Source organism: Amborella trichopoda, chromosome 12 (genome assembly GCF_054954075.1).
Source record: "Amborella trichopoda isolate Santa Cruz 75 chromosome 12, AtrichopodaSantaCruz75HAP2 v2.0, whole genome shotgun sequence".
NCBI classification, from domain to species: Eukaryota; Viridiplantae; Streptophyta; class Magnoliopsida; order Amborellales; family Amborellaceae; genus Amborella; species Amborella trichopoda.
In genome coordinates this window covers 45502603-45574481 of record NC_142347.1, presented here as the reverse complement: position 1 = coordinate 45574481, position 71879 = coordinate 45502603, and the positions used below count along the sequence as shown (strand labels likewise).

General features: G+C 35.5%; 5 protein-coding genes across 12 annotated transcripts in view; all 5 read left to right on the top strand.

The window, feature by feature from the left end:
- LOC18435444 (glutamate receptor 2.7) overlaps positions 1–6140 on the top strand; it is an 8169-nt gene extending 2029 nt beyond the window's left edge. Inside the window, exons 2-5 of the mRNA XM_006845489.3 lie at positions 1–1017; positions 2220–2532; positions 3282–3688; positions 5501–6140. The exon at positions 1–1017 is cut by the window's left edge and continues 335 nt beyond it. Of these exons, the coding sequence (XP_006845552.2) occupies positions 1–1017; positions 2220–2532; positions 3282–3688; positions 5501–6046 (2283 nt within the window). The 3' untranslated portion in view covers positions 6047–6140. The remainder of the gene's footprint in view (positions 1018–2219; positions 2533–3281; positions 3689–5500) is intronic.
- Positions 6141–8637: 2497 nt separating this feature from the next.
- On the top strand, positions 8638–12885 carry LOC148779617 (F-box protein At4g18380-like). Its single transcript, XM_088852677.1, has 3 exons — positions 8638–8746; positions 12416–12513; positions 12568–12885. Exons 1-3 carry the CDS (start codon positions 8638–8640, stop codon positions 12883–12885), a joined length of 525 nt encoding a protein of 174 aa, XP_088708803.1.
- Positions 12886–23766: 10881 nt separating this feature from the next.
- On the top strand, positions 23767–34126 carry LOC18435441 (glutamate receptor 2.7). 3 transcript variants are annotated; one of them, XM_088854345.1, is made up of 6 exons: positions 23820–24231; positions 24601–25027; positions 25108–25952; positions 28872–29184; positions 32090–32496; positions 33243–34126. In XM_088854345.1, the coding sequence occupies exons 3-6, from the start codon at positions 25158–25160 to the stop codon at positions 33828–33830; spliced, it is 2103 nt and encodes a 700-aa protein (XP_088710471.1). In that variant the 5' UTR covers positions 23820–24231; positions 24601–25027; positions 25108–25157; the 3' UTR covers positions 33831–34126. The 3 variants fall into 3 exon arrangements, with proteins under 3 accessions (XP_088710470.1, XP_088710472.1, XP_088710471.1); XM_088854344.1 differs by having other exon boundaries at positions 23767–24231; positions 24601–25952; XM_088854346.1 differs by lacking the exon at positions 32090–32496 and having other exon boundaries at positions 23768–24231; positions 24601–25952.
- Positions 34127–38451: 4325 nt separating this feature from the next.
- LOC110006332 (glutamate receptor 2.7) lies at positions 38452–45634 on the top strand. Of its 5 annotated transcripts, none has more exons than XM_088854343.1 (6): positions 38454–38870; positions 39317–39711; positions 39792–40636; positions 41589–41901; positions 43565–43971; positions 44708–45634. In XM_088854343.1, the coding sequence occupies exons 3-6, from the start codon at positions 39842–39844 to the stop codon at positions 45293–45295; spliced, it is 2103 nt and encodes a 700-aa protein (XP_088710469.1). In that variant the 5' UTR covers positions 38454–38870; positions 39317–39711; positions 39792–39841; the 3' UTR covers positions 45296–45634. The 5 variants fall into 5 exon arrangements, 4 of the variants coding, with proteins under 4 accessions (XP_006845549.2, XP_020523645.1, XP_088710469.1 ...); XM_088854342.1 differs by having other exon boundaries at positions 38480–38870; positions 39285–39711; XR_016046344.1 differs by having other exon boundaries at positions 38452–38870; positions 39285–40636; positions 43554–43971.
- Positions 45635–54285: 8651 nt separating this feature from the next.
- On the top strand, positions 54286–62221 carry LOC18435438 (glutamate receptor 2.7). Of its 2 annotated transcripts, XM_006845483.4 has the most exons (5): positions 54286–54544; positions 57628–58955; positions 60060–60372; positions 60814–61220; positions 61633–62221. In XM_006845483.4, exons 1-5 carry the CDS (start codon positions 54292–54294, stop codon positions 61885–61887), a joined length of 2556 nt encoding a protein of 851 aa, XP_006845546.3. In that variant the 5' UTR covers positions 54286–54291; the 3' UTR covers positions 61888–62221. The 2 variants fall into 2 exon arrangements, 1 of the variants encoding a protein (XP_006845546.3); XR_016046343.1 differs by lacking the exon at positions 60060–60372.
- Positions 62222–71879: the final 9658 nt, after the last annotated feature.

The following is a 71879-nucleotide window of genomic DNA, read 5'->3' as shown; positions in this document are numbered from 1 at the left end:
GTTCTTCCTGCCTCGGCCTCGAATGAGCTAATCAATGGAGAGCTCTACAAGCTAATGACTATGCAAACACGGATTTTCATAGTCCATACGACTTCCCCTTTGGCCTCTCGCTTATTTTTACAGGTTCAACAACTCGGCATGATGAGCAAAGAGTATGCTTGGATTATAACTGATGGGCTCTCTGCTTTCTTGGATTCCACTGACCCTTCTGTCATAGCCTCAATGCAAGGGGTTTTGGGGGTGAAAGTATACATAGAAAAGACCAAACGTTTGGCCGATTTCACAACTAGGTGGAAGCTATTTTATAGAGGAGAGTACCCAAATGAAATTGAAATCCCCGATTTAAATGTTTTTGGTTTAAGAGCCTATGATGCCACTTGGGCCCTTGCTCTTGCAGTTGAGAAATCCGGCACAAGAGCGGTCAGGTTCCCTCATCCTATTGTCGGAAAAGTGAACTCAACCGATCTCTCAACTCTAGGAATTTCTCCTGTAGGCTCAAGACTCTTAAATGCCGTCTTAGACACCGACTTCACGGGCTTAACTGGCAATATTCGCTTCGTTAATGGCGAGCTCCAGGTCTCCACTTTTCAGATAATCAATATCATTGGACAAGGAATTAGAGAAATTGGGTTTTGGTCACCAATATACGGCCTCTCATCGAATCTAAATCAAGAAATTCTAAATAAGAAGAACGGTTACTCAGCCGATGTGGCTGATCTCAAACCAGTGATCTGGCCAGGAGAATCAACAGTTGTACCTAAAGGTTGGGTTATCCCCACTAGTGGAGTTAAGTTAAAAATTGGTGTTCCTGTAAGATATGGTTTTAAGGAGTTTGTTAATGTGGAGAGGGACCCTGGTGACAATAGACTGAGGGTGACAGGTTTTTCTATTGATGTTTTCAATGCAGTATTGGAGGTTTTACCCTATGCACTCCCTTATGAGTTTGTACCTTTTGAAAATAGTGAAGGAATAATGGCAGGAACCTATAATGATTTAGTCAACCAGGTTTTTCTTGGGGTAAGTAACCCTTTTGAGATCAAGTATTTGTGGAATGATCTTGTAGAAATCAAATTTATGCTAAAGAGTGTAGGTAACCTTATCAAATATTGGACTGTAGTTGTGACTTGCGACTGCATATTGTGATCCATATGACCATAACAACATCATGTCAATGAGGAAAATAGATTTGGATGGTGACGAGTTTCATACCGGAAAATTCATTAATTGATCTACATATTGGCACCCTCGCTCTATCACCATCCCACATATTGATTGTCTGGAAAAAATCCACATGATCATATTTTTTTTTATCGTATTTCCAAATTTATCACATTATATTTTTCCGTTTTGATCTCATTGGGTCTGAGAGAGGAATCAATGACATTAGAGGGATTTACAAAACACCAAAGGTGGCTTTCAGGGTCAAACCTGCCCTTAAAATGTAGGTTCCTTGTCAAGAAGATCGTTCCTTAGTTATACAATATTAAAGTACTTTTAGGTAGGACTTAATATGATAAAAACGAATTAATTTTTTTGTGGGTTAACTTAGTTTGGCCTAGGGGTTCTGAACCCCAAAACCTACAGTCTATCTGACACTATAAATTATAGTTCAAAAACATTAAAAATTGTAAAAAATTCGAAATTGGAGCTTGCTCAAAACTTAGAAACTAATGTCATCTGTTACATCTGCTTGCATAAGCAAGCTAAGTGTATTTTGTCAAATAATGCCACATCTTTTATAGGGCCTTTTGCACTTATCTTTGGCATATGTTAGGTACTATCCAAGTTAACTTCTCATGTCCAATGTATTATCTCTTTTTGCTAAAACCTTAGTTTATTCCACTATATGAAATAGCTAGAATATCCCAAATTTTAATAATAATAAACTTTAATTGTTAGGGATTTTGGACAAAATATCATAACCCGAAAATTTGCTCAATTTCAGTTATGAAAAGCGACCTTCATCCTTTATTATCTTCAAGTTTGTTACATTTTTTTATTTTTGTTCTCTTTGATTCAATTTTCATGCTTAAGCTTTCTCTTTTAGGTCATACTTTGAACTTATAAGGGAATTTTCATGCAAATAATTTTCTTGGTGTTTGTTATTTAATGTGATACATGTAGTAATTGGTTTTAAAGCAGTGTAAAATATACTTAATTGGTTCTATTAAACATAGATTCTTTTAATTTATGGGCACATATTGGTTGTCTGGAAACAGAAATATGATGCAGTGGTTGGTGATGTGACCATCCTTGCGAATCGATCAAACCATGTCGACTTCACACTCCCTTACACCGAGTCAGGGGTGACTATGATAGTGCCCACGGAGAAGGTTCGGAAAAGTAGTGCGCTGGTGTTCTTGAAACCTTTAACTTTGGAGCTATGGGTAACAACTGCATGCTTCTTCTTCTTCATGGCATTTGTAATTTGGTTTTTGGAGCATAGAATAAATGAGGACTTTCGAGGGCCACCGATCGAACAAGTGGGCAGGGCTCTCTATTTCTCCTTTTCGATGCTCGTCTTTGCTCATCGTATGTAGTCCTCATCCTTATTTTTAGTTTCTTTTGGCATAAATGCTATTACATGAAAGTTAGAGATCATCTAAAAGTTAACTGGATGATGTTTTCATAGTTTTGTTTGGAAGGGACTTTCTAGCATATAGAACTTGAGTGTAAGAGTGCATCTTCGTTCTGGTTTTTGAGAAAAGAAGGCGGTTATCCACCATGAAGAGAAAGGAAAAATGACCTTTGTCACTAGGATTTCTTACCTCAGATACATTACTGTTTTCAGGATCCCACTGACGAAAGTGAAGTTGTTTAATGATTTGGAGCATTTCCATCTGAGAAAAATACATTTAGGCTTCTTGTGGAGAAATACTAACATTTTAAAAATGTAATTAAACACACTGTGCGCTGGATTGCCGAAAGCTCAGACTTTGATTTCATGATTGTTCTAGCATATTCCATGACTTTCATATACTAACTTAAGTCTAACTTTTGGGCTGCTATCTTTTTTTTTTTTTGTCTTTGGTGGGTAGTTTAGTGGGAAAAAGGTCTCTTACTCATGATACGAAATGGAACTCAAGACATCATGATACCTAACACCCTAACCATTTAATAAAGATTCATTTTTAATCAGCCAAATTTCACAGGTAAATTAAACAAAGGAAGAGTGTTGACATATACTTACATATAAGATAATCCAGATTTTACCACTAAAAAAAATGATCGGAATGAAGTCAATAAACTAGATTTTCTAACTTTTTGAAGGTATTCTCCAGGTGATCAGATAAAAAACAATTTGTCACGGTTCGTAATCATCCTCTGGTTATTCGTCTTGCTCATACTTAGCAACAATTACACAGCCAACTTGGCATCGATTCTTACAGTTGAGAGGTCAGAGCCCACCATTACAGACGTGCAAAAATTGATTAATAATGGTGATTATGTGGGCTACCAACGTAATTCATATGTTAAGGATCTCTTGTTAAAGTTGGGATTCTCGGAATCGAAACTAAAGGCATGTGGCACCATTGATGAATATGCAAATGCCTTGTTGATGGGAAGTTCTGGCGGCGGGGTTGCTGCGATCTTCGATGAGATTCCGAAAATCAAACTGTTTCTCGCTTACTACCATCACAGATTCACCATGGCTGGGCCAACTTTTAGAACTGCCGGCTATGGCTTTGTAAGATCTCTCTCTCTCTCTCTAGCACACATATTTTTTCAAATGTTCACATTCACATACATGCACAACCATTACAGTCCCCCGAAAGCACAGGTGAAAGTTATGGTAAAGGAAAAAATTGATGGTAAGGTTGATGTCTTATATTTTAGAATTAAGATGCATCTTAAAAGGCCATTGAAAAAGGCTGTTTTGACGTTGGAAAATTATCTAACCGGTCTTCTCCACATCAAGATGTATGGATATAGGAAAGTAAAAAAAGATTTCAAGTCCCAAAAAAAATACATCATGCAATTCATTATCTGGACCATTCATTTTCTAGATTTTCATGTGTTTATCGGCCTGCTTGTGAACCATTTTTGGGGGGTTTAAAATTTTATAATTAGAGAAAAAATATAATATCTGGCCATTCTAATATTTTTTTATGTTAAAATTACATTTTACGACATCATTTGAATGTAAACTTACTTTGATTTTTTAAAGTTGTAACCTTATGCAAACCACATCCTATGGTAAATACATAAAAAAGAAGCACCCTTACGGGCAATAAACTTGGATTCTTCAGGGAGATGATGCTTGATAATTTGAAGGACACAATTCGCATTCTTCAGGGAGATGATGCTGATAATTTGAAGGACACAATTCGTAGATGTGAGATTTAAAAAAAAAATTGTGTCATCATGAACTTCAGACTTTACTTTTCCTCACTTTTCCTCACAATCACAAATTATCTTCACATAATGATCCTTCCAATAAATTTTCATTTGGAGCTCCATAAAATTGCAAATTCCTTGAATTCAAGCCAATTCAAAATGGAGGACTTGGATCTGACTTTGGGTTGGCAAACTATACGGAACTTTTTTGGAACTCCAAATCAACGTTTTGTTAGGAAAAAGTTTATATAAGGGTGAGATTCTTAATAATCAAATTAAGACTCACTTCAAAAAGTTCATTAGAAGAAGTTGTTTGAATGCCAAAAGTCCTTAATTCAATCACCTCGACTTCAAAATGTGTGGACATGAAAAAATAAATAGATTTCAAGTCTTGAAAATAGTGAATCATGCAACGTATTTTCTAGACCATCAATTTTCACGATTTTCAAATGTTCATAGATATGCTCAATCTACACAATTCTTGAATATTTAAATTTTATAATTAAAATAGAAATAATTTTTCAGGCCATCACAAAGATTTCTAGAACTGATACTTTTTGAAGGTCCCCCTTACTTTGATTGTTTAGGGCCTCACCTTTATCATACAAGCCTTACCCTTATATTTAATGAGACTATTCTTTATGTGGCATCTCTAAAATAAGATTTCAATTGGACCTCCAATTCCCTTAGATTTGTTGCCCATTGAAATGGATGTTGGAGATTCGATTTTGAGATGGCAACATATTTAATGAGACGAGCTGCAGATAATTTTTAATTTTATTTTTTTTATCTTTTATGTACTTTTTTACTTTTTTGTTTTAAGGAAATCATTTTTGAAGAGAGGAAAACTACTATGGGACATGTGGGTCTCTCACCACCCATTTTGAGGAAGGGGAAAATTAAAGCCTAATTATCCTATGGAAAAAAAAAGGTTTTTCCACTAAATTTCCTTAGGAACAAATAATATCTAGAAAATAAAGATAAATTGTTCCTGCATGGAGCTTGCCTAATGATAAAAATAAACAAATAAATAAAATCTTATAGAAGCTTGCCTAATTATTGGAAATTTGCTTATAAAATTATGAGATTATCATTAGCAATTTGTGTGATGTCCATGGTACTCCAAATCACCATCTTTGCACTTGTTCCTCTGGGTCCCCAGGTCCTCCCCAAAAACTCCTTACTACTTTCCGATTTCTCCGCCGCAGTCCTCAACGTAACGGAAGGAGACAAGATGGAGGCCATCGAAAGGGCTTGGTTTGGCAAAAATATAATACAACCAGTTTCTTCACCTGCAACTACTTCAACTGGTCTTACCCTTGATTGCTTTTGGGTCCTCTTCCTCATTGTAGGGATTGCATCCATTGGAGCCCTAATTTGGTTCTCTATTTGCTTGTGGATTAAGAATCACAATCGCTTTGGAGTGGATGAACAGGGTCTATGGCAACAGATGAATGGCATGGGTAGAGTCTTTAATGAGAGGGATCATCCTTCTCAAACTTTTAGCCAAAGAAAGAGAGTAAAAGAAGTGGAGCTCAATAGAGATGTTGCCGTAGCAAATATGGAGAGCCCCTTGAGCATTACTGAAGCAACCACACCAACTCGTAGCTCCTCAGCATCTGAGGAAGATGCCTCTGCCATTGTGCCACTCACACCCTTAGATCATGATGATCATAGTGCACCCACCCCAGGAAGAGATACCCCATAACGTGTACCAATTGCTCAAGGAAAGGTTTATATACTTCCTCTACTGTATAGAAGTTCTATACTTTCCCTACGGTATAAAAGTTCTATCCTTCTCCACACATCTAGATGTCCAATTTAGATCAAATAAGCCTTTGACGGTTTGACCTAGATCTTTCAGATCTGACGGCTAGGTCTGAAGGCTAGGTAAAGGGATAACTATTATGTATAGAATGCTTGCCCATGGCTCCAACTTGCTTTTCATCTATGCTATCTCTGTTTTTCTTTTTTTAGTAACACTTTTTATTAATTGAAGTAGAAAGTGTACAAAGCTTGTGGTAGCACACTCATCATGAATGTTAAGAGCATTGATTTTATATTTTGTTTTTATTTTTCGGTAGTTTAACATTATGAATTGAACTTGGAATTACGAATGCCGACAGGGCCGGATGGCCTGGCCCAGTCAGTCCGACCCTAAAAATCTAGGGCAGAGCCCACAACCAACCCGGTTTGGGCCAGGCCTGGCCTTATTTTTTTAGCTTTTACCTTTAGTTTTTTATTTAATTTTATTTGGCCCGGCCTGCATAGGGCAGGGCCAGGCCCATGGGCATAGGACCGGCCCTGGGCCAAGCCCAACACACGATTCCTACTGAGAGCATGAATTGGTCACGCAAATTTATATGACTACGGGTATATCCCCTGGGCAAATCCAAATGTAGTCAGAGCATAACTAGTCATTAATATCGAATACTATGATAATAAATTTGAGAAAAGGAGAAAGATTTTGAAACCTATTGTTTATTTCAACTTTATTTTTTTTTATGGTTAATTTTGGTCTTTAGTCTTTATACAAAGGACATCGTTTCTATGCGGCCAGCCTGCATATCGTAGAAATGCGGGTTTGGCAATAAATATATTTTTTAAATATAATTTAATCCTAATTTTTAGAGTATATATAACCTTTAACATAGAGATCATGAATATGAAAAAAAAAAAAAAAAAAAATTGAAAACTAAAACTAATAAGTGAAAATGGCCTCTACCTCCCTCCCCTAAATTTTCATCCCTATTAGCCCCTTAGAATCACCAAAATCCCTTGTACCCCCTCAAGTTTAATACTTTGAGACCATTAGCCTCGTACTTATATTTTTTTTTGGTTTTTTTACAAATATGATCACAAAAGGCTAAACCCATACAATAGTCATATGTAATTTTTTTTTGTGACTTGATATACAAATTTTATTGATGATGATGATGATGATAATAATTATTATAATTAATAATAATTATTATTATAGTTAATAATAATTATATTAATAACAATAATAATTACATTAATAACAATAATAATATTTAATTATTAAATATTTCATCTCTTATAAGTATTTTGAAAATTTTCTTTACTTAAATAAATAAATAATAATTCACTAACAATAGTAATAAAGATCTTGATTAATCAATTTCCAAGTTCAAAAGATACGTCATTATATTTTTAAAAAAAAATCAGTTTTTTTTCATGTCTAAATTCATAGAGCAGGGTCTACAGAGGTAAGATTCGTTTTAGGCAATGGAAGAGAAAGGAAAGAAGGTTGTAAAATAAAATATCTAATTTGTAAAAAGAACAAAGAAAAGCATAACCCCAAAATTTTAAACTTGAGAGGGTACGAGAGATTTTTGTGAACCCAAGGAGGGGGGTAGAGACTATTTTTCTAAATAATAATTATATTAAGAAAAAATTTGGACCGTTAGTTACAATTGTTTCTAGATGAACCACCTATTTGCATCTATCTTTAATATGGATGCTTTATACTTCTGGACCGCATATTGTAGAAATGCGGCCCAACCTGCATGAAACAATTTTCCTTATACAAATGCTTAGTTTTGGACTAGTTTTTATTTTCTTTTTCTTATTTATATTTTTGAGTTGCAAAATATGAATCTAAAACCGATAATGCATCAAGAGCGATTAAAGATGTCTTCAGATCCTCTATGAGATGGACTTTTAGAAAGGGACTACATTTGAATTGGACCACATCCAAACTTTTCCAATATGTAAAATATGGGTGGGCAAACCAACCCAATCAAAAAAGCTAACTACATTTACCTAAAGAAAACATTAAATAATGTTCATGACAAAGAGTAATATTCTAAAAATACATTATTCTTTTTTTATTTTAAAAAAATGGAATTATGAATTAGGTAAAAGAATGTAGTGTTTATTTCCAGTTGTCGAAATGAGTGATTAAAAAATCACGAAGCCAGCTCGGACTAAAATATTTTATCCCATATCAGAATTCTCAGTAAAACGGATGAAATGAAACAATAAAATTGTTTCAGTCCTCCCCCTTTGAATCTTTTTTTCTTACTTTTCTTTGTTAAAAGTTCCCAATTCCCAATTCCCACTCGAAAAAGTTAGTGTAGAACCAGGAGCCCCGGGATCGGACCGTAGTCCACCTTTCCAATCACTTGTCAACACTTTAACCAAACATGCTGAAGCCTACATAAGTACATTTTAGCACACCAAGTAAATAAGACTGTTTTGATTGAGACTGAATAAATGTCTTCACATTCATGGATTTGAGAGAACAGTCCTGAGAAGAATTTTACCATCTAATAAATGGTGCTTACACTTTCCAAGTATTGTAAATTACCAGAAGGAGCAACTTTAGCTACCTTCATTTTGGTAAGGGTGCCGTTGGCATTCGGAAGCATCCGTAGCTGTAGAGGTATGGTGCACCTTCAAAATTTTATCACGGTATATAATTTTGATGTAATATTTTGTTAAGATTATCTCAAAATCTATTTTTATATCTAATTATAAAATTTTAAATTTTAAAAATGGTTAAAATCAAGTAGATCTATAAACATATGAAAATCTTGAAAATAAACGGTGTAGATAATATGTTGTAAAATGCACTATTTATGAGCTTTAAAATCTTTGTATTTTTCATGGTCATACATCTCAATGTCGAGATGATCAATCAAAGGGTTTTTCAAAATTAAAACTACCTTTTTTGATGGATTTTTTAGGTGCATCCGTAGTTCTACATTATAAGGTTGCATCCTTATATAAACTTTTTCCTTTTGGTAATGGACATCTTAATTTTAGGTTTATTCTTTATTTTTGCATTGTTTAGAACCACTTCCTCCATTCAGGACTCCGGATATTTCCATCATGGGCTCCTGGAATTTTCTTTCTTTTTTTTTGTTCTAACCCTATATTGAAAGGGCAAGTTTGTCTCTCTCTTGTATAAAATAAAAATTAGAGAGACTGAGAGTCAAGTTTCACAAATTTTTGGGTGTTTAGGAAGAGGTCGAAGATGAGTGGAAATCAATATTTTGTTTTGCAAAAACTGAAAAACGAAAATTAAAATAATGAATGAGAATCATTGTAATACTCATTTGTACCCTTGACAGTGAAACTCTTGGACCGCCCTCGGTCATACCATAGTTATCAGGTCATGGACTAGTAATATATTCAATCGATTTTATTTCAAAAAGCCACGGGAAAAATTCCGGTAAAAAATATAAATCGCCAAAAGAAAAAAAGTTATAAAATTGTGAATATTTTGGATTTGGGAAAAAAAAACATAGTAAAAAATCGGATATGTGAAGACGACATATTAAAGATTCAAACTTGGGTGAGTAGAGAGAGAAAGACAGAGGGGGGCAGGTAAAGAGAGAAGGTGGATAGAGAGAGGTGGATAGAGTAAGAGAGAGATTGAGAGGGAAAGGGTAGTTTAGTTTTTAAATAATTTACTTTTTTATTGAGGTAAAAACAAAAAAAAATAGTTTATAGTGTGATATTAAAAAGTATTGGGAAATGAAATGCTTATAAAGTTCATTTTGGGGGCATCTATAATTTTCCCTTAAATTTGACATATGATCGGTTGATTGTGACTTCCTTACTATGAATAAATGGTCTCATTGTGTAAAAATTCATAGAACAATTCCAAATTTTGACATTTTTTTAAGACAATGTCAAGATTATACTGCCTAATTAAAATGAATGGTATCGATTACTACAACTTTATTTCTACAAGAAGGCTTTCCACCTTATATGATTTTTTTATTACTATATTTTGATAGTTATTTTTTAAAAAAAATCTAAGTTAGTATTCTTATACTATAAAATCATAATAATTACTAATATAAAATTATAATAATTATAACTTAAAGGGAAAGCTTTCTATGTGACCCCACCCATATATAAATTATATGTAACCCCAATTCTTAGCCGTTTGATTTGAATTGATAGCTAAGATGGCTCATGTCATGCCAAAATATTATCTAATTTTTTATTTTTTAAAAAATATTTTTGAGTGAAATTTGAGTCATCCCATCCTATTATTGGATCACAACTAGCAAAATGATAATAATAAAGGATTGTATACCATGAGACCATTTACATTTGGTACATTGACGTCACAATTATTTTTAACCGCCTGACATGAAATTTGATAGCTTTGGTATGTCATAAACTTCGAGTTAAATTTTTTTGAACTTTGAGCTTGATCAATGAAATAAATGCAGCCACTCAAAATCCAATGGTCAATATTAATTTTGACCACCTTGTAACAATCAAATAAATGCAACTGTCAGTACTTATGGACTATGAGCACATAAATCATAGTTGCATATTCCCTGGTTCTCTTCAACGAAAGCTTCACTCGTTTTCGTGGAGGACAAAGTGTTGGAGAGGCCTCGGGCCTCTAAATTTTTGGAGCATGGCATGCGGCCATGTATCATTTTTTGTGACAGCTCTCTTTTAGTTCTTAGCTAAGCCAAGTCTACATCGAGGGAGAAGAGGGCTTTATGGACTTTTCCAAGCCAACTATGTTTGATGTACTGGTCAAAAGCTCGTGTGGAGTGCTCCTGCATGACCATATTATTAATTTTCTTTCTTCTAAAAAAGGTTGAATTCATTTTAATAAATCCATTTTAAGATGCGAGTTTTTTTAAAAGAAGTTGAATTCTAGTTCGTGTTTAGGCTTGTTTAAAAATTAGACTTGGTTCCGTAATTAGGATTTTATTCTTTTAAGTGGATCCAAACTGCACATGAACTTTTTTTAATATTTCTTTTCATTTTCTTGGGGTTGGAACTGTTTTGGAAGGCACTTAGATGTGGAAACTGAAATTCCACAGTATGGAATCCCACTAGGAAGGAGTATCCATCCGGCTAGAAGGAAAATAGTGAGCAAAAATAACAAACTAACATGGAAAATTCATACAAGTATAAACAACACATGAACACAAAGGTACTTTTGTGCGCTGAAGCTTTAAACCCTACGGATTGATTTTTGGCAAATAAAGCATAAAAAATTATAATCGACAAAAAACAAGTAACAAACAAGAAAAACAAATCAGGAAATAAATAACAAAAAAATGACTCCAGGATTTAGAGGTTCGCCACAGACGTGACTGTTAGAATTCGTGGGAGTCTGCTCTGATACCATGATAGAATTCATGGGAGTATACATGCAAAAACATTAAAAGTAGAGAGAAGAAGAGAGAACACAACATTTACGTGATTCAGGCCAAAGCGTTACGTCCATGGATCCAAAGCCCAACGGGCTACATCTTCACTATTTTGGATGGATGTTTGCATCAATAAGTACACCTCTATATAAAAAGGACAATCACACAATTCTAAGACATAAATATGGTATGATTCTTGGAGATATAGGTAAATAGTAGGAGGCATTATCACCAAACTAACTTGAAAACCAAGTTACTTTGACTTGATCACTTCTTATCTTCAAGATATATATATCTATACATCCATAATGTTGTATATCAATATGAGCCCTAGATATCCATATCCTAACACTCCCCCTCGTACTCAAGATGCTTTCACACAAAACAGCTAGAGTTTGAATAATACTAAGTTGTCAAAAACGAGTAGTGCTCTTCAGATTATGTGAACAATAAACACAAAAAATAGCATATCTCAAGAACAGATGGCCTCACGAGCAGCCTCACATGAATAGACAGCCTCAAGAACATCAGGGATCGAGTAACGAAAAATTCGATCAATAGATAGGATCGAATAAGGGAACGAAATTTGATCATCTCACAGGATGGAGCAATGGAAAACTCCATCATCTAACAGGATTGAGTAATGGAAAACTCAATCATTAAATATAAGCATCCAGAATATACAGGATCAAGTAAAATCGATCATCACACAGGATGGAGTGACGAAAAACTCCATCATCCAATAAGATTGAGTAACGAGAAACTCAATTATCAAACATGATCAAGTAAAATAAAACTTGATCATCAAACAGGATCGAAAGATTTGATCATCAAACATAAGGCACTTGGAAGAGCCAATAAAAATCAAAGGTGTCAATCCAAAACCTTTGAAACACCGTCATCTTTAGCAATCACAGATCCTTGCGACTTGCTCCCACAGGTAGATAACGCTATTGTTATGATAGATTGTGTCAACTCTAATGAAGAAACAGGGATATCAGGAAAGGGGAAAGGGGTTTTCAGCATTTTTTTTTAGTTTTTTGTACACAATTTCTCAAAGCCATTACAGGTTCTGCAACACCTTTTAGGCTTAAGAAAAACTGGTTTAACCGAAGTATCTCACCATTCTCCCAATGAGGTTTTGAAAGATTTCACTGAGATCCAAAGCATTATAATTGTTCTTCCTGATGGTGAATTGGGGATTGAAGAGGGGGTTTTGTTGAAATGGGAGGCAGATTTTGGTTCAACATTGGAGAGTTGTGTGATTTTAGGTGCCTCTTCTATTACAAACCAAGAGAAAACTAGTGTTTCCTTTGAAGAAGATGCCTTTGTTTCTGACAATAACCCTGGGGCAATTGAAAATGGGGCCAATTTCCCTGGCCCTTAGCCGGAGGTAAAGAGAGAGAGTTGCAGCGCCCCAGAGATCGTCGTATAGATAAGCCATGCATTATTTGGGGCAATTTGAGGAACACTATTGCAGGAAGCTCTCGATCCTCGTGGGAGCAAGTTGCTTGGATCTGTGTTTGCTAACAATCACGGTGTTTCAAAGGCTCTGGGTCTGTGGACGTAAGGCTTCAGCCTGAACCACATAAATGTTGTGTTCTCTCTTCTTGTATCTTCATTCAATTTCTGTGCATGTATGCTCCCACGCAATCTACCGTAACAAAAACGTTATCTACCTGAGGAATTAGGGCATGGAACCTCTTTGACACAACACAACATCGACCTAGAGCTTTAACATCCCCGATCTTGTTTAAAACCAGTAAAAGAAGAGAATCAGGTAGCCTATCAAAGTGTTCCAACTGAGAAGACGATGATGGCTTACTTGTTACCACTGAAAGTTTTCTAGCAAGATCTTTTCGATGTGTTTCAGGAATCTATCACACAAATGAGACGCTATTTTGATCACCTCTGCAACTTTTTCCGGCCAGATTTCTCTAGCAAGATCAGCCACGAGAGCCATGGCTACAAATGACCCTCAGCAGAGATAGAGCGAGTGTAAGAGTGGGCAACTCAAACCCTATTCCACCATAACAGTGGGAAACGTCCAACGTCTCTGCAGATCTAGGGTTTCGTGAACAGGCCTTTTCCTTTGGCATTTTCTTTCTCCTATATTTTTTTTTTGTATTTTAGAGAGAGAAGGTGATTCCAAAGGGATCCGCGTATTCTCACAAAGATCTGAGTATTTGTAAAAGTGGACTGCCAATATATTTATTAAGAACTTGGATAAGGCAATTGATAACAAGGCACTTCATGAAACATTCTCTGCCTTTGGGAACATCCTCTCAAAAATGAAGCAAAGAATGAGAGAGAAATAGGGACAGCTTCAACTCGTTCCACGACTATGGACGAACACACCTGGACCATGATCAAGAGAGACGAAGCAACGCCGGCGAACCCCCGTGAGCAAGCAATAGATCCCTATTGATAGATTATCCTGCTCTGATACCATGTTAGAATTTGTGGGAGCCTGCTCAAATACCATATTAGAATTCGTGGGAGCATACATACACAAACATTAAATGGAGAGAGAAGAAGAGATAACACAACATTACGTGGTTCAGGCCGAAGCTTTACGTTCACTGATCCAAAGTCCAATGGGTTACATCTTCCCTATTTTGGATGAATGTTTACACCAATAAGAACCTCTATATATAGAGGACAATCACATAATTATAGGAGATAAATATAGTATGATTCTTGGAGATAGAGGTAAATAGTATGAGGCCTTATCACCAAACTAACTTGATGACTAAGTAACTTTGACTTGGTCATTTCTTATCTTCTAAATACCTAATATTATCAAGAGATATATACCCATACATCCATAATGATGTATATCAATATGAGCCCAAGATATCGATATCCTAGTAGTGATTATATCTACGGGCGAAAACGATCGATATTTTTTACTAAATCAAATAGATAAAATTATAAGGTAACTTACTTGAGTGAACCAAAGACTCAGTCTCTCACCAAGCCTTCTTCTCTACAATTTTTTTTTTCTCCAAAAGCCCCCAAAAGTTTCCCTTTATTTTTGCATATCTTTTTTTCTCTCTCTAAATAACCCAATAAATAGAAAAAGCAAATCACTCAAAAGAGGCACGTACTTACGTCTATACCTTTTTCTACTTTTTATAGAAACTTAACTTTATCTTTTCTATGGACCCATGTTTATCCTAATCCAAATACATCTTAAAGAAAGATAAACGAAACACTCAAAATATAGGCCCCTTGATGCCCATATATCTTTGCATATTAGAGATATCCATATATGGTTGTTTTCTAAAATTGTGAGATCAAGGTACCACTAAATATGGAAATCTAGAGATATCACCGGCTTTGTTTGGAATGCAAGGCACATCAACAATTTTCCACATTGGCTTGAATTCTAAAATATATTCTCATCGACCATCTTATCCACATGCCCCCTCATAGGCGCTTACTTTTCCAACACATTAGTCAAGTTCAAGCATCGCTTGAACTTCTGTAATAGAACTGGCTTTGTCAATATATCTGTAGCATTCTTCTTAGTGTTGGCAACACATTAGTCAAGTTCAAGCATTTGTAATGGAAATGTCAGTATATCTGCAGCATTCTACTTCGTATCAATCTTATGTAATAAGATATCACCTTTAGCTATTATCTCATGGATAAAATAGTATATGATATCAATATGTTTCGTCCTTGTATGATATACCTAATTTTTCACCAAATGTATTACACTCTGACTATTACAATAAATAAAAGTATCATCCTGTCATAAGCATAAATCATTTACAAGCCCTCTAAGCCAAGTGGCTTCTTTCACGGCCTTAGTAACTGATGTATATCCTGCTTCAGTAGTAAACAAGACAACCATAGTTTGTAACATCGACCTCCAACTTATTGGAGTTCCTGCAAATGTAAATACATAGCCTATGGTAAGAGATCTACAATCCAAATCACATGTAAAGTCAGCATCAATATAACCAACAACCTTGTTACCAAACTTGATATCTCTATCAAACACCAGACCCACATCTTATGTACCCTTTAGGTAACGTATAATCCATTTTAAGCATGTCAATGGTCCTTTCCTATATTAGCCACATACTGCACTCGTATAGGGAACACGTGACATGTATTACTTTTCAGTATCTGAACTTGAAAATAATGCTGCCGACAATCTAAAATGTGCAGCAAGAGATATACCTACATGCTTTGAATTTTCCATTCAGAATCTAAAGAGGACCTTCTCAATATACTCCTTCTGAGATAGCCACAATTTACCCAACTTTTGATCTTTGTGAATGTCCATACCCAAAATTTCTTTTGTTGAACCTAAATCTTTCACTTTAAATTCTTTTACAATCTGAGTCTTCAATTTGTTGATTTCTAAAGAATTCTTTGCAACAATAAGTATATCATCTACATAAAGTAATAAATAGATGAACGAACCATCAGTAAATCTCTTAAAATAAACACAATTGCCATGTTTATTTCTGACTTACTCGTGTCCAATCATGAATATATCAAAGCGCTTGTACCACTGTCTAGATGACTGCTTTAGGCCATACAATGGTTTATTCAGCTTGCAGACATGATCCTCCTTGCCTTTAAAAAACAAACTCTTATGGCTGAATCATATAGATATGTTCTTCTAACTCTCCATAAAGGAATGCAGTCTTGACATAAAGCTACTCGAACTCAAAATCAAATAATGCAACTATGGCTAACATTATCGGAATAGAAGTATGTTTCACAACTGGAGAGAAAATCCCATTATAGTCAACATCTTATTCCTGCGCATAGCCTTTTGTAACAAAGAGTGTCTTAAACCGATCACCACCAGTCTTAGGTGACCCATCTTTTTTCTTATAAACTCATTTACACCAATAGTTCTCTTGTCTCTGGGCAACTGCCGAGATCCCAAAGACGATTATTCTGAATAACGATTTTTCTTAAGGGATTCTATTTCTTCATCCATGGCTTCATTCCACTTGCTACTGTCATTATCATGTGTAGCTTCCTAAAAAGTGGATGGCTCTTGGCTTGTGGCAGCCAATGCATAAGCTACCATGTCCTCATAAATGTACCGACAACCCCAAACTAGGCTTTTATACCACTTTTATGTGCATAAGCTCTAAACCCGACGAGTTGATTTTTGGCAAATAAAGTACGAAAAATAAAAAAATAAAAAATAAAAACAGAAAGAAAAATAAAGCAGGAAATAAATAACAGAAAATATACACCAGGATTTACGTGATTCATCACATATATGACAACATCCACGGGCGAAGATAGTCGATGTTTTTCACTATATCAAAAAAAAAAATTACAAGACAACTTACTTGAGTGAACCACATACTCAATATCTATCTAAACTTTCTTCTCTACAATTTTCTCCCTACAAAAACCCCCAAAAATTTCTTTTTATTTTTTTGAAATTTTCTCTCTCTCTAAATAACCCAATAAATAAAACAAACAAACCACTCAAAAAAGGGACGCACTTGCCTTCAAAACCTTTTCCTACCTTTTATAGAAAATTAACTTTTTATCTTTTTTATGGACCCACGTCTATCCTAATCCAAATACCACTTAAAGAAAAATAAATGAAACCCCTATCTCTTTGCATATTACAGATATCTAAATAGAATTGTTTCCTAAAATTGTGGGATCAACATCCCACTAAATATGGAAACCTAGAGATATCACCGGCTTTGCTTAAAATGCAACGCACATCAACATGTACGTGGTTGATCCCCAAAGGGCCTATATCCAATAGCATGACAAAATGAGATCCATTAGAGGAGAGCTAGTACGGCTCGCAATGGGCTGGCTTGGGTCGGGCTAGCCCTGATCTGATCAACAAAGGGCCAACTGGAGCTTGGCCCAGCCTACATTGGGCCGAAAAAGCCCAGCACTATCAGCGCTGCAGCCAAATACAATTAAAAAAAACTAAAATAAAGGTTAAAATAGTCTAGTTGGGGCCTGTCATGGCCTTTGCTTGGGCCCGATCCTCAGTCCACATTTTATAAACTAGGCTCTACTAGTTTAGGGCTAGGCCGACCTCCGGACCTGTTGCCAAAGAGTTACGTAATAGGTTGTGAGATAAGATATTTACTAAACCTTTGGAAACCGAATCGAGAAACCACTCTCCTGACCATGCAATACCTGCGAATCTTGTTTCTATTTAATTTTGAAAAATTATAACCCGATATACCAGATAGAGATTTAGAAGAACGAATCTGGCTTTCTCTTTATAAAGAAGATAAAAATCAAAATTTCAATAAGAGCTCTTCTTTACAATAAACAAGACTCTCTGTCTCCACACGAGGAGTGTGCAAATTGTTTTTCTCACTAGGTATCCATTTCTCTCTTTAGATGCTCATTCACCGGCTCTTCCTTGTTTGTGCAGAAATCCCTTGCCTCTCTCTATAATAGAGAAGTCCAAGTCCACTTTTTCCATGAAATAAGGCGCCCTCAGATGACATATCTAAAGGCGTCATATAGACTCTCTCAAAGATCCTTAATTTACCCTCAAGTAACCTAGACTCTCTCAAAGATCCCTAATTTACCCTCAACTAACCTATAACAAGAGTTATACCCAATTCCATTATCTCTTACATTCAGTAAGTTTTCTCAAAGATATTGGTATAAAAAAATTACAGACCTATAAACATCGAAACTCAAACCAAACTTAAGTTTGTCGATGATTCAAGAAAATTTCAATACATCCACAAAATTTGGGGTGGTAAACGTATTTATGGAATTGTTTTAAAAAATGATTGTATACTATGAGACCATTTACCTTATACATAAAGTTTGAGAAATTTTGTTTTAAATTTTGAGTCTAGTCAACTACATACTTATAACCACCAAAATTTAAAATCTAACCGATAAGAGTGATTGTGACCTCTCTGTTTCAGAAGTAAATGATCTCTTTATATATTTTTCTTTAAAAAAATACTTATATGGATTAACCAAAGAAAATAAATGCATAGTATGCTACCGTAGGAGCATCTAGTCTTCACACGGGATACGTCCTCACTCCAACAACTGTATATATGCTCTATGTTGGCCAAGTGAAAGAGATAAGTGGTACCAAAGGAACCACATTCTTATTTAATGTAATTTGACAATTTAAATATTTATTTACTTGATTTAGACCAATGTTTTAAGAACCACCAATCTGAATCAAGTATCGGGCCAATTCACATAATTGTTAGGTTTCCTCTAGGGAACAACTGATTTTGCCAAGGTACTATGCGTTCCGGATCACCCGGTTCTAGCAATTTATATTTTTCTTTTGTTTTTCCACTTTTCTTCAAATTTTCCTATTTTTGTATTGACCGATAGATCACCAATCCAAACTAGTTTCCCTGGTAGATGATTGACCTTCCTATTTGGGTTTCAAAAGACTATTTTAAACCATGGTAATTAATTGGACATGTATACTATATGACCATTAATCTTTGTTACAAGAGTCAAATTAAATGGCTTGTATATGTCACCAAGTTAGAATATTTTTTTTTTAACTTTCAATGTAATCAATGACACTCTTTTCAACAACCCGATTTGAAATATGATCGGCAAGAATCTTTGTAACCTCCTTGTGTCAAAAATTAAGGATATCTTTGTATTCTTTTTCTAAAAGGTGGTCACAATTCCCAACAACCATTTAATGTGAAAATTGATAGCTTGGATGTGTCACAAAGTTCGAAAAACTTTCTTTTAAAATTTAAGTTTGGTCAATAGAATAATTGCAATCACCCAATTTCATATCCATGGTCAAGATTAAAGTGACCACCTTGTATGAAAGGTAAATGGTCTCATTCTATACTTTCCCTTATGGATGACATAGACCTTGGTACATTTTCCCTTGTTCTTCTTCAACAAAGCTTCACTCGTTTTCTAGAGGACAAGATGTTGGAGCATAATATATTGGGTGCAGTTAGCATAAGGATGCATCCATAGATGTAGAGGTAAGGTGCACCTTCAAATTTTATTATGGTATATAATTTTCATCTAAAATGTTTCAGGATTACCTCAAAATCTATTTTTATATCAAATTATAAAACTTAAATTTCAAAGATGGATAAAATCAAGTAGATCTATGAACATATGAAAGTCTTAAAAATAGACAGTGTAGATAATATGTTGTAAAATGCACTATTTTTTAGACTTAAAATCTTTTTATTTTTCATAATTATGATCAATCAAAAGGTTTTTCAACATTGAAACTATTTTTTTGGATGGATTTTTTAAGTGTATCCGTAATACCACATATAAGGTTGCAACGTTACGTAAACGTTTTCCCAACGTATTTCCTTTCTTTTCTTTTATGACACTTCTCTTTCCGGTCTAAGCAAGGCATCTCTAGACTACATCGTAATAGGTCTACGCGTGACAATAATTTAAGAGCGCGTATGGAATGCCCATGCGGGACCACATCGCACCATATTTTCTTTTCGGGAAAGGAAATAATCTTTTGACTGATTTTGACATAGAGTAATGATTTATATTTTTTTATTTTAGTAAGATTTTAAAATGAACATCATTAAAATTGATACAAATCTTCAGAAAAGTTATCTTATAGATATAAGGTATGACTTTTTTATAAATTTGTATCAAATTTAATGGTGATCATTTAAGGTCCTACACACATGGGTAAAGAAATGTCCTATAAGATCTTTTCTGTTTAGATAGAATAATGATCCTATAGGATCCTTCTCTACCAATGTGTGTAAGACCCAAAAAGATTACTATTAAAGTTGGTATGGATCTCTAGAAAAGTTATCACATGGATGTTGGACTTAATTTTTCTATGGATTCGTACTAAATTTAATAGTGATCCTTTGGGATCCTACACACATGAGTGTAGAAGGGTATTATAGGATCATTTCTCTTTGAGATAGAGTAATGATACTATGAGGTCTCCAAAATGGACTTTTATAGGAAAAATTGCAACAACCTCTCAAAATGGACTTTTTATGCACTTTACCCTACTCAACTTTTTTTAACAACTTCCCACAAAAAATCATGTTTCCTAGCAAATACCTCCTATACAGAAAGTTAAATTTTTTTAGACAAAAATACCATTCCCTCATGTAATAAATCATTTTCGGATCCCAATAAAAGGAAACGTCGGGACGCACTTGTACAATGCCGAAGAACTCACTTCAAAATGTCGGACCATTGCTTCAAAATGTCGGACTGCCCTTCAAAATGCCGAACCACCATATCAAAACGCCGAACTGCCCTTCAAAATGCTAGACCGCAACTTCAAAACGCCGAACTGCCCGTTCCAGCAAAAAAATAATCGTCGGACCGCTATCATGAAACAATGGATTGGCTATTCCAACAAAAATAATCGTTGAACCGCCCGTTCAAAATGCTGGACCGCACTCTTCAACGAAAATAAATTGTTAGGTGAGGGAAGGGCATCTTCGTCCAAAAAAAATGAATTTTTGTAGGGCAGTATTTGTTAGGAAAAGTTGGGTGGGGTAAAGTGCGTAAAAAGTCCATTTTGGGGGCTTTTTTGTAATTTTCCCTATTTTATAAAAAACTTTTTATATAGAGCCGAGCTCTAAATAATCAAATTAGAGCCAACCTCATAATTTTTGCTAGGTTGTTTTGATGCTTGAATATCTTCCAATTAAACATCTTGACATCAAGATGCATGGCCATGAGGAAAAAATGGATTTCAACTTTTGAAAATAATGATCTTGTAGCGCATTTTTGGACCGTTAATTTTCAATATTTTCAAGTTTTCATAGATTTGGTCGATCCACACATATATTTTCAAGTTTTCATAAATTTTTGGACCTAAAATTTAGGGGAAAACAAAAGCAAATCTATGTCCGATGGTCTTTGGGTTCGCTTTTGGAGTCTTTTTTTTCTTTGGTGAGGAAAATGAAGGAATTCGGTGCTTGGCCAATTCGGGAAGAGTTCGGATTTTTTTAATTTAATATAAATAAAATAAATATTTATGTATAAAAAAATAAAAAAATAAAATTTATATAGATATATTTATTTTTTTAGTAATGATCCTATAAGATTTTTTCTTACTGTGTGTAGGATTTTAATGGATCACTATTAAAGTTGGTACATATCTCTAAAAAAATTATCACATGTGTGTGGGACTTGACTTTTTTATAAATCCGTATCAACTTTAATTGTGATCTTTTAAGGGTCTTACACACATGAGTAGGAGAGAGATCATTTTTCTTTTTTTTAGAAGCTGAAGAGGCCGAAGCTTCGACACAATCTACCCGAATATGACTAAAGCAACATGAATCTGATTGAAGTAGTAGCAGCAAGCAGTGTTTGCAAAATCGAACCGAAACAGTTAACTAGACATGGGTCTGGAAGCGGTTTAACCGGCCTAACGGGTAAACCTGCTGATTTAACTGCTCTAATCGAGCAAGTCCCAGGCGGTCAAAAAAGTGTTTAAAAAAAATAAAAAAATACAAAAAAATCTACTAAAATATGAAAAACATATAAAGAATGATTAAAACAAAATACATTCAAATGAAATGAAACAAATGGATTTTAACCCATTTTATAGTTTCCAAAGGCTATTTTTAAAATTTTCTAAAAAAGATGGGAAAATATAAAAGTGAGTATTAATGACCAAAAAAAAATTTTATCTTTACCATAATATAAAAAATATTTAAAAATACATTACAAATCGAATTCCTTATTTTTTGAGAATTTATATACATGTTTTTTATTTTATTTTTAAAACATTCTGGTTGATCACCCTAACTACACAAAACCGGCCGGTTCCAATCTAACCGGGCGGTTAGCGATTAGCGATTAACGGTTAGATTGAGTGATTTTGCGAACAATGGCACCAGGCCTTGCTTCACTTCGGTCTAGCATAAAAATCAAAAGCTTTGGCTAAAGCGAAGCGAATTTGGCAACACTGCTACAAAGAGATCGTTTATTTTTTGTACCAGGATGTCATGACTATTCTCACTCATTAGAAGTCAAATTGAATGGTTTAGGGTGAGTCACGACATTTAAGAAAATTTTTTTAAAACTTTGTGTCTATTCAATGATACTTTTACAACCACTCATTTTGAAATTTATGGGATAAGAGCGATTGTGATCTCCTTGTAGATAGTCTCTTTGTAAACAATCCTTTTACTGTAGGGTCAACATTTTGCGGTTTTTAAGCCCAGGTTTTAATTTTAGGTGTGGTTTTTATTTGTAATTTTGGCCCCACTCTGATGTGAGCAATATTGAACTTTTTTTTTTTTTTTTGAATTTTATTATTTTATGACATTTAGGCCAATACGTTATTTTGGAAATCAAAATGCCTTATATCTGGTCTTGGTCCAAATATGGAGATATTAGATATGGGAAATGCTAGCGTAGATCAGTGGGCCTACAACTAAATAAGAGCCCAACAGCCTAGATTGAATCTGTGCTGATCCAATGATCACGATTGTATTTCGTATTTTAATTTTAATATTTTTTCTATAAATCCAAATCACCTGAAATTTTAGGCATGTGTTCTTTAAAAATAAGAGAATCCAATAAAAATATCAAAAAAATATTTCGTGAGAAATAATTGACCAAAATACCCAGAAATATTCAAGAGTATTTTGACCAATTTATATCTTGTGAATTAGTTTTTTAATATTTTTATTAGGTACGCCTTGATGAGAAGAATATATATCTAAAATTTTATGTGATTTGAATTTGTAAAAAAAATTAAAATTAAAATATAAAATGAGATCAAGTTCGTCAGATCAACGCAATTGAACTCATATCCCCACCTACTCTTTCGTTAGAATTTCTTTTAAGCATGATTTGGTAAGGTCCATACTCACGATAGAAAAAGCATTTTGCCTCTCGTGTAAGAATTTCTTTTAAGCATGAAATGGTAAGGGTCCAATACTCACGATAGGAAAAGCATTTAAGACATCGCCCGACCAACTAGGCTTACCCCATTCCTAAGGCGAGGGCAGTTTGATATCACCAAAATCAAATCGTCTCATACTTGGTTTAGATTGATACATAAATTCTATATTGCTGATGCCAACCAGCCCTAGATATGGAGCGGTTTGATTTTTAGGGTATTGTACTGCGCTATAGGTCAAGAAATAAAATAAAAAATTGAAAAGGAAGTGGTTTGATGGTGCTAATTTAAAAATAGGGTCAAAATTGAAATAAAAAAACCACTTGAACAAGGGTGTGAAATTGTAAAAAATATAGATCCTGATTCCGCATTTATTTTCCCCAAGTAATTTGTCTTGAATAGAAGAAGAGAAAATATCCCGACCTCAGACAGAATAAAGAGGAGCTCTCTCCCCCACATATTGGATTGTGGACTGTTTTTCTAAGGCTTTGGCATTTGAGGTTGCTCCTCTGAGACCACAAAGCCTTTTCATTAAAGAATTCTCTCTCTCTCTCTCTCTCTCTCTCTCTATCTCTCTCTCTGTAACATATTGCCTCTCTCTCTCTAAGATAATATTGCCTCATGATATGGCGGGTGGTTTGCTTTTGAGAGTTCTTATTTTATCTCTGCAACTGTTGGTTGGATTGAAAATAGCAGATTGTTATTCTGATGTTAATGTTGGGGTGGTTTTGGTTATGGATTCATGGGTTGGGAGAGTGGGAAAAATGTGCATAAGCATGGCCCTTGAAGATTTCTACAAGGACCACCCTAACTTCACCACTAGACTCACTATCTCGTGGAGGGATTCAGGTGGAGATGTTGTCAAGGCTGCTTCAGCTGGTAATCTCTCTCTCTTTCTGGTCTATCATTTGATATCCTCTGTTATAACCCCACATCCTCTAATTTTGAGGTTGTAGCTTGGGTATGGTTTTACAATCTTTCCAAGGTTTAAACCAGTGCCCCAACATCTCTAAGAAAAGAAATGCATATCGTGAACGCACTGGAGTTTCCTACAGTAGTTTAACTGTGCTTTTATCCGATGAAGGATAACACTCCCTAGTATCCATTGCTGACATGATGAGATGCTGCTCAATTACTGCTGGAAGCTTCAGTGGGCTCTTTGAAAATTCAAACCACTGAAAATATAAGCAAAAATTACTTCCACAGTTTCAGCACATTAACTCACAAACAACCCTTTTTGCTACACAGCTTTAGACCTGATGAAGAAAGTACAAGTGCAGGCCATAATCGGTCCCCAAACGTCAGCAGAAGCCGATTTCATCGTCAATCTTGGAAGCAAAGCTCAAGTGCCCATTCTCTCTTTCTCTGCAACCTCTCCTTCTCTTTCTTCAGCTCACACTCCATACTTCATCCGAGCGACCCCCAACTATTCCACCCAGGCGAAACCAATTGCGACCCTCTTCAAGGTATGCAGATGGAGACGGGCGGTAGCCATATACGAAGACACCGCATATGGGACCGGCTTCATCCCCTACTTAACCGATGCCCTCCAGGAAGTCGACTCCCAGCTTCAGTACAGATGTGTGCTTCCCCCCTCTGCTCCTGAAGGCCTAATCAGAGAGGAACTCTTCAAACTGATGACCATGCAGACCAGGGTCTTTGTGGTGCACATGAGGTATCCTCTTGCCTCTAAATTTTTTCTTCAGGTACAACAAATCGGCATGATGAGCAGAGGGTATGCCTGGATCATAACAGATGGGATAGCAGGCATCCTCGACTCCTTGGATCCAGCAGTCATAGATTCAATGCAAGGGGTCATCGGTGTGAAATCCCACGTCGCAAACTCCTATCGCCTGGCGAATTTCACGACGAGGTGGAGACGGCGTTTTCGACAGGAGTACCCAGATGAACTACATATCCCGAGCTTAACCATTTTCGGCATAAGAGCGTACGACGCCGCCTGGGCTCTTGCTCTGGCAGCAGAAAAATCCGGCAGCCAAGCAGTCAGTTTCCTGCCACCAATCGCCGGGAAAGTGACCGGAAATTCTACCGACCTGGCGGCTTTAGGAACTTCATCATCAGGACAAAGACTACTAAGATCCATCTTAGCCACAAATTTTGAGGGCTTAACCGGGAATATCGAGTTTGTTAATGGCGAACTCCAAGCATATACATTTCAAATAATCAATGTGATTGGGAACAAGGCAACTGAAGTTGGACTCTGGTCATCAAAATTTGGTCTCTCACCCCACATAGAAATTCCAAATGACGAGGAGGTCCTTGATGTACACGTGGACGAATTAGGGCCGGTGATCTGGCCTGGGAGATCAACGGCTGTGCCCCAGGGCTGGGTGGTCCCCACAAACCAAAAGAAGTGGAGAATTGGGGTTCCCTTTAAGACCGGTTTTACGGAGTTCGTTAAAGTGGAACGGGATCCGATTAACCGCAGGCTTACGGTAACGGGGTTTTCTATTGACGTTTTTGTGGCCGTCGTGGAGTTCCTGCCTTACGCCATTACCTACGAACTTATACCTTTTGAAGATGGGCATGGAAGAAGCGCTGGGACATATAATGAGCTGGTGGATCAAGTTTTTTATGGGGTATGGCTCAAAGTGCTTGTACTTTTTAGTTTGAAAAGTTATATAAGTGGAGTAATGTTTTTAAAAAAATAAATGGATCAAAATATTTTAAAAATTTTCAAAGGTAATTTACTCTATTTAAGTTTTGTAAATTTTTTTTTTAATATTTTAGCTAGATTCATAGGCGCTCCAAATTTTAAGTGTTTTGAATTTGTAGAAAATGAACTAAAACTTAAATATAAAATATAATCATGATAATTAGATTGGTCCAGATTCAATCTGGGCAATTGGGAGTTTACTCAGCTAGCCGGCCGACCTCAGACTCTCCATATATATATATATATATATATATATATATATATATATATATATATATATATATATATATATATAGGGTGCGGTTTGTATAAAGCCTAGGCTCTAAACAATCAAATTAGAGTCTACCTTCAAATAGTATCGATAAAAGTCCTTTCAATACTGAAAATATTTTTGATAGCCTTAAAATATATTTTCATCTTTATTTATAAAGTTTATAGCTTAAAAAATAGTGTAGATCAATAGATCTATTAAAACTTTAAAATCTGAAAATTGACGGTTCAAAAATGCATTTTTTCTCATGCACATGCATCTTGACGTTGAGATGATCAATTTGACTATATTTGGGAATCAAAACAACCTCTTCTAGTGAAATGTTTGATGTAGGCTCAAATTTGAGTGTTTAGAACTTCAGCTCTATATAAATTTTTTCCATATATATATATATATATATAGAAAGTTAGGATTAGCCCATTAGCTCATATGAACATATGAGCCCAACGGTCCAGATTGAACATAGACTGATATGACGATCACGGATGTCCAGTAGTGCTTGAATTATATGAACCCAACGGCCCACATTAAATCTGAGCCGATTTGACGATTACGGATGTCTAGTAGTACTTGAATTTTAATTTTAATTTTTTTACAAATCCAAATCACTTGAAATTTTAAGTGTGTGTTCTTCTCATCAAGGAGCACCTAATAAAAATATAAAAAAAATTTATTCGTGCAAAAAAAAACCAAAATACCCCTTGATGCTTTTCGGGGGTATTTTGATCAATTTATTTCATGTAAAATACTTTTTTGATATTTTTGAAAGATTCATCTACTTTTGATAAACACATATCTAAAATTTCAAGTGATTTGGATTTGTAAAAAAATAAATAAAATTCAAACACTACCAGCGTGATCGTCAGATCGACCCATATTCAATTTGGGTTGTCGGGCTCATATGTTCATATGAGCTAGCAGGCTAATCCCAACTACTTTTTCATATATATATATATAGTTATCTTAGGGTGCTCACACTATGGAGTAATGAGTAATTTATCATTGTACTCAACAAATTTGAACACTTATAGACCCTTTTTTTTTTTTTCAATGAAGCTTTATTTATTAAGAGTGTTTTTTGTCATTAAAAAGGGTGTTACATTATCCACATGAGGTGTGATATCATCCACATCATTAAATGCGACTAGTGTGCTTCATGTGGGTTATGTCACACCCCATAAGGATGATGTCGCACCCTCCTAATGACCAAAAATACCCTCATTAAGAAAATGCCCTATGTAAAAAATAAGGGTATAAAAGTTTTCATAATTTGTTGAGTACAATGATAAATTACTCCATAAGCACCCTAACATAACCAATATATAGATAAATACATAAATATAAATATAAATATAGGAAAAAAATATGAATAGTAATATAAATAAAATCTCAACTGTCCGATATTCATCGAGTGGTTCAAAATACATATCACTGTTTTAGTTTTAATTTTTTTATAAATCTGATTAAAATAAAATTTTGGATGTATATACTTAGCACTATTATGCACCATATAAAAAGATAAAAAAATTACTTTCAATAATTTAAAATGACCAAATTACCCCCATCATTTTTCAAGGGTATTTCTGTCATTTTATATTTTGGGAAATATTGTTTTTATATTTTTAAATTTGCGCCGTATTTTTATTGAACAGTCTAAAATTTCATTATAATCCGATTTCTAGAAAAAATATTAAAATTCATATAATAATATGCATTCTGAGCCACATGATGAAGATTTGACGGTTGGGATTCTACCTATATTACTATTTATTATAGCTGTCAAGTGTTTGGGAAGTTTAGTCTCATATATATATATATATATATATATATATATATATATATATATATATATATATATATATATATATATATATATATGAAAAATGCTGAGATTAGCCCACTAGCTCATATGAATATATGAGCCCAATGGTTCAGATTGCATCTGGGCTGATCTGATGGTCACGACCTCATTTCGTGTTTGAATTTAAATATTTTTTTATACAAATCCAAATAATTTGAAATTTTAGGCGTCCATTCTTCTCATCAGGTGCACCTAATAAAAATATTTAAAAAATAATTTATAAAAAATAAATTGACCAAAATACCGTCGAAACTTTTCAGGAGTATTTTAATCAATTTTTTTTACAAATTATTTGTTTGATATTTTTATTAGATTCTCTTATTTTTGAAGAATACATGCCTAAAATTTCAAATTATTTAGTTTTGTAGAAAAAAAACTTAAAATTAAACATGAAATGAGGTCGTGATCGTCAGATCGACTAAGATTCAATCTGGATCATTGAGTTCATATGTTCATATGAGCTAGTAGGCTAATCTCAAAATTATATATATATATATATATATATATATATATATATATATATATATATATATATATATATATATATATATATATATATATATATATATATATATAACGGACCCAAATAAAAGAGATAAAGCTCAGATGATGATGAGCAATAGGAGTTTATGTATCCATGTTCAAACTTAAATCCCTTCTCCATAATTCTTACTCTTTTCTATGCATATGCATTGGTGGTCGAGGATTAGAAATATGATGCTGTTGTGGGAGACATTTCTATCATTGGGAGTCGATCGAACCATGTCGACTTTACGCCACCATATACAGAGTCTGGGTTGACTATGGTAGTTCCAATGAAAACGGAAAGAAGTTGCAAAGCACAGGCTTTCTTGAAGCCAATAACATTGAAGCTCTGGTTAATCACAACAGGTTTTTCCTTCTTCATGGCATTTGTGATCTGGTTTTTGGAGCATCGAAGAAATGACGATTTTCGAGGGCCACCGTTGGAACAACTGGGCAGGGCACTTTATTTCTCCTTTTCAATGCTCGTATACTCTCACCGTGAGTGCACCTCATTAGAAATCATTCTTCCCAATTCTTATTTACTGCATAGAACTAGATAATATGCCTTTCATTCTCTTTTTGCTTCGTTTCTTAAGTGAATTTTCGACTTTAACATGAAAATTCCTGCAACTCTATCTTTTAGCTCTCACTAGAACTCTATCTTTTTAGCTTCTCTCTTCTTTTCATTTTTAATTTTTAGGAAAATTCATAGAAACAGACCTAAAAGTAAAGCCTTTTATCATTTTACTGTAGGTGTTATTTGATGGGTTATTTTGGAATTTGATCATAAATATTATGAGCTACTTGAAATTAATAAAAGAATGGGGTAAGATGTTGAATAGTTCAAGCCATAGGCGTAGTATAATAAAGTTCACTAATGTTTACGAACAAAAAAAAAATTCTTGGTCTTTTCTTAAAGGGTAAGGGTGTTGTTTCCATAAGGTTGCAACCTTAAATAATCCAGTTAAGGTGCACCACCAAATTTTATCATGATATGTAATTTTGGTATAAAATATTCTTAGGATTATTTGAAAATCTATTTTCATATAATTATAACATTTTAAATTCTAAAAATGGTTAAAATCAAGTAGATCTATAAACATATGAAAATCTTGAAAATGGACGATCTAAATAGTGTGTTGCAAGATGCATTGCTTCTGGAACTCAAAATATTATTATTATTATTTTATATTCATACATCTCGATGTTGAGATAATCAATGAGAGGGTTTTTCAACATTAAAACAACATTTTTCGATGTTTTTGAGGTGAATCTTTAATTCTAAGGTTGCGACCTTATATAAAGTTTTTGCGGCATATATTATGAGAGGCGGTCACAATGTTGCAAAGAGAGAGTTGCCAAATTTGGAGTTTTTGCTCTGTTTTTAAGCTAATTTTTTCCAGTTTTTTATTTAATTTGTGAGAGGGGTATTTCGGTCTTAAGGCTTGAAATAACATGTGGGGTTCGTTGGGAAAAATAAAATAAAATGGTGAGACAATTTTATTTGATATTTGAGAAAAATTGATCTATTTTGAAAGACCGCATTAAGGATGTAAATTTCGCTTCATTTTAACCGAAATTTCCATGGATTATTCAAAGTGCTAGCTTTGCCCTTTTGGTCTATTTTCCTTGTACGATGGATAAGAAAATTGACTCGGCCAAGGTACACGGTTATTTGCCAAGCCTGGTAACTTGCCTTAAGTCGAGCCATAATTTGAAAAAAAAGAAGAGCAAGTTGGTATAAAGATACATCCGTAGCTGTAGAGGTATGGTGCGCTTTCAAATTTTATCATGGTATATAATTTTGATGTAAAATGTTATTAAGATTATCTCAAAATTTATTTTTATATTTAATTAAAAAAATTTAAATTTAAAAAATGATTAAAATCAAGTAGATTTATAAAAATATGAAAATCTTGAAAATGGACGGTGTAGATAATATATTGTAAAATGTATTATTTTTAAGATTTAAAATCTCAATGTTGAGATGATGAATCAAATGATATTTTGACATTAAAGCAATGGATTTTTGAGGTGCATCCGTAGCCCTAGGTTGCAACCTTATATAAACTTTTTCCATTGCGCACTGATTTGTCCAAACTTACGAGGACTCCCTCTCTCTCTCTCTTCTCGACCTCTGACCTCCACTGGGCCTCTGCAGCGGCCAACTTCCTCAACCACTCCACCTCCCTTTCACTCTCTCTCTTCTTCTTCCCCTTTGTTGACTCGTCATCTCACTTCCTATCCCCTCCTTCGCCTCGACTATTGCCTTCAACTCCTCCCAAAGGGGCTCGGCTCCATTAGAAAAATCATCACTCTATTGCACCACAAGATTTAGAGAGAGAAATACCTTGTAGAGAGAAAGCAAGCCTTCCCATCTTGACTTGCACTGGTGGTGTGCTCTGTTGTGGCCTCTCTCTCTCTCATCTGAGCGGATGCCATGCCCCATAGGGCCTTGTTCGGCTTCGTCGAATTGGAGAGAAAGAATTGAGAGCAAGTTCTTCGTTTCTTGGAGAAACCATGGCGGTTCAGCTGAGCTAGACGGCGCGCGTGGATGGTGATGGTCGTCCATGGCTACTTCCTGAGTTGATGATTAGGTCCGCCTTTTTTGGTTTCTCTCTCTAAACGTTTAGAGAGAGAGAGAGAGAGAGAGAGATTGTTCGTGTGATTTGAATGTGGGGGTACAGTGTGTGAACACAGAGGAGAGGAGGGAGAGATTGTCAATGGAAGAAGGGTGATTGTCGAGTGCCTCCACTGCATATCTCTATCTGTCTACGCGAAGAGAGACTTTCGACTCTCTCTATTTATGTTTAGAGAAAGAGAGAGATTCTTTTCTCGAAAGAGTAGAGAGATTTTTGTTTTTTCAAAGACCGAGAGAGACTCTACTCTCTAGAGAGAAGGAAAAAAGGAGTTTATGTGTCTCTGTGCGCGTTGGAGAGGATGAAGAGAGATTCCATTTGATTTAGAGAGAAAGAAAGAGACGAATTTTTGGGGAGGTGCTATGGATGAGGTGCTACTTCAAAGAGGGATATGGTTTTGGGGATAGTTCTGGTATTTCGAACATGGACAATAAAGAACTAGAAAAGAATAGCCTTTTCTGGAGTTTGCATTGCAGGAGAGGGCAATTTAGAAAACAAAAAATTCGGGCAAGTGAATGGCCATTTGGTAATTGAATCTCAAAAGTGTCCGTACATAATTTGCTCAAAAATATGAAAAATTGCAAATATATATATATATATATATATATATATATAATATAGCCTTTTCCTTTGATTGCAGCAAACATCAAATAGAGACACATTATTTTATATAACCTATAAAAATGGGCGTACAACAAAACTCTCAGAACACATGGAATCCATATCATATGCTCTTTATCTGATTTGTAGTATATATTATACAGGTGATAGGATAACAAGCAACTTGACACGATTAGTGATCATCCTATGGCTATTTGCCGTGCTTATATTAAGCAGCAGTTACACAGCGAACTTGGCCTCCATTCTCACAGTCGAACAATTGCAACCTACTGTAACTAACCTTCAAAGTGTTATAAATAATGGGGACTATGTAGGACACTACAATGGCTCTTATGTGAAGGGCTTGTTGAAGAAGTGGGGCGTCCCAGAATGGAAGCTGAGGCCTTATGACACTGTCGAAGAATATGCCAACGCCTTGTTAAATGGAACCTCACGTGGTGGGGTGGCGGCAATTGTCGACGAGATCCCGAACATCAAAGTTTTTCTCGCTAACCACCATGACAAGTTCACCACCGTAGGGCCAACTAACAGGACTGGAGGCTATGGCTTTGTAATTTCTCTCTATCTCTCTTTCTCCCTCTCTCTCTGTGTCTCATTTACCTTGCATTTCTCCGAAAACAACTAGACTGCCGTTAATCTTGATTCCTTGAACACGCTCTTTTCTTAAGAGATTGGTCCATTTACCCGAAATTTGAGCCAAGTTCCAATGCTTGTTAGAATATTTACATATAGAAATGTTTTTGTTGAGTCCACTGATTCATGCATCCACCCATCAAAACATATTCTAAACGTCTCCTAATCTGTTTTCACCTCAAGTCCATGAATTTGGAGATACAAAAATAGTAAAGGTCTAATGATCTCAGTAAAACTTAAATGAAGGTCCAAACAAAAAGGGTACAAGCTGGAGCTTCTTAAGGCTCAATATTCCATACTTTTTCAGATAATTGATCACGGTGGTTGATATGATAGATTTGTGAAGTTTCGAATTGTCTTTCCATTTCCAAGATGGACATGGAAGTAGAGTCATTAACGGGCCTGGGTCAGCCTGCTGGCTCTCAGGCTAGGCCCAAGTTGGGGCAGGGTTTATGCCTCAGGCCTGATGCTGGCCCATAGTCCTGAATATATTCCGGCCAAGTCTGGGTCTGGGCTAGCACTAGCCCAACTTAGGCCCCGACTGAAAATCTTTTCAAGTATACACTACATATATCAATTTTTCATATTTATATAGGGCCACCCTGATTTTTATTTTATTTTTTTTTAAAATATAAGCAAATAAGGTTCTTCGTCTTTGAACAGGTGCTCCCCAAAAACTCCCCATTTCTATCTGACATTTCCAGGGCAGTTCTGAACATAACTGAGGGAGACAAGATGGTGGCCATTGAGAACAAGTGGTTTGGGAAGAAAACAACACAATCAAGCTCATCTCCTACTGATGCCTCTGAAGCACTAAGCCTTGACTGCTTTAGGGGTCTCTTCTGCATTGTGGGGGCAACATCCATTGGAGCCTTGATAATATTTGCCATTAGGCTTTGGAATGAGAATCAAAATAGGGCTTTAAATGAATTCCCACTAGCTGACCCAAGTCTACTGCAAAAGATTGTTGCCCTAACAAAACTCTTTGATGAGAAGGACCCTTCACCTCATAACCTCAAGACAAGAGAGATTGGTGTGAGAGAAATTGAGCTCAATAGAGATGGAGTCTTGAGCACTAGAGAGGACCCTTCAGGACTTGGTGCATTAGGGGATGTTCTCTCCAATGAGGGCACCACTCTGTCTCCTAGCACCACAGCCTCAGCTGGTGATGCTCCTATGGCTTCACCTCTCTCTCCTTTGGAAGATGGTGATGCATTTCTTCCCCTAGGGGATCACACTCAAGAACCATAATGTAGATGTAATATGTATTTTACACTTGGCATTCATGTTTGGCTTATATCTCTCAAGCTGGACTAAGGGTAGGTTATTCCATTCCAAACCATGGTTGGAGGGCATTACATTGACAAGTTTATTTGTAAAAATCAGAAATATAAAACTTATAGTTAGTGGCTTATGTGTGCACCACCACTCTTTCCTTTGTTTGAATGATGATGATTCTCCTCTTGCCAATGGTGATCATTGTCAAAAACCATATTGTTTATGTAATATGTTTTATATGCTTGCTATAGCTACTTTCATGATTGGCCTATGTGAATTAAGCAAATATTAAGGGTGCTCCTTGATTCCATGCCAACCCATGGTTTGGGGGCATTTTTAAATTAATTTGTTTATTACAATTGAAATATTTTTTGTTTTGAAGCCCATGTTAAAGGGAAGTCCACTGGTAAATAAATAACCCATCAATGAGATAGAGAGAGAGAGAGAGAGAATTTGCCCTGTTTGGTTCTAGGACATATTTTTGTTTCATCTCCTAAACTCACTCATTTGTTGACCGTGGTTGGCGAAGGCTGAATAAATCCATCTATTCAACACTGAAAAGCCAAAACCCCTTGAACGTTGCAGTTTCTAGGTTCAAAATCTTATCTTATGGCTTACTTGTCTGAGCGTAGTGGCACCAAATCGCAAATATGGTTTGCCTCTACTCACAATGTCCTCCTTCTTAGTGGTACACTACCATTCGAGTCTAAATTTCCAACGCTAATTTTGTACTCGTCTGGGCCAAGGAATTTGGCCTTTGGCCGAGGCGAGTTATTTGGGCGAGCCTTGCTCTCTAACTTCTAACTTTTAAGTAGAGAACAAACAAAAATAGTGGGGTAAGGGTGTCCATTTTTTGTCAAGGGACCTTCCTTAATTGTGAAGCAACCCACACTCCATGAAACTTTTCTAAACGCCAAAGATACATTAAATCTATAAGCGAAACTATTTTTGCTTTTTTGACAGTATTGAAACCACATTCCTCCATACTATTTGAAGGTGTGCTTTATTTTGATTGTTTAGAGCCTCAGCTCCATACAAACCGTACCCTAAATTTAGAGGGTATAGTTCCGCACCCTAAATTTAGAGGGTATAGTTTCGATAAGGTTTCAACCTTCAATAATCCAATTAAGGTGCAGCTCCAAAATTTATCATAACATGTAATTTTGGTGTGAAAAATTGTTAGGATTATTTGAAACTCTATTTTTATATCTAATTATAAAATTTTGAACTCCAAAAATAGTTAAAATCAAATAGATCTATAAACATATGAAAATCTAGAAAATAGACGGTCTAGATAATGTGTTGCAAGATGCACTTTTTGGGACTCTAAATCTTCTTTTTTTCTTTTTTTTTTTGCATATTCATACATCTATCTTGAAGTCGAGATGATCAATTAGAGGGTTTTTCAACATTAAAACAACCTTTTCTGATGAATTTTTGAGGTGCATCTTTATTTCTATATTTTAAGGTTGCAACCTTATATAAACTTTTTCCAAATTTTGAAGTGTAGATGTTAATTTTAAATACTTTGGTGTTGATTGAAAAAGCAGACTGTTCACTGTTAGGCCGTTATTTTATGAGGTTGATAGAAACGGCATATGAAGGCCTTCTCTTCTTCTTGAGGTTGATACGTAGGTTATTAGGACAACAAACTGAAGTTGGGGTCATGATATTACTTATAGATGTAGGGTTGTTGATTGGGTTGAGTCGATGTGTAGACCACAACCCGTGTTTCTGTTTGGGTTCAGCTTTTGGACCTGCGGATCTGGCAGGTCAGGTATGGTCTAGCCTAGACCTAGTCGGGTAGGTTTTGATCTGTGTTGGGCTGACCCCAGACATTCGATTTTATGGACAATAAATATGTTTTATATTGTAAATTATAAGAAAATTTATCAAATTATCATTGAGAAACTAGCAATTAACATATTATCCATATCTTTTGATTTAATTTCATAATGCCTATAAAAAACAAGGATCTTGACTTAGAATAGCCACAAATGGATGGAACCTCAAATAGTTAATCTCCTATAGGTATTTTAATAGTATCCATAATTTATATAAGGAAAAAGTTTATATAAGGTTGCAACCTTAAAATATAGAATTACATATACACCTCAAAACTCCATCAAAGAAGGTTGTTTTAATGTTGAAAAATTCTCTTGTTGATCATCTCGACAATGAGAAGTATTAATATATATAAAAAAAGATTTTACGTCCTAGAAATAGTGTATCTTGCAATACATTATTTAGACCGTCCATTTTCAAGTTTTTCATATATCTATAGTTCTACTTGATTTTAACCATTTTTGGAATTTAAAATTTTACAGTTAGATATGAAAGTAGATTTCGAGATAATTTACACCAAAATTACATGTTATGATAAATTTTGGAGCTACTTTAGATGTATAATGGGTGCGCTACTTTAGAAACGACACCCAATGTAGTTTCTATGAGGTTGCAATCTTAAACAATCCAATTAAGGCGCAACTTAAAATTTTATCATAACATGTAATTTTATTATAAAATATCTTAGTATTATCTTAAAATCTATTTCATACCTAATTAGAAAATTTTAAAATCTAAAACAATATTTTCAAATTAGGTATGAAATTAAGTATTATCTTAAAATCAACATTAAAACAATATTTTCAATAGATTTTTTAGGTGCATATGTGATTCTACATTTTAATCGTTGCAACCTTATTAAAACTTTTCCCTTATATAATATTTTCATATTGCCTTTTTTTTACTTTTATATTTTAACCCTAAGAGATCTGCTCGAGTCTGTGTGGGGCCCACGAGAGAAGAATACCAAGAGACGCGTTAAATGACTGGAAAGTCATGCCCCACGTCATGTTGTATTCCTTGACGCGTTGAATAATTGGCAGGGAAACAAATAGCAATTTTATTGTACGCATGGTCTGCAAAGCAAAGTTGCCAGGTAATGCATGGTCTGCAAAGCAAAGTTGCCGGGTACGCGTTGATATATATATATATATATATATATATATATATATATATATATATATATATATATATATATATATATATATATATATATATATATATATATATATATATAGGAGGAAGAGGCCGGCGCTTCAACACAATCTACTCGAATCTGATTGAAGCAACCTGAATCTGATTGAAGTGGCAGCATTAGGGCTTTGCTTTACTTCAATCTAATATAAATTCGAAAGCTTTGGCCAAAGCAAAGCGAATTTGGTAACATTGCTACAAAGCGACTGTTTATCTTTTGTACAAGAATGTCATAACTATTTCTACTAATTAAAGGTCAAATTGGATGATTTAGGGTGAGTCACGGTATTCAATATATATATATATATATATATATATATATATATATATATATATATATATATATATAACTTTGTATATATTCAATGGTACTCTTAGAACCACTCATTTTAAATGTTATGGGATAAGAGTGATTGTGATCTTCTTGTACAAAAGATACAGAGTCTCTTTCTAGACAATCTTTTACTATACGGTTAACATTTTCTTGGTTTTTAAGCCCAGGTTTTAATTTTAGGTGTGGTTTTTATTTGTAATTTTAGCTCCACTCTGATGTGAGCAACATTGAATTATTTTAAAATTTTATTATTATTTTGTGACATTTAGGGCAGTACGTTATCTCAAAAATCAAAATGCCCAATATCTGGTCTTAGTCCAAATATGGAGATATTAGATATGGGAAATGCTAGTGTAGGCCAGTAGGCCTACAACTAAATATGGGACCAACAACCTAAATTGAATTTGGGCCGAGTCAATGATCACTATTGCATTTCATATTTGAATTTGAATTTTTTTTTTTATAAATCTAAATCACTTGAAGTATTGAACATGTGTTCTTTAAAAATAAAAGAGTCCAGTAAAAATATCAAAAAAATGTTTCATGAGAAATAAATTGATCAAAATACCTCCAAAATTTTTTTAAGGGTATTTTAGTTAATTTATATCTTGTGAATTATTTTTAAAATATTTTATTAGATGCACTTGATGAGAAGAATAAATATCTAAAATTTTATTTGATTTGGGTTTGTAAAAAAAAAAATTAAAATCTAAATATAAAATGAAATCATGTTCGTCAGATCGGCCCAGTTAGGTCCATACGTGGCTATTTAACAATTCCCATTACATATTGCCTCTCGTTAGAATTTCTTTTAAGAATAATATGGTAGGGGCCCATACTCACGATAGGAAAAACATTTTGCCTCTTGTGTTAGAATTTATTTTAAGCATGAAATGGTATGGATCGATGTTCACGGTAAGAAAAGCTTTCAAGACATCACCCGACCAACTAACCTTTACCCCGATTCTAGGGCTGGGGCTAGGACCGTTTGATATCACCAAAATCAAATCGCCTCGTACTTGGACTAGATTGATACATAAATTCCATGTTACTTATGCCTACCTTCCTGGGGCGCTCTGACTTTTAGGGTATTGTACTGCACTACAGGTCAAAAAATAAAAAATAAAAAATAAAAAATAAAAAATTGAAAAGGAAATGATTTGATGGTGCTAATCGCAAAATCGGGTCAAATTATATAAGGGTGTGAAATTATAAAAAATATAGACCGTGATTCCACATTTATTTTCCCCACATATCGCATTGTGTAATGTTTTCCAAAGGCTTTGGCATTTGAGGTTGCTCCTCTGAGACCTTTCCATTAAGAATTCTCTCTCTAACATAATATTGCCTGTCTCTCTCTCTCTCTCAGATAATATTGCCCCATGATATGGCGGGTGGTTTGCTTTTGAGAGTGTTTATTTTATCTCTGGAACTGTTGACTGGATTGAAAAGAGCAGATTGTTATTCTGATGTTAATGTTGGGTTGGTTTTGGTTATGGATTCATGGGTTGGGAGAGTGGGAAAAATGTGCATAAGCATGGCCCTTCAAGATTTCTACGAGGACCACCCTAACTTCACCACTAGACTCACTATCTCAGCGAGAGATTCAGGTGGAGATGTTGTCAAGGCTGCTTCAGCTGGTAATCTCTCTCTCTCTCTCTCTCTCTCTCTCTCTCTGGTCTATCATTTGATGTCCTCTGTTTTAACCACAACCACATCCTCTAATTTTGAGGTTGTAGTTTGGGCATGGTTTTACAATGTTTCCAAAGTTTCAACCAATGCCCCAACATCTCTAAGAAAAGAAATGCATATAATGAACGCATTGGAGTTTCCTACAGTAGTTTAACTTCATCCCAGCCGTCAGATGTCAATAGCACAGCTGTGCTTTTATCCGATGAAGGATAACACTCCCTGGTATCCATTGCGGACATGATGAGATGCTGCTCAAGTAGTGTAGGAAGCTTCAGTGGGTTCTTTGTAAATTTAAACCACTGAAAACATAAGCAAAAATTACTTCCACGGTCTCAGCACATACAACCCTTTGTGCTACACAGCTTTAGACCTGATGAAGAACGTACAAGTGCAGGCCATAATCGGTCCCCAAACGTCGGAAGAGGCCGATTTCGTCGCCAATCTTGGAAGCAAATCTCAAGTGCCCATCCTCTCTTTCTCTGCAACCTCTCCATCTCTTTCTTCAACTCGCACTCCATACTTCATCCGAGCGACCCCTAACCATTCCACCCAGGCGAAACCCATCGCTGCCCTCTTCAAGGTATACAGATGGAGAGGGGCGGTAGCCATATACGAAGACTCCGACTATGGGACCGGCTTCATCCCCTACTTAACCGATGCCCTCCAGGAAGTCGACTCCCAGCTTCAGTACAGATGTGTGCTTCCCCCCTCTGCTCCTGAAGGCCTAATCAGAGAGGAACTCTTCAAACTGATGACCATGCAGACCAGGGTCTTTGTGGTGCACATGAGGTATCCTCTTGCCTCTAAATTTTTTCTTCAGGTACAACAAATCGGCATGATGAGTAGAGAGTATGCCTGGATCATAACAGATGGGATAGCAGGCATCCTCGACTCCTTGGATCCAGCAGTCATAGATTCAATGCAAGGGGTCATCGGTGTGAAATCCCACGTCGCAAACTCCGATCGCCTGGCGAATTTCACGACGAGGTGGAGACGGCGTTTTCGACAGGAGTACCCAGATGAACTACATATCCCGAGCTTAACCATTTTTGGCATAAGAGCGTACGACGCAGCCTGGGCTCTTGCTCTGGCAGTAGAAAAATCCGGCACCCGAGCCTTCAGTTTCCTGCCACCAATCGCCGGAAAATCGACCGGAAATTTTACCGACGTGTTGGCTTTAGGAACTTTACCCTCAGGACCAAGACTACGAAGATCCATCTTAGCCACAAATTTTGAGGGCTTAACGGGGAATATTGAATTTGTTAATGGCCAGGTCGAAGCATGCACTTTTCAAATAATCAATGTGATTGGGAACCAGGCACATGAAGTTGGACTCTGGTCACCAGAATTTGGTCTCTCACCCTACAAAAAAATATCAAATGGCGAGGAGGTCCTTGGTGTACACGTGGACGAATTATGGCCGGTGATCTGGCCCGGGAGATCAATGGCTGTGCCCAAGGGCTGGGTGATCCCCACAAACCAAAAGAAGTGGAGAGTTGGGGTTCCCGTTAAGACCGGTTTTACGGAGTTCGTGAAAGTGGAGCGGGATCCGATTAACGGCAGGCGAACGGTAACGGGGTTTTCTATCGACGTGTTTGAGGCGGTCGTGGAGTCTCTGCCTTACGCCGTTACTTACGAACTTATTCCCTTTGAAGATAGCCATGGAAGAGGCGCTGGGACATATAATGACATGTTGGATCAAGTTTATTTTGGGGTATGGCTCAAAGTGCTTGTACCTTCCCGTTTGAAATGTTATACCAGTCGAGCAATGTTTTTTAATTCCGTTAAAAGATAGATCGATCAAAATGCCTTTAAAATTTTCAAAGGTATTTTGATCTGTTTATGTTTTGTGAAATATTTTTTCAATATTTGTATTAGAATCACATATTTTTTAAGATTAAAAAAAAAAGAAAAATAAATAAATTTCAAGTGATTTTGATTTGTAGAAACAAAACAAAAATTCAAATACAAAATGAAATTGTCGCCAATAAGTCTCTCAAGTAGAGGACTAACCAATAATGATATGTTATTTGAATCACTTGATGAAGATCTGACGACTGTGATTCCAACCATATTACTATTTATTATAGCTGTCTAGTTATTGTTAGCTTTTTCATATATATATATATATATATATATATATATATATATATAACCATCCCAAAATAGAGGGGATAAGGCGATGATGATGAGCATATGTATCCATGTTCAACTTAAATCCCTTTTGCACAAGGATGAGGTTTCTATAAATCCTAGGCTTTATAAAAATAAAATAAACCCTCATCTCAAATCCTCGTCCGCAAAGCACTTTCGGCAATGAAAATCTCTATGAATGCTCTAAAATCAATTTTTAGCACTGACAATGAAATCCGAAACTCAAAAAATGGTAAAGCTCGTGTAAATCTATGAACACTTATTTTCAAGGTGAAATGGACGGTCTAGATAATTTGTTATAATACACACTATTTTTAGAGCTTGAAATCCTAATTATTTTTCACTACTACACTATAATGTTCTTGCCAAAATAATTGATGTAAGTTTTTCCCATACTTAAATTAGAATTTTCGATAAGTTATGAAGTGAGGCTTTATTTATTTTTGATAGGGGTGCAGCCCTATCAAATCAGTTTCCTTTGCTGCATAATTCTAACTCGTTTCGATGATTAGAACTATGATGCGGTTGTGGGAGACGTTTCTATCACTGCTAATCGATCGAACTACGTCGATTTTACGCTCCCATATACAGAGTCAGGGGTGACTATGGTAGTTCCAATGAAAAAGGAAAGAAGAAGCAAAGCATTGGCTTTCTTGAAGCCACTAACATTGGAGCTCTGGTTAATCACCACTGGTTTTTTCTTCTTAATGGCATTTGTGATCTGGTTTTTGGAGCATCGAATAAATGAAGATTTTCGAGGACCACTGTTAGAACAAATGGGCAAGGCACTTTATTTCTCCTTTTCCATGCTCGTATACTCTCACCGTGAGTACATCTCATTAGAAATCATTCTTTCAATTTCTTATTTACTGTATCGAACTAGATTATATGCTTGTCATTCTCCTTTTGCTTCATGTCTTAAGCAGATTTTCGGCTTATAACATGAAATTCATGCAACTCTACCTTTTACCTTTCCTAGTGCTCTTCTTTTCATTTTTATTTTTAGGAAAATTCATAAAATAAACAAAAAGTAAAGCCTTTTATCATTTTACCTTAGATGTTTTTGATATATCTCAAAACCCATTTCAATGTGTTATTTGATGGACTATTTGGGAATATTGTTCACAAAAATGATGAGCTACTTGAAACTAATAAATAAAGAGTATGATGTTGAATAGTTCAAAACTAGGTGTAGTGTAAAAGTTCATTACCTTTTACAAGCAAAAATCTTGGGCTTTTTTTAAAGAGTAATGATTTTATAGGACTCTCCCTCATTTATGTGTATAGGACCCCAAATGATCACCATTAAAATTAGCACGTATCCCTAGAAAAGATATCACATGGATGTAGGACTTGACTTTTCTATAGATCCGTGTCAAATTTAATAGTGATCTTTTGGGGTCCTACACACATGGGTGGAGAAGGGTCCTATAAGATCATTTCTCTTTCTTAAATACGGCATATAATTTGAGAGGCAGTCACAATCTTGCAGAGAGAGTCTTGCCATTGTTTGAGTTTTTCTCTTTTTTTAAAAAAAATAATTGTTTCCTATTGTTTATTTAATTTGTGAGAGGGTGTTTCGGTCCAAAGCTTTGAAATAACATGTGGGGTTTGTTGGGAAAAATAAAATAAAATGGTGGAAAAATTTTATTTGATATTTGAGAAAATTTTGATCTTTTTTGAAAGGCTTCCCTTGATTTTAACAACATCCCCAAGTTTCCATATATTAATCTCAATGCTAGCTTACTGAATGCTAGCATTCCCCTCCTGTTTTAGTCCATTTTTTCATTACCAAGATGCCCTTTTCTTCCATGTCATGGACAAGAAAATCGACTCAGCAAAAGGTACTCAGCCCTTGGCCAAGCCGCATTACTCGGGCACATCTGAGTAACTCGCCTCTCCAGCCCTAGTTTTAAAAAAATAAAAAGTAATTTCCTCGAGCCCCATCTTAGTTTAAAAAATAAAAATAAAAATGCAAAAAAAGTAGTTATATATAATAGGGAAAAGTTTATATAGAGCCGAGACTCTAAACAATCAAATTTGAGCCTACCTCAAAACTTTTAGTAGAAGAAGTTGTTTTGATGCCCAAATATCATCAAATTGGTCATTTCGACATCAAGATGCATAGACATGAAAAAAATGGATTTCAAGTTTTAAAAATAGTGTATTTTGTAATGCATTTTTGAACTGTCATTTTTCAATATTTTCAAATTTTCATAGATCTATGTATCTTAAACCACATTTCTCAACATTATTTGAGGGTAGGCTCTAATTTGATTGTTTAGAGCCTAGGCTCTATTCAAACTATACCCTATATAATATAGCCTTTCCTTTGGTTGTAACAATCATCAAATGGTGGCACATTATTTTACATAACCAATAAAAATGGGCGTACAACATAACTCTTTGCCGAGTCCAAGTGACCTCAGCCAACACATTGAATCCATATCATGTACTCTTAATCTGATTTTTAGTAGATGTTCTACAGGTGATAGGATAACAAGCAACTTGACACGATTAGTGATCATCCTATGGCTATTTGTCGTGCTTATATTAAGTAGCAGTTACACAGCGAACTTGGCCTCCATTTTCACAGTAGAACAATTGCAACCTACTGTAACTGATCTTCAAACTCTTATAAATAATGGGGACTACATAGGATACAATCATGGATCTTTTGTGAAGGGCTTGTTGATGAAGAGGGGCGTCCCAGAGTCAAAGCTGAGGCCTTTTGCAACTATCGACTGCTTTGCTGAAGCCTTGTTAAATGGAAGCTCACGTGGTGGAGTGGCGGCAATTGTTTTCGAGATCCCTAACGTTAAACTTTTTCTCGCTTGCTACCCTGACAAGTTCACCACCGCCGGGCCGATTAACAGAACTGGAGGCTATGGCTTTGTAATATCTCTCTATTTCTTTCTCTCTCTTTGTCTGATTTACCTTCATTTCTCTAAAAACAACTAGACTGCCATTAATCTTGATTCCTTGAAACGCTCTTTTCTTAAGAGATTGCTACATTTACCTGAAATATCGGCCAAGTTCCGAAGCTGGTTAGCATATTTACATGTAGAAAAGTTTTTGTTGAGCCCACCGATTCATGCATCCACCCTGGGTTTTACAAATCAAGACATATTCTAAACGTCTCCAAATCTGTTTTCACCTCAAATCCTTGAATTTGTAGCTGCAAAAATAGTAAAGGTCTAATGAACTCAGTAGAATTGAAATAAAGGTCCAAACAAAAAGGGTAGAAGGTAGAGCTTTTTAAGGCTCAATACTACATATTTTTTCAGATAATTGATCACAGTGGTCGATATGACAGATTTGTGAAGCTTTGAATTTTCTTTCCATTTCCGACGTGGATATGGAAGTACAGTCATTATCGGGCCCGCTGGCTCTCAGGCTAGTCGGAAGTTGGGGCAGGGTTTATGCCTCAGGCCTGATGCTGGCCCCATAGTTCTGAATATATTCTGGCCAAGTCTGGGTCTGGGCTAGCACTAGCCCAACTTAGGCCCAGCCTGAAAAGCTTTTCAAGTATATACTACATGTATCAATTTTTCATAGTTGTATGGGGCCTCCCTGATTTTGATTTTTTGTTTTTAAATATAAGTAAATAAGATTCTTGCTCTTTGAACAGGTGCTCCCCAAAAACTCCCCATTACTATCTGACATTTCCAGTGCAGTTCTGAACATAACTGAGGGAGAAAAGATGGTGGCCATTGAGAACAAGTGGTTTGGGAAGCAAACAACACAATCAAGCTCATCTCCTGCTGATGCCTCTGAAGCACTAAGCCTTGACTGCTTTTGGGGTCTCTTCCTCATTGTGGGGGCAACAGCCATTGGAGCCTTGATAATATTTGCCATTGGGCTTTGGAATGAGAATCAAAATAGGGCTTTAAATGAATTTCCACTAGCTGACCCAAATCTATGGCAGAAGATAGTTGCCCTAACAAAACTCTTTGATGAGAAGGACCCTTTACCTCATAACTTCAAGACAAGAGAGATTGGTGTGAGAGAAATTGAGTTCAATAGAGATGGAGTCTTGAGTACTAGAGAAGACCCTTTAGGACTCGGTGCATTAGGGGATGTTCTCTCCAATGAGGGCACCACTCTGTCTCCTCGCACCACAGCCTCAGTTGGTGATGCTCCTATGCCTTCACCTCTCTCTTCTTTGGAAGATGATGATACATTTCTTCCCCTAAGGGATCACGCTCAAGAAATGTAGATGTAGTATGTATTTTACACTTGGTATACAGGTTTGGCTTATATCTCTCAAGCTGGCCTAAGGATAGGTTATTCCATTCCAAACCATGGTTTGGGGGCATTTCATTGACAAGTTTATTTGTAAAAATCAGAAATATAAAACTTTAGTTAGTGGCTTATTTGTGCATCACCACTCTTTCCTTTGTTTGTATGAGGATGATTCTCCTCTTGCCAATGCCGATCATGTTCAAAAACCATATTGTTTATGTAATATGTATTATATACTTGCTATAAGCTACTTTCACGATTGGCTTATGTGAATTAAGCAAATATTAAGGGTGCTCCTTGATTCCATGCCAAACCATGGTTTGGGGGCATTTTAAATTAATTTTGTTTTGTTTTGAAGTCCATGTTAAACGAAAGTTCACTTGTAAATAAATAACCCATCAATGAGATAGAGAGAGAGAAAGAAAGAGAGAATTCGCCCTGTTTGGTTCTAGGACCTCTTTTTGTTTCATCTCCTAAACTCACTCATTTGTTGACTGTGGTTGGCGAAGACTGAATAAATCCATCTATTAAGCACTGAAAAGCCAAAACCCTTGAACTCTGCAGTTTCTAGGGTTCAAAAAACTTCAAAATCTTATCCTAGGGCTTACTTGTCTGAGCGTAGTGTCACCAAATCGCAAGTATCGTTTCCCTCTGGTCACAATGTCCTCGTTCTTAGTGGTATACTACCATTGGAGTCTAAATTCCCAACAGTATTTTGGGAATAATCTCGGCCAAGCAATTTGGTCTTTGGTCGAAGCGAGTTACTCAGGTGAGCCTTTGATCTCAGCATAAAAGGTTTCAAGCTTTCTTGTTGACCCCTAAACCCTAAAACCCTTACACCTTAAACCCTAAACCCTCTCTAAACTTGAGTCTTTAAACCGAACTAACAATGTTCTAAGTAGAGAACAATAATGGTTGGTAAGGGTGTCAATAGTTTGTCAAAGAGTTGGGACCTCCCTTAATTGTTAAGCAACTCACACTCCATGAAACTTTTCTAAACGCCAAAGATACATTAAATCTATAAGCGACAAGATTTAACCTAGTAATTAATATAAATAAATAAATAAATTATATATATATATATATATATGGGTTCGGTTCCTATAAGGTTGCAACCTTAAACAATCTAATTAAGGTTCACCTCCAAATTTTATCATAACATATAATTTTGTTGCAAAAAATTCTTAGGATTATTTTAAAATCTATTTTCATATATAGTAAGAAAAGCTTAAAATCCAAAAATAGTTAAAATCAAGGAGATCTATAAACATATGAAAATCTTCAAAATGGACGGTCTAGATAATGTGTTTCAAGATGCATCATTTTTTATACTCAGAAACTTTTTTTTATATATTCATACATCTCGGTGTCGAGATGATCAAATAGAGGGTTTTTCAATATTCAAACAGCCTTTTCAATAGATTTTTGAGGTGCATATATAATTCTACATTTTAAAGTTGCGACCTTATTTATATATATATATATATATATATGTCTTAAAAAATTTAATTCACAAGATTCAATGAGAACAATCCAAATTTTGAAGGGCAAGATCCAGGTATTCAAGAAATTAAATCCAAACTTTTTTCCCTTAAAAATAAATATTTAATGATACCTAGATCCCAAAATTTCAAATAAAAAAAAGAAAAGCTTTGAGTTATTCTTATGCCCGACGGAGTTGTTGTGCAGTATGCCCCCACAAATACGATACTCCCTCATATAAAAGCTCATTTGGGGGACGTTTTGTCAAGCAATCGTGTTTTTTAGTCCACTTGTAGGACCATAATTCACAAAGAGTCAAAGACCTCTCGGTGAATACTTTCAAAACGTTCAGTCTATTTCTTTGGGTTACTCTTGAAGATTATCACTTTCCAAAAGATATGAATAGACCTGGTATGTATCTTAAAAGATTTGCTTGTCAATGAAATGGGGAAGGTGGACCGACTCAGATTGAACCAGCCTCATTCAACAGCCAAATTTGATTTTTTTTTATTATCTTTTATTTAAAAATAATATGAAAATTGGGCAATAGCTTCATTTTTATAAGTAGAATTAAATAAAAATAATGAAAAGAAATCAATATGAAATATTGATCAAAATAAATTTAAGGGTATCTTGGTTATTTTTTATTTAAAATAATTTTAATTATATTTACTTAGTTACATTTATAAAAATACATCTTCCACCCAAAAATTTAGATAAATATCTTATTTTAAAAAATTAAAAAAAATAATGAGACTAATTCTTAGCCAGGCCTTGTCAACTCAACCATTGGAACGGTCCTTTGTGAAATGGGCAAGAAATTTGGTTTGGATGAACATATTTTTAAAAGATCATGGTTTGACTAACCGAGGTCCCAAGTTCAAAAGTTCAAACACGCAAGTTTGTTGATTGAAGGAAAATTCCTTTGTGCATCTACATGGACGTAACTTGTGCGTTCAACTATCCAATCTTTAAGTTTATTCGATTATTTAACTCTTTCATTATTTTATAGCTATTCTTTGTTATTTAAGGCCAAAGACATGTACTTTTCAGTAAATTAAAATGGACTAAAGAAAAATACTTTATAAATTTATATATAAAACTGCCTATAAGTTGATCTCATGTACGGCAAAACAACCAATAACTTATTATTATGAAAATTACTTTTATATTGCAGAGTCTCATAGTGAGGTCTCTGACTCCATTTCCACCAAAGGGTGGGGCCTAAATCCCCACTTACTAACAACTTTAGTTTAGAAAAGGGGCTGGGATTGTGGTGGTAGCATCCTCACATCCAGTTACCACATCGTGGTATCCATTCCTACTGCTGACATCTAATCTATTGAAAAGGGCAGGGATCGTGGTGGTAGCATCCCCACATCCAGATACCACATCATGATATCCACATCTACTGACACCTAATATATTGAAAAGGGCAGGGATTGTGGTGGTAGAATCCCCCCATCCAGGTACCACATCATGATATCCACATCCAGATACCACATCATGATATCCATTCCTACGCACCACCCAATTAACACTTTCAAAATGTAACTTCCTAATGTATTGAAACCACATCATGATATCCATTCCTACCGCTGTACCCCCAATTAACGCCTTCAAAATGTAACTCCCTAATATATTGAAAAAACAGATATTGGTTCGTCAAAAAATACGAAACAGACAAATTGGCCCTCAGCCAACATAATGGAATCAACATACGAAACACGAGATTGGCCCTCAGCCAATAGAATGGAATCAACATACAAAACACGAAACAGACAAATTGGCCCTCAGCCAATAGCAATGCGAGCATGGAATCAACATACGAATCATGACTGCTCGGAAATAGACAAATTGGCCCTCAGCCAATAGCAATGCGAGGATGGAATCAACATACGAATCATGATTGCTCGTTTGGTTCGTGCGTAACAGTTTGCATATGTGAAACAATTCCCTTCCAATCTTGTTTTTTCCCATGTTTGGTTCAACATTTATGGAAATCATGTGTACTTAGTTTTTTATGTTTGGTAACCCATTGGTAAACTATCTCCTACTCTTTCTTTCTCACTCTAAAAAACAATTTTATCTTTTTAGAAACCAAATCTCTCTCTCTCTCTCTAAGTTCCAACCTCTCTTTCTCTCTCTAAAATACTTTCTCTCTCTAGAAACCCAATCTCTCTTTCTCTCTCTAAAAACCTATTTCCTCTATCTAGAAACCCAATCTCTCTTTCTCTCTCTAAAAACTCATTTTCTTTCTAGAAACCCAATCTTTCTTCTCTCTTAAAACCACTCATTTTTTCTCTCAAGAAACTCAATCTTTATTTCTCTCTTTAAAACTCATTCTCTCTCTGGAAACTCAATCTTTCTTTCTCGCTCTAAAAACTTAATATTTCTTTCTCTTTAAAAATCCAATCTATCTATTTCTATCTAAAAACCTATTCTCTCTATAAACCCAATATCTCTTTCTCTCTCTAAAAACTTATTTTCTCTCTCTAGAAATCCAATCTCTCTTTCTCCCTCTAAAACCCATTCTCTATCTAGAAACTCATTATCTCTTTCTCTTTAAAAACCCAATCTCGCTTTCTCTTTCTAAAAACATATTTTCTCTATCTAGAAATCAAATATCTATTTTCTCTCTAAAAAACCATTATCTATAAAAACTCAATCTCTCTCTAAAAATCATTTTCTCCCTCTAAAATATATTTGTCTTCATCTCTCTAAAACACAATTTCTCTCTAATACCTCTCTCTTTCTCTCTCTAAAAACCCATTTTCTTTATCTAAAAACACAATCTCTCTTCTTTTGTAAAAACTCACTTTCTCTCTCTAAAAACCCAATCTCTCTCTCTAAAAAAACCCATTTTTTTCTAGAAACCCAATCTCTCTTTTTCTCTCTAAAAACCCATTTTTTCTCTAGAAACCCAATCTCTCTTTCTATCTCTAAAATTCCATTTTCTCTCTTTAGAAACCCGATCTCTCTTCCTCTCTTTAGAAATCCTTTCTCTCTAGCAACCAAATCTATCTTTTCTCTCTCTAGAAACTCATTCTCTCTAAAACCCAATCACTTTTCTCTTTTTAAAACCCACGCTCTCTAGAAATCAATATTTCTTTCTCTCTAAAAGTCCATCATCTCTCTAGAAAATCAATCTCTCTTTCTCTCTCTAGAAACCCATTCTCTCTCTATAAATCCAATTTCTCCTTTTCTCTTTAAAAACCCTCTCCCTCTAGAAACTAGCTTCAGAAAAGAGAGATATGACGGCCGAAAGAAAGAGAGAGAAAGAGATCTGGACTGAGGGAGGTCTATCATCTTCTCATTTCTCAATTCTCATGAATGGTAAAGCAACTGGTTTCTTTGGGAGCTTTGAGGTTTCAGACAAAGGGATCCACTATCACCTTTTTTATACAAATTGGTGGCGGAAAGTTTCAGTATTATGGAAGAGGTGTATCCTCACATGGTCTTATTTTAGGTATTGAAGTTGGGAACAATGATCCGACTGTTTCACATAATTTTTGTGATCCAAATGTAATGGAAATCAGTGGATTGTGGACATTTCTTTTTAAAGAGCGTTTAAATGGAAACATGGCTGAAAGTTAATCTCTCTAAAACCAAGTTGATCGGCATTGGATGTCCTCAAAATATAGTATCAAGGATGGCTGGTGTGTTAAGATGTGATGTTGAGAAGATGTCTTGCAAATGCTTGGGTATACTTTTGGTTGATTCGAGGCCCTCAAAGTATATTTGGGATTCAGTGATAGAGAGATTTAATAAAAAATTGGATTTATAGAAGGCAACGATTTTGTATTTTGGATGTCGATATACAATTATTAAATCTACTCTACCAACCTTCAAGTCTACTATATACCTTTATTTAGAACAGCTACACAGATTGTTAGTATTATTGAGAGACTTATGAGGAATTTTTTGTGGGGAGATGATGAAAAAAAGAAAAAAAATTTCATTTGATTAGTTAGGCTAAGGTGTGCGCACCTATAAAAGAAGGCAGTTTGGGGACTCGTAGATTGAAAAGCAAGAACTCTACTTTACTTATAAAATGGTTGTGGAGAGTTCGTACGCAACAAGGCTCATTTTGGGTAACAAGTTCTAAGAGAAAATATGGAATAGACCAACAATATGATATTATAAAGCCCCCAAAACATAAGGTCAATCTTTCCCATATTTTGAGGGGGATAGATTTTGAGAGACCTATTTATCTTTGCTACTTCCAGAAAGTAGTGGGTAATGGGGAATCTACACTTTTCTAGTATGATAAATGGTTTAGTGACTACCCTCTTAGATACCATTTCCCAAAAGTATTTTCTAAAGTTTCAAACCCACTAGCTACGGTGAGGGATACTAGTGGGGATGCTCATATTAACATTGTTTGGTCAATTCATTACAAGTACATGAGAATAACTAATACTTTTTATCCTTGAGTATCAAACCTTGTTGGACATGTTAAATAATGTCCAGCTTTCCCTAATGTACAAGATGATGTGATCTGGGACCTTACTACTTTAGGAACTTTTTCGATTAAGTCAGCTTATGCCATTATCTTCTGTGATTGATATAGACAACTGGATTTAGGACTTTCCCAAATAAACTTCATGTCCTGCTTAAAGTATAGTTGTCTTTTTAGATCTTATGTCAAGACAAGCTAGCCACTGTGGGTAACTTAAGAAACGGGGGTCTCATTTTAACCAATGTCTGCATGTTGTGCAAAGCTAGCAATGAAACGGCCCAACATTTATTCCTCTTCAGCCCTTTTATTTCTGATATTTGGAATTGTGTTCACCAATACTTTAATTTATCCAATCCAATTCCATAACATTGCAGGTTACTCATCACTCAATGGTTATCCTCTGGTATTCCAAAGGTGGCCAATATATTATGGCGTTCTTTGTGGGCAAGTGTCCTATGGGGTTTGTAGATGGAGAGAAATCGAAGAGTGTTTGAAGGAGTTATTAGAGATTTTGTTATGCTAAAATCTAATATTCTAGCCTTGGCAGCAGGTTGGTTCTCCTCTCACAAAAATAGTAGCTCTACATGAAGGAGTCTCGTCCTTAATAACCCCTTAACAGTGGTAACTTTAGGTAACATGAGATCTGGCCAAAGAGTTGTTGTTTGGTCTCCTCCTCCATTATGCTCAATTAAATTGAATTTTAATGGTAGTAACTTTGGGAATTTAGGAGTAAAAAGCTATGGTGGGCTGATTAGAAATCATTTGGGCTATGTTTTATGCTCATAACCAGGTCCTTATAGTATTGCTACCGCAAATGAAACAAAGGATAGAGGTCTCTTGGGGATATTGAAACTCCTTTCACGTTAGGAAGGGCAGAAGATTATTGAATGAGACTCAACAAATGTCATAGCTTGAAGTAGTGGAGAGTTCAATGTTCGATGGAGTATTAGAATTTTGTTTGATGAGATTAGGAACATCCTTTTTTGTTTCAATGCTATCTTGCAACATTACTTTCGTTAGGCGAATGAGGAGGCAGACGCCTAGGCCAAAGGAGAAGCTAACTTCCCTTCTTTGGTTATTAATTTTTCCTAATGGTTCCTCTTGTTTTGCTTCATGTATCTTTTGTATCGTGTAATACTATTTTGAGTTAATAGAAAGTTTGTGTTAATGTTCAAAAAAAAAAAAATAGAGAGAGAGAGAAATGGGTGATGGAAAGAGAGAAAAATATTTTTCTTTCTTTTTTATTTTATTTTTATTTTTTTTCGTGGTTTCAACCCCTTGTTATAAACTTGAATGCAATATTTTTTCGAGTCTGCATGACGAGTAATGGATCGTCAAGAACTTACTCCCCATCTAGTGGGGTGGGGAATCCTTTTCACACTATTTGCTCCTTGTGGTGGTAAAACTATTTCCTATGAAAAGGTTTTCATCGACTTCACACATGAACCAAATATGTGTAACCAATGGTTTAAAAAACGGATCGGTGACTCGGATCGGGCTTCCAAAAAACCGATCCGGATCGGCGAATCGACGATCCGGATCGGGAATCGGGTGAATCGGTCAGAATAAAGCTTAAAAAAAATTCAAAAAAATTATTAAAATTCATTATAAATATTGTTTTTTAGGAATTCAATAAAAAACGAGGGTACTCCATTAAGAATTTTCATGTTTTTGAATGAATATGCGAATATTGATATGTTCTTTCCCTGCATGAACCGCCATTCAGCATTTAATTTACAGTATTTCCTGCTCATCCCTACACTGTTGCTGTTGGGACTCGATATGTGAATAATATGGCTGGGATAGGGTGGTCTCAGAATCATCATCTCTCTCATTTTCTCTTTGAATAATATGGATTAAAAAAAAAAATAACAAATTTTCAAAAAAATCAATCATGGATTAAAAAAAAAATCACAAATGTTCAAAAAATTCTATCATGGATTACAAAAAAAAATTCGATCATGGATTAAAAAAAAAAATCACAAATTTTCAAAAAATTCAATCATGGATTACATAAAATTCGATCATGGATTACATAAAATTCGATCATGGATTTCATAAAATTCGATCATGGATTACAAAAAAAAACAAACAAAAAAAAACAAACAAAAAAAACAAAAAATTCAATCGTGGATTACAAAAAAAGAAAAAAACAGTTCGATCATGGATTACAAAAAATTCAAACATGGATTACAAAAAACTCTATCATGGGTTACAAAAAAAGCAAAAAACAAAAAATTCAATCATGGATTACAAAAAAAAAACAAACATTTCGATCATGGATTACAAAAAATTCTATCATGGTTACAAAAAAAAAAAAAAAAACAAAAAAATTGATCATGGATTACAAGAAAAGAAAACAAACATTTCGATCGTGGATTACAAAAAATTCTATTATGGGTTACAAAAAACCAAAAAATTCGATCATGGATTACAAAAAAACAAAAACAATTCGATCATGGATTACAAAAAAATCGATCAAGTATTACAAAAAAATCTATCATGGATTATAAAAAACAAAAAAAAACAAAAAACAAAAAAAAACAAAAAAAAAAAAAGAAATTCCGTACGGACTCGCCGATTCACTGTTCGGACTTGCCGATTCCGTACAGTGAATCGGCGATTCACTGTACAGAATCATCCGGTTCTCTCTAGAACTTGATGATTTCCGATTTTTTAGGCGATCCAGTCCCCTTTTCACGATTTCCGAGTCCGGTTCGACTCGGCGTTTTTTAAAACACTGTGTAACTGTTTGTTTCTTGTGCAGTTTGTTTCACGATGCAAGTTTTCCTACCAGCCAAACGAGCTCTAAGTCTCCGTCGTCTGTCAACTACTTGCATAGAACATTGACCAAAAGCCAATACAAGGGGTGCCGTGACAAAGGGGGATGCCCTCATTTCCACATACTTTATGAAGTCCCATGACCCTGTTATATGTGACCAAGGGGAATACCCTCATTTCCACATACTTTATGAAGTCCCATAACCCTATTATATGGGCTTTGGCCTAGGCTTTGGTTTACAGCCATGAAGAGAGAAATGGCAAGGGTTCTTCTTTTGAATGTTTTTCTTGTGTTCCTAACCCTGGCCAAAGGGGAAGAGAGAGATGTTATCAAAGTTGGAGTTGTTTTGGACATGGATTCATGGGTTGGGAGAGTGAGCAATATGTGCATAAGCATGGCCATTCAAGATTTCTACAAGAAGCACCCCAACTTCAACACTACCATACTTCTTTCTTCAAGAGATTCAGGTGGAGATGTAGTCCAGGCAGCTTCAGCTGGTACTCTCCCTATCTCCTCTATGTGTGTGGTCCTTGCGCAGGTCTAATCTTCTCAGTATGGTAACAATTTTTTCAAATATCTCCGAAGCTCTCTCTCTCCCCCCCCCCCCCCCCCCCCCCTCCCCCAGGAGGGACACATTTAATGCTTAGTCATAGATAAAACAAAAAAATTTGAATTATTTCAGAATTACTGAAAGTATGAAACAACATCATTTGTGAAGTTGAAAATTAGACATCCATTCGTGTGTTTGTGCACATTTTTTGGTGGATGAGAAGCAACTTAGCGAGGTATCCTGAGAGGAAAAGGTTCTTTTGGAGAGAGTGTGTGTTTTGTGAAGCCTCTTACGCCTAAGAGAGAAGTGAAGAGAAACCTCTTGAAGAGAGAAAGCGAAAGGAAAGAAAAAAACCCAGATAGAGAAAAACCTCTAGAGAGAAAACGAGCCTGGTATACTAAGAGAGAGTGTTTGCTTATTGGGAGAAGCAGTTGTTACACACTAAATACTTGTAATCCCTTTTGTTGAAGTGGACAGTGTGCCTCTCACATAAAGATAGCCCTAAAAGGTGAACCACTTAAAAAAAAAAAAAAAACTTGTGTTTCGGTGTTTGTAAGTATTGTATACTTGTATCTCTTCCTTTTTCTCATTTTTCTTTCAATAAGTTTTCAATATTTTGTCCTTGAAAGTTACACTCTCATTCTTCTTTCAATAAGTTTTCAATATTTTGTCCTTGAAAGTTACACTTTAGTAAGTGCATCCGCATACCCGTGAGAGGGCTCGTATTCAGCTGGGCATCCCGAGACTCGTCAAGGGCTCAGCTGCATGTTCCTTTTGAACGACTAGGTAGGAAATCGCCACCAACCAATGTGTGAAACCATTTAGTAGTGTCTCTGTCTATAGATAGATGGTGATGCTCCAGCCCACGTGGACAATGGAAGTTGTCTAACTACCATGACGGTGGTGAGCTCAATGATGTAGTGAAAGTCTTTGAAAGGGAAGGGAAATTACAGCACTCCAACCCACACCATCCATCGACAATGGATGGTGAATATGGAATCCGAGGGTTGGGTACACCCACTCAAAAGTGGCAAAAGGTTGGGCCTGGGCTAAACCAGGCCACGACTGGGCCTAATGCACCCAAAAGAAGAAAAGCATGAAAAGATAGGAAAATAAAGGAAAATAGGTCCCAATCTTACAAGGTCGGCCCAACTGGGCTCAGCCAGGTCCATTGCCTGCCCTACAAAAACACAACAGCGTATGGCTCATACTTTCTCCTTTCTAAAAATACAAAAAACATCAATTGCATAGAAGACAATTCCTCGACTTTTTGTGCACAGGACAATTCCTCAATTAAATGAAGAATGCTCGACCATGTGCTCTTATAAATGATGAGAGATCAAAAGATGGATTTAACGGAGTAAATCAATAGTCGAAACGTGTCCCCGGAAAACAAAACCTTAGGGAACAAAATGGTGCGGTGGCCCAGAACGTTTATTCGGATTTCCTGTTTGGTAGATTGGAGATTCGGATTGGCGATCTCGTCTACAGAACCAATCAGTGGTCTATAGAATCAATCATTAAAAGTTAAATAAATGAAAAAGAAAAAAAATGTAGGGTCGTTTTAGACGGGTTCTCTAACAAAACCAACGGTTCTGTAAGAGAACTCGCTAGAACCTGCAGTCTAATGGGGAGAACGAGCAGATTCTCGACATTTAGCAAAAACGATTTGAGCATGACGATTCCCAATTCGAATCAGCCGGTTCCGATCTGAATCGATTTTTTTTAAAATTTTGGGTGAAACCATTGGGAAATATTCAAAGAAGGGTGCGGTAGGTATAGAGCTGACGCTCTAAACAATCAAAGTAAATCACACCTTCAAATAGCATTGAGAAATATGGTTTCAATACTGGAAATCTTTGTGATAGCTTTAAAATATATTTTCATCTTAAATTATAAAATTTACAGCTTTAAAAATAGTGTAGATCAAGCAGATCTATGAAAACTTGAAAATCTTGAAAATGACGGTCCAAAACTGCGTTATAAGATGCACTATGTCCGAAACTTGAAATCATTTTTTTCTCTTGTTCATGTATCTTGATGTTGATATAATCAATTTGAAGATATTTGGACATCAAATAACCTCTTTTAATGAAATTTTTCAGGTGGGGTCTAATTTGATTGTTTAGAGGCTCGGTTCTAATATAAACTTTCTTCTTCAAAGAATAGGTTAGTTTTTAGGTTATCTTTACCCACACAGTCCCAACGGACCAAAAGTTGCGTGGCATGTACATTCTGCTGTTAAATACAACGATACGGTTTCTATGCGGCCAGCCCGCATATTGTAGAAATGTGGGCTTGGCAATAAATATAGTTTTTAAATATAATTTTATCCTAATTTTTAGAGAATATATAATCTTTAATATGGAGATCATGAATGTGAAAAAATATATATTTGAAAACTAAAAATAATAATTATATTTAAAAAACATTTGGGCTGTTAGTTACAATTGTTTTTAAATGGACCGCCTATTTGCATCCATCTTTAAGATGGGTGCTTTATACCTCTGGACCGCATATTGTATAAACGCAGTGGGTGCTTTATACCTCTGGACCGCATATTGTATAAACGCAGTCCAGCCAGCATGAAACAATTTTCCTAAATATAATTCGACGGTGTAGATTGCACTAGAAATCGAGATAATCGACTTTTTTAGTGCAATTTGCATTGTCTAACTACATTAGATTGTGCAGATGTCAGGAACCCACTAGAACATGTACTGGCCGAATACATCAAGCACCATTTTTAACAAATAACGACCATTGTTTTTAAAATTTTAAAAATAATAGTTATTATTTCATTATTTTCTCTTTTGATTATTTTACTAAGATGAACTAACACTTGAGATCATGGTCTGAGACTGTTTTCTGATAGCCACTATGTGATAGCCATGTTCTTTTTATTTGGGTGAATTGACACACTTGCATGTGTAATGTAAGCACACCCAGGATAAAACTAACATCGCCTCCCCTTCTTTCATCTGAGGTAAGGATATGTTGAAGCATTGGTCCTCTTTTTTTGTGTTTCAGCTTTGGATCTCATGAAGAATGAAGGAGTGCAGGCGATCATCGGCCCGCAAACATCTGCAGAAGCCGATTTTCCTGTTCATCTTGGACAAAAATCACAAATCCCTATACTCTGTTTCTCTGTGACCTCACCTTCTCTCTCGTCCTCGCATACTCCTTACTTTATTCGAGCGACCCCCAATGACTCGGCCCAAGCGAGACCCATTGCAGCTCTCGCAAAAGCCTACAACTGGAGAGAAGCTGTTGCCATATACGAAGACACCGAATATGGAGCCAGCTTCATTCCATACCTAAGAGATGCACTCCAAGAAGTTGGCTCTCAAATTCTATTTAGATGCGTCCTTTCCCCCATGGCTTCTGAAAAGTTAATCACCAAGGAGCTCAATAGACTGATGGCTATGCAAACCCGGGTTTTTATCGTTCATATGATGTCTTCTCTGGCCTCCCGATTGTTTCTGCAAGTACAACAACTCGGCATGATGAGCAAAGAATATGTCTGGATCATAACAGATGGGATCTCCAATCATTTAAACTCTATGGATCCTACAGTCAAGAGCTCAATGCAAGGGGTGATTGGTGTAAAAGCATACATACAGGAGTCGAAACATTTGGCTAAATTCACAGCTAGGTGGGAGCAGCAATACAAGGAAGAGTATTCAAATGAAAAAGAAATTCCAGATTTAAATGTTTTCGGTTTAAGAGCCTATGATGCAACTTGGGCTCTAGCTCTTGCAATTGAAAAATCTGGCACGGAAGCGGCAAACTTCCGGCAACCAATCCCTGGGAAATTGGCCGGAAATATGACGGATCTCTCAACATTACGAATTTCCATATCAGGACCAAAACTCCTGAGAGCCATCTTAGAGTCCCGATTTAGAGGTTTGACCGGCCAAATCCGGTTCATTAATGGAGAGCTTCTGGGTTCCAAATTTCAAATTGTTAACATTGTCAAAGAAGGTGTGAGAGACGTTGGGTTTTGGTCGCCGGAGTCCGGACTGTTACGTGGCTGGAAAATACGTCAGGAGGAAAAGGATCTCAGACGATTGATCTGGCCTGGTGGATCTGCGGTGGCGCCCAAGGGTTGGGTGGTGAACCCAAATGGTAAAGAGAAATTAAGGATAGGTGTTCCATTCACTCATGGGAAGTTTGTGACTGTGGAAGAAGACCCTATCAGTGGTGCCCAAAGGGTGACTGGTTTCTCTGTTGATGTTTTTGCTGAGGTTGTGAAAGTTTTGCCTTATAATCTTCCCTACGAGCTTGTCCCATTTGGAGATGGCCATGGCAAAAGTAAGGGAACATATGACGAGCTGGTTTACCAAGTGTTTCTTGGGGTTAGTATACTATTCAGTAGCCTTTTAATCCTCATTTTATCAATGAAAAGTACACAAAGACACCATTTACTTTTGGTACAAGAAGGTTATTATTATTCTTATCCAGCAGATTTCAAATTGGGTGGTTGTAAGAGTCTTATCGGCTACACTCAAAGATCAAAAAGAAATTTCTCGAACTTTTTGACACATTCCAACCCATCCAATTTGACATCTAATGGCTAAGAGTGATTGTGACTCCTTGTAATAAAGATAAATGATCACATAATATACACTCTTTTATCAAATATTATAGTTCATATAAAACGTCAATTTTAAACAATCAAAGTCAGGCACACCTCTAAATATATTGAAAGATGTAGTAGTTCACGTTGCAAAAAACACTATAATGATTTGAAAATCTATTTCCACTCCTCATTATGAAATTAAAGCTCCACAATAGTACAGATCAAGCAGATTTACAAATATTTGAAAATCTTCAAAAAAAATACGGTTCATATATTTTTGGATTGAATTAGAAGGGAAGAGGACCCCTACCCATTTTCTATTAAAAAATTGAAGCTAAATAGATACCTTCTTTTATTAGAAAACATTAACATAAGATGTCAACCTCTTATTGTAGTAGTAAGGAGTACTTCAAAAACCTACCAAAAGATATTGTTCCAACACTGCTAAACCCTCCAATTGATCATCTTGACCTCGAGATATATCGATAGCAAAAAAAATAATGATTTCAACTCTTGAAAATAGTGCATCTTGTAATGTATTATCTGGATCATCCATTTTCAATATTTTCAAGCATTTGTAGATTTACTCAATGTTCACCATTTTTTGAGCATTAAATTTCATTATTAGGAATGAAAATAATTTTTTACGCCATCACAAAGTTTTTGACATTAAAACTACTTCTTTTAGAATAATTTAGAGGTGCATCTTACTTGGATTGCTTAAGGTTGTCACTTTATACAAACCACAACGTTTTTTATATCCACACATCTCAAACCATAATCAAGTTTGAGGTGTGATACACACCAAGCTCTCGAATTTCACATTTGATAGCTAGGTAAAATTATGATCATCGTACATGCATTGTATTGGTGGTAATAGAACTACGATGCTGTTGTGGGCGATGTAACAATCATAGCGAACCGATCAAATTATGTCGACTTTACGCCACCATACACAGACTCGGGGGTGTCAATGATAGTGCCTGTTAAAAGGAAACACGGGAGTGATGCATGGACATTTTTTATGCCTTTGACATGGGAAGTTTGGTTGGTCAGCACTAGTTTCTTCTTCATCATAGCATTTGTGATTTGGTTTCTTGAGAATGGGAGAAACAAAGATTTTCAAGGTCCACTGAGAGAACAAATGGGCAAAGCACTCTATTTCTCCTTCTCAACACTAACCTTTTCTCATCGTGAGTATTTCTACCATGAAGTCTTTTTGTTTTGCTTTTTTTCTCCCAAATATATGTTCTTCCTATAATGAAAACCAGACCATTGGGTACACTAAAGACTATGTCAAAAAAAATTAGAAATTGTAGATAGTTTTGTTAGATTCTGTCCCCATTTGGTTGGGATAAGGATGGAGGTAGTTTTGTTAGACCGCGTTTTACCATGTGAATAGTCATTTTTCTGCTCAAATACTATATGATTTTCTATTTTAGCATTTTATGTTCCTTATTAATGTAAATGAACTAAGCATTTCCTTTTGATTTTCTTTTGCACTACTTAGCCATGAAATCATGAAATCATGACATCAAACAACTAGACTTCATTTGAACAACACCGTCTCGTTTTATAATGCTCAATATTTCTATTTGATGGCATTTATCTAATTAATAATTGATGTTTTCCAGGTGATAGGATAACCAGCAATTTGACTCGGGTTGTTATCATCTTATGGTTGTTCCTATTGCTTGTATTAAGTAGCAGTTACACTGCCAACTTGGCCTCCATTCTCACTGTAAAGCAATTGGAGCCCACTGTTACAGATATTCAATTTCTAATAAGAAATGGCGACTATGTGGGGTACCAAAATAATTCTTTTCTGGAAGGGCTATTGAAGAAGTTGGGGATCCCAGAATCGAAGCTAAGGGCCGTGCAGAAAGTCGATGACAATGCCAAAGCCTTGTCAAAGGGCAGCTCTAAGGGTGGAGTTGCAGCAATCTTTGATGAGATCCCCTACATCAAAAGTTTTCTCTCTGGCAACCTTGATAAGTTCACTATGGCCGGACCTACTTTCAAAACCGGAGGCTTCGGATTTGTATGTGTTTTGTGTATATGTGTGTGTATTTCAAATGGCAATTTGCTAAAAAGTACCCTTCAATCTCAAGCCAATCGTCATGGAGTCTTCCCACACAAACTTTAGGCAGTTTTTTCTATAGACAAAGTTAATCTTCCCACTCACTTACTAGTCTCCCCAAATAACATCCTACTAGAGAGGCTTCACCATGAACCATGAATTAATATCAATATGAAAGATTTTGATCCATATAAGTTTCCCTTTTACTCTTATCTCATTGTAAGAGTTACATCTATCGTTATAGAAATGTATAATACCAATGTTTAATGAGTGCTTACCTCATTCCAGTACTTGCTTTATAAAAGATTGGACTTCACAGCTGAATATCTGAATTTTCAGTATGTTCCATATCTGATTTTTCAGTATGTTCCAGGTACTTCCGAAGAACTCTCCAATGCTTTCAGACATATCTAGAGCTGTTCTAAATGTAACTGACGGAGGTGCCGTGGCAGCACTGGAGAAGATCTGGTTTGGGGAACAAACCACAAACCCAAACCTTTCGAATGTACGCACCTCCTATGGTCTGCAATTTGACAAATTCTTGGGCCTCTTCCTCATGGTCGGTACCTCTTCTATTGCGGCTATGGTCATATCCTCTTTTCAACAGTGCAATGATCATCGCAGTTAAGAAACTTGCAGAATGCACTGGACAATATTCACCAACATGGTAAACAATTTTATGAAGGGGATCTTTCATCCTGTAATTGGAAGTGGAAGAGAGATTTGGGATAGAGGAAAAGAGCTCAATAGAGAAGCCCCCAACATTTACTGGTCCTCCCTGCTTTGGCTTACGTTTGGAAAGCTTTAGCTGCAATGTTGGAACTCTCTCATGTGAAAGATGATGATATCTTTTGCCTACTTGGGCTTACTTATATATAATATAAATGTTTATTTATTTGGTAAGTTTAAATGTATACATGAAAACATTAGAGAGGCTTCAACTATCTCATTTCACTTTTCAAGATTGTTATCTTTATGGAACCTTGTTTCTCAATGATTCTCGTACAACCATTCATTTTGAATTTGAAATTTAAAAGACAAAAATGATTGTGACCTCCATGTACAAAAGATAAATGGTTTCTTTATAGAGAATACTATCTTTATTAAGGCGGGTTTTTTCGTAAGCCAACAAATCAGACATATTTTGGTTCACTAGTTTATTTAATGTGTGCCATGATGTAAAAAGTTATTATTCTTTTTATATTGATACAATATAATATTCTATATTTCTCAATGTAGTAGTGGTTGCAGAAATGTGCAGGAAAGAAGATTAAGATAGTATGACTCTATTCACACAAATGAACCCACGAACTAATATATCCAAGGCCAAGTTCACCTTTTACATTTCATGTATGGAAACTAAAACGGTATTTACATACATTGGGGTTAGTGAGGAGTTTCGAAAATACTTAATTCATAATACAATTTACATCAATCCTCTATTCGAGATTGAAAACCCTTGATTGGGGCCTTAAAGCACACCTACATAGTTTTTAAAAGAAAGTTTATAGAAAATGGAAGATATCAATATCAAGGGGGCGTATGGAGCCTGTAGACCTAAATATGCACCGGGGTATTGTTCAAGTTCTGATCCTCTTCAAACATAGGCTTGAATTTGATATAGGAATCAGCAGCGTCTCTTCACCAGGGTATTGTTCACGTTCTGCTCCTCTTCAAACATAGGCTTGAAGTGGATATAGGAATCAGCAGCGTCTCTTCTCTGTATATCAATTTATTGCACGCAGGGAAAGCGCTTTTATCAAAGGCATATCCTTCTCTATAAATGTGCAAGAAAATGTCCATGTATTGTGAATTCACTCTTTTTTCTTAGTCTCTCTCTCTATCTATATGATGCACGAAAATGATAAGTTTGGGACGTAAATGTCAGAAGGATTAATCAGACTGATCAATTCCCTCACTGTGAGAGTGGTTTTTAAATAGATTTTCGAGAGATGATAGTCATGAAGCCTGATGGAGTCTATCCAAATCTCTGACCAAAAGCACAAAATAAATAAATATCCAAATTGATCCAATTTAAGCTCAAAACATCCCAACATTTGAATTTCAACTCGAAACCACCATGATTTGGAATAGGATTTTGTGAGAAATCGAGGGATGGCAATTATTTGGGATCCATCAAGAATAGTTTGGACATGTACAAGTATTTTCAATGTTACTTTTTGATGATGGATCCTTTTGGCCTAAAATTATGCATGGTGATATAGGACTCAAAGATAAAACCGTCCACCCTCACCTCAAATGGTTTAGTGATGAGGGAGATATGGCTCGTCGTTCCCATTTCTGTTGCATATCAGGATAACAGACCTTGGCATGGCAGAGTCACCTACTTTCTTCTTAGGGGATTATAGACCTAGGGGCTTGATAATCTTGTGGAGGGGCTCACAACGCACATATCCATTTGGGCTCAAATCTCTCCGTATATTGGGAGATATGAAGTTCGAGCGCTCAAACTTCTACATACTTTTATGAGCTCAGTTGTGAAGCTAGCAACTGTCACATAAGAAGCCCTCTCAGTTACTACATCGTGGTTAACAGCTTCGGGTAAGGGCCTATCTTCCCCACTGAATTACCTGAAAAAAAGAAAAAGAAGAGGAAAAACCGATAAGGTGTTGTCTTCCCCGCTGAATTACTAGAAAAAAAAACAGAAAATGAGAAACCCATAAGTGCCACACTCATATGGTTGATGGGGCATCAGGAATCCAAAGGTCTAAGTACCATGAGAGAACTCCTTATAAATTGAGAAAAATCACAACTTTAGTGACTTGAGGTCATCTTGACTTCACAACAAGGGCCCAGACGATGAATACAGATCTTGGCTACCAACGGATATAAATGAGGAATCAAATCATCTCCAAATGATATGAAACCTCATGGAGAGCGATATTATGCCTCATGTATGATTACCCTAAAGTTTTGGATCAATTATCCAACTATCATATTAGCCATTGAAGGATTTTTGGATAATGAACCAATTAATGTTCCAATTTGTATGATTATGAAGTATATAAAATCTCATTAAGCATATCTGCAAGTTTCCCCCTCATTTTTATATAATTTGATGAGGTTTCTCAAGGTCTAACTGTCAAACCCGTCTTTGACAGATATATCATGCCATATCCAAATTCCTCCAATATTATGTGGAAAAGCATATAAGGTCAAAATGAGATGATTTGATAGCCTTTTCATAACCGGTCGGAAGTCAAGATATATATTAACCAGCGATCAGGACTTATAAAATATATTGGGGCATGTGGATGGCAAGCCCGGGGTTTACTATACCACATTATCACATTTAAAGTGCATCTTGCAAATATATTGTGGAAATCATGTTTAAATTACTTTGGTCATGATCTGTCGCCTACCAAGAGTGCATGGGTTAGCATCTGCTCAGCCTGACAAGAGTGCGTCGGGTTAGCATCTGCTCAAGGGTAGCATCTGCTCAAGACGTACGTTTAGCGATGACTACAAATACACTCAACAAGTAGTTATCACTTTCATTCCCTTATTTTTTTCCTTTATCCAAACTAGATACTTTGCAAATAATATATTTTCAATTATAACTAAAAAAAAAAAATTTTATCCAAAAATACAAATAACTTCATTACATTATCCAAAAAATAATATAATGCAGATAATTAATAAATAGCTTTTATTGTAAAAAAATATCATTTAAATTATGCAAATTGTAATTGAAAAAACAAATAATAGACAAAACAATGCACTACAATCCAAAATTGTAAAAATAAAAACAAAAATTGTAAAAGATATATTACTATTTTTCTTTTACGATTCATCTTTTGTTGTGGACCAAGCCAATTTATTTTCTTTCTTTTTCTTTAGTTTTTAGATTCAAATTTATTGAGGGATTATACAAATTTAGTAATATTTAATAACATGTAATAGGAATTATAGTTAGTTTCTATAAAAATAATTTCTTAACAAGATTTATTTAAGAGGCAACATAATACAAAAATTTGAATTATTAATATTCAAATTATTTTCTTGATTCTTATATTTAATAAGAATTTCATTTTTAACAGCAAACAATTAAACTCCAAGATACCATGTACTTTGGTATAAGGAGGTTGCTATTACTCCTGTAGAGAAGAAAGTTTTTTGAGCAATATTGGAATGGTGTATGATATAAGGTGTAGAGATAGAGATAGTTTTTAGGATAGTTTTTAGTTTTAATTGTAATTTATCTTGTATTTGATGTACATATCTCTCTTGATAAGACTATATTAGTTAGTCTGTATATTTATATGGGGACTTTGTATATCCTTGACAAGTAATCAAAATACAGAGATCTCACTGGAGGATTCAGAATTTTAACATGGTATCAGAACCAGGCAGCAACCTCTTTCTCCTGTGATTCAACGAGCCTAAAAATTGCGATTGTGTTTTTTTAGAGAGAGATACTCGAACTTTATACTTGCTCGAAATTTATTCCTGAAATTCATTGGCATAGCAAACCCTAATCTATCCCCATCCAGAGTTGCTGGATCTTTGTTTTTGCAACTCAAAGGCTGAAGCCCTACTTGATCATCAGTCAAACTTGCTCGATTGGTATCAGTCAAACTAACTCGATCTTCATCTCTGGAACTGGAAACCAGAAAGTTTATTTGTGCTGTTTTCTGAGGCCATATAAGCGTCCTCAAAAGGTCCCTTATGAGGTTTGCATCCGTTAATTTCTGCTAACACACGCCTTCGCAACCTTTGTTAATATCTTTACTCTGCAAACTTTTATACGCAAAAAAAACTTTACGTCTTTTAAGATCAGTTAACACGTTGCCTTTGCAAAATTTGCTAATATCTTGGCTTTACAAATTGGTTTAATGCATGCTCAAGTAGGGTTACACGTTTGCAAAAAAAAAAAAAGTGAGTTGTTATAGATTGTGATCTCTTGCTTAGGTCCATAGGGACCATATTATTTCAAGACTCTTGAGGACCATATTATATCTTGAGGACCACATTATATCAAAAAAACTACTAATGTTTCACGATACAAAATATTGGCTTGAACAATCTCATAGTCTGGGCACAACTTTATAAAAAATTACATCACCTTCCTATCACCATGTAACTCCATTAAGCTCTTAATGTAACAAGCACTAGTGATAGCCTTCAAGTCTACATATTCATATTCTATCCACAAGTTCAGGAAACCAGCATTATATTCTTGAATGGTTTTCTCCCCTTGGCTATAAGAAAACATATCATACTCGATTTGAAAGCGTCTTGCAAGATTTGATTGCTGATAAACTTTTTCTAAATATTCTCACATTTCTTTCGCTGTACAGAAGCCTCTCATTGGCTTTCTAATATCCAGATCTACAGAGCTAAGGATTCATGAGATAATTTTTGCATTGTTGATTTTCCATTGTTGGGTATCTTTAGTATAGGGTATAGCCGGTTCAGGTTCAGTGCCATCAATATACATCCACAAATCTTTCCCTTCAACCAAAAATTGAAAATGGAATGACCAATAGAGATAGTTTTTCCCATCTAGTTTGATAGCTAATACGTCTCCTTTATTCTCGGTGAATTACTTCGTGAGGAAACAAGAATCACGACCCAAGCCACCATTGAGGGAAAGAAGGATATAGAGTCTGTACTTGTAGCTCAATGGGCTAGAGGAACACTATCGCAAAAGGATACATATTTGCTGCAATGTTATGAGTGTAAAGAATATGATCATATAACATTCCAATGTAAGAAGAAAAATTTTTGTACTTATTGTAAACGTGGTGGACATATTATCACCGAATGTCGAAATCCTCTCGGCGAGACAACCGGGCATTTAATACACGAAAACCTTTTTACAAGGCATACCAAGTTGCTAATGATGCTTCTAAGGGACAAAAGGTAGAGACCCCTTCCATCCAGCACTATTCATGACCCAAATACGACAATGTCCCGCATATCAGATGATGTTCGATAGTTGGTACAAAACTGTGTATCTACGGCTATCTCTTCTGCTTTTTCTACTATGGGCTTGTTTGGTATTAACTCTCACTTATCCCCTAGTGTAAATTCCACTTAGTTTATTGACTCAGGTGCCTCTAATCATATGACTCGAGTGCACAAAAGTCCAGTATCTATTAAACCATATCTAGGTAATAATCAGATTTTCATCGCTAATGGGGAGAAACTGAATATTATTGGTACTTATAAACTATCACATCTTTTAGCACCTCAACAGCAAAGCCAACAACACCAATCCACACACACTCCATCTCACCAACTAGAGCAAGGTCAAACCTCCGCCCTACCTGTAAATTCCTATTCCTATTGATAGCTCTACTCAGTTACGACGTTCTTCACGTGTACCTCACACACCTGATTGATATGGCTTCTCTCTTGATAATTTTGACTTTTCACTACAACCTAGAGCTTTGTTTACTTCTCTTGATACTATTGAGGTTCATTTTAAAGACCTAGATCTCTATTTACTCCCTAGATCATTATTTGCCCTTTTAGATTCAATGGATATTCCTTCCTCTTACCAACAAGCCTTGATTATGCCTTGTTGAAAAGAAGCAATGGATACAGAAAATTAGTGCCTTGTTGGAAAATGATACTTGGGATCTTGTTCCGTGTCCTCCTCACGCATTGATTATTGGCAGCAAATGGGTCTTTTCTGTGAAACTTAAATCTGATGGAAGGATCGAGCGATATAAAGCACGATTAGTTGCTCAAGGTTACAAACAAGAGTATGGCATATATTATGATGAAACGTTTGCTCATGTTGCTAAAATGACTACTGTACAAACCGTAATTGTCCTCTCAGCTATTCGTCAGTAGACTATATCTCAAATGGATGTGAAAAATATATTTCGCCCTATACATTTGAAGGAGATAGTATATATGCAACCTCCTCCTCGTTATTGCAATGATAAATCTATGGTATGTCATTTGAAAAAATCCTTGAATGGTTAAAACAAGCTCCAAGAGCTTGGCTTGAATGATTTCGACAGGTCGTTCTGCATGCTGGGTTAAAACAAATCTCTCATGACTATTCGCTATTTTCTCATCATTATTATTCAGGAATAGCAATTCTTCTCCTATATGTTGATGATATTCTCATCACAGGAGACAACCTTGATAATATTAGATACTTGAAAGAGCTTCTCGGTCAATCATTCAAAATGAAAGATTTGGGTCCGTTAACTTATTTTTTTTAGCTGGAAATTCATTATTCTCCTGATAGATACATAGTTAACCAGAAGAAGTACACCAATGACTTGATCAAACTGACCACTTATCTGATGAGAAATGAGTGGATACACCAATAGAAGGGAATGTAAAATATAGAAAGGATGATGGAGACAAACTTTTGGATCCTACTCTTTATAGACAACTGGTTGGGAGTTTACTTTATCTCACTATGACTCGTCCAGATATTTCTCATACAGCTTAGGTCGTTAGCCAATTTGTTGTTGATCCTCGTCGCATCCACCTCTCTATTGTCTATCGTATCATTCGTTATCTACGGGGTACATATTATTCTCTTCTAACTCTTCTCTCCAATTACGAGCTTATGCTGATGCGGATTGGGTAAGATGCCCCGATACTAGACGCTCAACCACTGGGTGGTGTATTTTTCTTGGAAATTCTCTCATATCATGGAAATATAAGAAACAACAAATTGTGTCTAAATCTTCTGCAGAAGCCGAATATCGAGTAATGTCCACAGCTTGCAGCGAAATTACTTGGTTGAGAGACTTTTTACAGGACCTCAATATTCTTCATCGAACTCCTACACCATTGTATGCTGATAATATGAGCGTCATACATATTGCGTCAAATCCAGTGTTTTATGATCGCACAAAGCATATAGAAGTTGATTGTCATTTCATTTGTGAAAAATTTATGGCCGAAGAAGTTACACTCCCATATATTGCCTCCCAACAACAACTTGTAGATATCTTTACCAAGGCAATGACTCGTGCTCGCCATGACTATCTCGTTGACAAACTGATGATGTTTACCAATCTCAGTTTGAGGGAGAGTGTAGAGATAGGGATAGTTTTTAGGATAGCTTTTAGTTTTAATTTTAATTTATCTTGTATTGATGTAGATATCTCTCTTGATAAGACTATATTAGTTAGTCATTATCAATAACTGATAAGCCGTATATTTATATAGGACTTTGTATATTCTTGACAGTTAATCAAGATACAGAGATCCCTTTAGAGGATTCATAATTTTAACATATGGTAAATATATATTGTTGGACAAGTGAGCGTCGGAGGGAATTGGAGTTGATCTTTACCATTCATAAGGATCTGTGAAGATATAGTGGAGATCATAACATTTGAGTTGTATCATGTGTGAGTGCGTGTGCATTATGCGGACTTGGCGATAGTACCAACCAATGGTTTAAAAAACGGATCGGTGACCCTGATCGCGCTTCCAAAAAACCGATCCGGATCGGCGAATCGGCGATCCGGATCGGGAATCAGGTGAATCGGTCTGAATAAAGCTTAAAAAAAATCCGAAAAAAATATTTAAATTCATTATAAATATTGTTTTTTAGGAATTCAATAAGAAATGAGGGTACTTCATTAAGAATTTTCATGTTTTTGAATGAATATGCGAATATTGATATGTTCTTTCCCTGCATGAACCGCCATTCAACATTTAATTTACATCACACAAAAGGATAAACATATAATTATCATGGAATAAGTATATCAACATACATGGACTACAATAAAGCATAAAATTAGTAACATATGATCTAAAAATAAAATGATAGACGACGTTATTGTTCTTCTTGGTCACGCTGGTGCCATTGATTGAATTTGTTTAACAATTCATTGATTTGATCTAAAAACGAATCATCGATATTAGCAGGCGTCTGACTATTCCCAAATCCCTGAGTGTTAGTGTTTTGTTGTGTTCCCAATCTAAAATACCCGAAGATTGTCCATCCTTCATGCTCACCTGCACTTCGTGCTCATCCCTACACTGTTGCTGTTGGGACTCGATATGTGAATAATATGGTTGGGATAGGGTGGCCTCTGAATCATCATCTCTCTCATTTTCTCTTTGAATAATATGGATTAAAAAAAAAAAATAACAAATTTTCAAAAAAATCGATCATGGATTAAAAAAAAAAATCACAAATTTTCAAAAAATTCTATCATGGATTACAAAAAAAAATTCGATCATGGATTAAAAAAAAAAATCATAAATTTTCAAAAAATTCTATAATGGATTACAAAAAAAAATTCGATCATGGATTAAAAAAAAAAAATCACAAATTTTCAAAAAATTCAATCATGGATTACCAAAAATTCAATCATGGATTACATAAAATTCGATCATGGATTACATAAAATTCGATCATGGATTACAAAAAAAAACAAACAAAAAAAAACAAAAAATTCAATCGTGGATTACAAAAAAAGAAAAAAACAATTCGATCATGGATTACAAAAAATTCAATCATGGATTACAAAAAACTCTATCATGGGTTACAAAAAAAGCAAAAAACAAAAAACTCGATCATGGATTACAAAAAAAAAAACAAACATTTCGATCATGGATTACAAAAAAAAAACAAACATTTCGATCATGTATTACAAAACATTCGATCATGGATTACAAAAAATTCTATCATGGGTTACAAAAACAAAAAAAAAAACAAAAAATTCGATCATGGATTACAAAAAAAAAAAAAAATTCGATCATGGATTACAAAAAAATCGATCAAGTATTACAAAAAAATCTATTATGGATTACAAAAATAAAAAAATAAAAAAAAATAAAAAAATAAAAATCAATAAATAAATAAATAAATAAATAAATAAAAATAAAAAAATTCGTACGGGACTCGCCGATTCCGTACAGTGAATCAGCGAGTCACTGTACAGAATCGTCCGGTTCTCTCTAGAACCAGACGATTTCCGTTTTTTTTGCCGATTCGATCCGTCCATGGCGATACCCGAGTCGAATCGGGCGAGTCCGGTTCGACTCGACGTTTTTTTAAACACTAGTACCAACAATCCCTATGATGAAGTATCTGACTCTATTCTCATCAAAGGGTAGAGGTCTAAATCTCAATCCCTATGATGAAGTATCTGACTCTATTCTCATCAAAGGGTAAAGGCTCAAATCTTCATTGATTTACGTTTTACTTTCCAAAAACAAAAGTGTGGGGGCATCATCAAATCCATGCTAAGGAAATCATATACAAGGTGCTAAGCATAATTATGAACCAGGGGTCACAATGGGCTAGACGGCCTTGCTTGGCCTAAGCGGCCCATGCTAAAAACTTAGGGCTTAGTGGCTTGAGGGTTGGGCTTGGGCCAAGACAGCACCAGTACAGTTTGGCCAGGTCTGGACTTTTTAATCTTTATATTTTTCTTTAACTTTTTTTATTGCCCCCTGCCCTACTTGGGCCAAGGACGTTTTAACCGGGTAAGGGTCAAGCTGGGCATGTGTTGGCCTATGGGGATTAGGACAGGGTTAAGGTCATAGCTAGTCGTGTCCATTGCCAACTGTAGTTTTCAAGACATGACCATAGTGGCAGGTTTGACTAAGTAGACTACTGACCGGTGTCTTGGCAGGCCAAAACCTAGTTTGGCCAAA

What these genes read in the sequence shown, in the direction of transcription:
- LOC18435441 (XM_088854344.1), top strand. Translation starts at nt 23,979, where the DNA reads ATGGCGGGTGGTTTGCTTTTGAGAGTTCTTATTTTATCTCTGCAACTG. An exon ending in TGGATCAAGTTTTTTATGGG is followed by an intron (nt 25,953 to 28,871) that starts GTATGGCTCAAA and finishes GTCGAGGATTAG; the next exon opens with AAATATGATGCTGTTGTGGG. An exon ending in AATGCTCGTATACTCTCACC is followed by an intron (nt 29,185 to 32,089) that starts GTGAGTGCACCT and finishes TATATTATACAG; the next exon opens with GTGATAGGATAACAAGCAAC.
- LOC148779617 (XM_088852677.1), top strand. Translation starts at nt 8,638, where the DNA reads ATGGTGCTTACACTTTCCAAGTATTGTAAATTACCAGAAGGAGCAACT. An exon ending in AAGCATCCGTAGCTGTAGAG is followed by an intron (nt 8,747 to 12,415) that starts GTATGGTGCACC and finishes TAGCAATCACAG; the next exon opens with ATCCTTGCGACTTGCTCCCA. An exon ending in TATCAGGAAAGGGGAAAGGG is followed by an intron (nt 12,514 to 12,567) that starts GTTTTCAGCATT and finishes AAGCCATTACAG; the next exon opens with GTTCTGCAACACCTTTTAGG.
- LOC18435438 (XM_006845483.4), top strand. Translation starts at nt 54,292, where the DNA reads ATGAAGAGAGAAATGGCAAGGGTTCTTCTTTTGAATGTTTTTCTTGTG. An exon ending in AGTCCAGGCAGCTTCAGCTG is followed by an intron (nt 54,545 to 57,627) that starts GTACTCTCCCTA and finishes TTTGTGTTTCAG; the next exon opens with CTTTGGATCTCATGAAGAAT. An exon ending in AACACTAACCTTTTCTCATC is followed by an intron (nt 60,373 to 60,813) that starts GTGAGTATTTCT and finishes GATGTTTTCCAG; the next exon opens with GTGATAGGATAACCAGCAAT.
- LOC110006332 (XM_006845486.4), top strand. Translation starts at nt 38,618, where the DNA reads ATGGCGGGTGGTTTGCTTTTGAGAGTGTTTATTTTATCTCTGGAACTG. An exon ending in TGGATCAAGTTTATTTTGGG is followed by an intron (nt 40,637 to 41,588) that starts GTATGGCTCAAA and finishes TTCGATGATTAG; the next exon opens with AACTATGATGCGGTTGTGGG. An exon ending in GAACTGGAGGCTATGGCTTT is followed by an intron (nt 43,972 to 44,707) that starts GTAATATCTCTC and finishes CTCTTTGAACAG; the next exon opens with GTGCTCCCCAAAAACTCCCC.